Source organism: Lepisma saccharinum, chromosome 28, assembly GCF_977018435.1.
Source record: "Lepisma saccharinum chromosome 28, izLepSacc3.1, whole genome shotgun sequence".
Lineage (NCBI taxonomy): Eukaryota > Metazoa > Arthropoda > Insecta > Zygentoma > Lepismatidae > Lepisma > Lepisma saccharinum.
Window position 1 is genome coordinate 25,870,147 of NC_139256.1, and position 64,847 is coordinate 25,934,993.

The 64,847-nt window shown below is 38.3% G+C and overlaps 1 protein-coding gene across 1 annotated transcript; it reads right to left on the reverse strand.

The window, feature by feature from the left end:
- Window positions 1–5,234: 5,234 nt before the first annotated feature.
- On the reverse strand, window positions 5,235–18,710 carry LOC145980764 (uncharacterized). The gene is made up of 3 exons (XM_083113830.1): window positions 18,637–18,710; window positions 11,720–12,302; window positions 5,235–5,438 (listed from the first exon to the last, which is right to left on the reverse strand). The coding sequence occupies exons 1-2, from the start codon at window positions 18,646–18,648 to the stop codon at window positions 11,745–11,747; spliced, it is 570 nt and encodes a 189-aa protein (XP_082969956.1). The 5' UTR covers window positions 18,649–18,710; the 3' UTR covers window positions 5,235–5,438; window positions 11,720–11,744.
- Between the last annotated feature and the right edge of the window lie 46,137 nt (window positions 18,711–64,847).

The following is a 64,847-nucleotide window of genomic DNA, read 5'->3' on the forward strand; positions in this document are numbered from 1 at the left end:
CAGCCTTCGTAAATCTAGCTCCTTGGAAGTCAGTTTTAACTCCATTTAAGGTGAAATTTAGCTCTTTTAAACGCATCAGGTTTAGCAACACTGGCAGGATGGCCGTAGGAGGCAAGGAGAAATACATTTCGCTTATGGGTGTATTATTTGATATGTTCTCTTGAGAATATCAAACTTCCGATGGAATAAAAAAAAGATATCAACGGGAAGAGGGCAGTTTGAAGATGAAACAAATGCACATCTGATGTGAAACTGTAACTTCTCCCCTTAATAAACCTGAAATTTTGGGAGAAAGTGCCTCCTTAACCCCCAGGTTACGCCTACGATCTGAGGAACTGTTACAGCTCGAGATATTGCAGTACGAGAATGTATTGGTTAAAAATAAATGCAATTGACATATTTTCTATGAGTTAAAACAATTTAGAAAAATCACTGTCAATACATTCCAATGGAATACAAGCTGAGAATATACTGTATATTCATTGTATTGATATATAATTTAGTTATGTATTTATTTAAAGCATTATTAAAGCACTCTATAGAGAAAATTCCAAAATACTGTACTTTTACTCATAGTACATTTATAATCAAGAAGAAGAAAAATTGTTCCATGTCTCTAGCACAAACATATAAACACACACAATGTATGTATGTGTGTGTGTGTGTGTGTGTGTCTGTGAACGTGTGTGTAATAATTAATATTATAAGGTAGAGAAAATCCAGACAAAATAAGAATAAATTCATTTTTTCATAGTGACATTATGCTGACGTATTAGATTATGTATAAACATTTTTTTAACGAATGTTAAATGTTTGTATTTATCTTTGTTGAAACTTAACACATTAACATTTAACCAATTATTGACTAAGTTAATATCTGCTTCAAAATTCCTAAGTCTTCATTGGTTATAGTTTCTTTGTATACTTTTTAAATCATCTGCTAATCAGCTTTAAAAACTGTTCTCTTTAATTTGTTAATGATAATTCATTTCTAAAAATGTAATTGCTTTATGTCCTCTTTATTATTTTGCTTTGTCCGTTATTTATAAATAACTAATTCTTATTCGTATATGTATTTGCAAAAATTGATAAGATTTACTGACTTTTCTGGTTTACCCTTCTATGTAGTTTGCAACTTTACTCAGTTGCAAATCTTTTGCCGTTTAGAACGCTGTAATTGGACAGTGTTCTGTTTTGTTCGTAATAAAGAAAATAAACATGTCAAAGGAGGTAAAGAAAAAGGAAGTTTTAAGAAGATATTCTTGGAAGTTTTGCCATAACGATATGACGTTATTTCTTTAATAAAATAGCTCAACATATCTACGGAAACAAGTGAAGAAATACAGGAAGTGCCACTGACAGAGACATGTTCAAAAAAAATGACTGCAGTAGTTTTAACAGTTATAAGTTTCAATGTATGTATTATCTTTAGCACAGACAATTTCTAACATATGCATGTATGTGTAAGAAGATGAGGAATTCCACAGAATATTCTCTTGGAACTGATTGTTTTTGCTGCTACAGCTCTTTCAAGCATTCCCATTGGCTGGTAGCTTTTTGGGGGTAGTAAATAATCTGTGGTGGTTAGATTAGGCTTGTTGGGTTTGGTTCTCTTAGAAGAAGACGACGATAATGGTAATAGCAACAATACCGACCTTCGCTGAAAACTTCAACGCAATGTTGCCAGTTCTTTACATAAAAATGGTACTCCATCTATAGGGAAGAAATTGAAACATTGTGATGTAGAAGATGTGGACAATGGAAACTTACTTTTCAAGTATTTTGCCTCATTTACACGACTCTGTTTTTAAAATACGATTTCGTATGTTGAGATTCCGAAACCAGCTCTATTTGTACGACCTTGGACACTGGAAGTATTAGAAGCTGCAGCAGTAATATAGATGACGCTACCAACACATTATAAAGTTCTCCGTCACAAATGCACTACTGCGCCATTTTTCTGTGCCAACTCTTCACCAATTTCTAGACTAATATTCAGTGGTGTAGCAGGGAAAGGGGGAGGGCGAAGTGGGTGACAGTCCGGGCCTTGCGCCTGAAAGGACCTCACGTTCTATGCGGTTCATGCAAAAAATATAATAAATAGATGAGAAAAAAGATGGAAAAGGCTAATTTGTGTGGCCAATAAAATCCCATTACTTCTATATCTGGCTTCAAATTCTAGCTAAATGTTATACACGTCAAATCAGGGTCGTACATACAGTTTAAAGGACCCCGAAAAGAAATATTGTGGTATTTCTCATGTGAAACTTTTACGCAAAAATTCACGCTAACTTCCTTCTTGAATAAAAATCAATCTGTCTTTTCCTTTCTTCTTTCTCTTCACCTTGCACCATAGGCGCCGACTACATGGGGCTTGGGGGGCTCGAGCCCCCCCCAATGTTAACGATGTGGGAGCAGAGCCCCTAAAATAATTTGGTTAAGAGTATCTAATATATTATTTTGCTTCTCTTGTAAAGTTTACTCTGAATTGTGCCACATGAACTTAACTTTAAACGCACATTTGAAATGTTCTAGACCATCAACTTTGGGGGGCTGAGACCGCTAAACCAACTTTGGGGGGGGGGGGGCTATGACCAGATACAGCAAAACACATGACTTATTACTATATACTAAGTATATAATTGTGAGTATTGTTAATATTTTTACTAAAAAGAGTTTCAAAAGATGATGTGCATGAACTAGGAGAGTGGATGGGACGTTCGGGCTACAAATGGCTCTCACATGACATTCGGAACGAGATCATCGATATATCAGGGAGATCTGTTTTGCGCTCCGTGGTAGCAGATATTAAAAGTCGGGAATATTTTGCTATTATGGTTGACGAAACTTGTGACATATCCATCCGTGGACAATTAATATTCTGCATTCGAACTGTGAATAAAAATTTTGATATTTTTGAGGAATTCATGGGCTTTTACGAGATTCCGAACACTGAGGCCAAAACTTAAAAAAGGGAGAGAGTGAGTCATTCATCAATTTATTTCAGTGATCAGTGCCCCCTAATAATTGTGACAAGTCGGCGTCCCTGCCTTGCACTCCTGATTTTTAATATTTTAACAATAAACAACCTCCAACTACCAAGAAGGATGTGTGAGATGTTTGCGTTGTTTTCAACCCAAGGAGGACATGTGCAATATTAGCAGTTCTTCCTTCCTTCCTACAGCTTCAGATTTCAGCTTACGGAAAACAGAGAAATGCATTTTCAGAATGAGTGAAATTATTAAATATCATGTTCATCAGTAATGTATTACTGTTATTTAAATATGATACTTTCTGACGTATCTCTGAAGATTTTGCATCGATTCACATTGAGATTTCAAATAGGTGGCTTCGCATTCTAATCTCGCCCAGTGCCTCGCGAGTATATTGCTACGCCACTGCTAATATTTATCCGTCAAGATAACAGTACTTTCACTTCACGTTCTTTCTCACAAGGGAGGTTATCTAAGTGGCACCCTCCGATTTCCATGATACTTGGCAGGTGTATAGAGGGGTCCAAAGGAAGAAGTACGTGTTTTTTTTTATGGAAATCGGAGGGGGACACAGGGGTCAAATGCCCACTTCAATTTGTCTTCATTTTGACATTTGAGGGGTGTTTGCCCCCTAAAACCGTTTTTTTAGACGAAACAAAAAAAACACGTATTTCTTCCTTTGGGCCCCTCTATACACCTACCAAGTTTCATGGAAATCGGAGGGGACACAGGGGTCAGATCCTCACTTCAATTTGTCCTCATCTTGACATTTGGGGGGGGGGGGGTTTGCCCCCTAGAACAGTTTTTTAGCTGAAACAAAGAAACACGTATTTCTTCCTTTGGGCCCCTCTATACACCTGCCAAGTTTCATGGAAATCGGAGGGGGGACACTTAGATAACCTCCCTTACTAATGATAGCCTAATTCTCTTTAATTAATCATTTCATTATAGTTATATATTCTCTTCATTTTCCACTTCTTCTGCTGCTAGCAATACATGTCGTCGTTCACATATTGAACTTTATCTAAGAGAACATTCTTCGAGAATTGAATAGTTTATTGGACTGGGCAGTGTAGCTATTTGCCTGCCTTAGGGAAAAGAACAAGGATAAAGTTTATCATTGTCAAATTCTCGTTATCTCTGTTCACCTGTACTTACGGCTTAAATAAGAATAGATTGTGCTCGCAATTAACCCTTCCTTCATATTCAGAGTGCAAATAAGAAAGGATTCAACTATCAAATTTCCGTGTTGTTAGAGATACTCCAAACGTTACACACGTATTGTCACTATACTGTGGAATTTAGTCTGCATATTCGCTATTTCTCACACTGAAGTAGTGTGTAAATATGACACCTTATTGCCTTCAAGTAAAGGTATTCTTGGTGAAAGAATTTTACGAAAACAACAGCATTCTGCACCAAGTATGGGGTGAAGGTGGGACCAACACGACAAGCACCAATTTGATAGCGTAGTTCGAATGAACTGGAAGTGTGGCAGTGGTGGTTAATTTTGATTGCATTCCATGTGAAAGGGCCCGTGAACCCCAATTTTTACATTTAAATGCAACGCTGTAATTTTATCCTATCTTGTGAATGAACAATGTAAAATTGTCATTTGCATAAAAATGCAAATGGTAGATGGTAGATGGCATTTTAAATACGTGCTCGTTTATTTCAACTCTTTGATTTACTTGTGGTTTGTATTGTGTCGCACCCGTGACAACAAAAAGCAATTAATTTCTGCTTTAACTGTTAAATTTCCCCCTCAACTCCACTTCTCTCTTTGTCTTAAATAATTCATTTTTCATTATTTGACAATTAACAGAAATTGAAATAAATTTGTTTTTAAGTAAGGAGACAGTGTTTAGTCTGTCCCATTCGTGACACAAAATTGTTCACTAACAGGTACAAATATGGGAGAGTTATGTTTAATCAACAGTGTTAAGTTTCATGTTTCATTGCACAGAAACTGTAAGAAAAATGTTGCCTAACTAATTTCTATGTTTAATGAACTGAATATCTGCATTCGTTAGAGAGAGATGATTGCTTTCATCCTTTTTTTGATATTTTTCACACTTGCAATCTACTATCCACTTTTATATTGTATTTCAGCAGCCAGGTAATATTCACAGCCAATATTCAAATATTGGAAAATTTTATGTAGCCATGCTACACAATAAATGATTCGCATGATAGTTTCCATATGTTCGTTGAAGCTAAAAAAATCCAATAAAAAACCACTTTTGTATAATTTATAATTTTATTTGTACAAAAACAAAATTAGTTATAACAAAAGTTAGAACACTAAAAGACAATAACTTGGTAAATGAGGTCTTGGTGTCAATACTGATGATGTTGATGATAGTGATGATTTGACATGATGATCCTGAGTCAAAGTGTTCCTTTTATCACAGGAAGTGTAAGTGAATATATGAAGTGGTACACCTGGAAAGAAATTGAAAACTGTTGAGAGAAATTATAAAAATAGTTTCAAGATTGAAAAAAATATTCATTTACCAGCAATAAATTGATTTAAGGTGATATATCTTAAAATAAAGGATATTTTTAATACAAAAGAGTTTTAAGTACTCTGTGCTTCAGATAGTTCTGTTCCAGATACACTTAGAACAGGCTAACGATGCTCTGACAGCTTTATCATTAACGACCACGTTGCTTGGATTCTTATACACTCGATTCGTAACTTTTCAATAGTATTTACCTGCATATAGTGAAAGATACAATTACACTTACAGTACATGACAGAATACAGAAAACTGATGTCCACCCCTCTTGTTTTATAGTAATCAATGTATTTTATATTTTTTTTACTTATTTCGCGGCGATGGGGATGAATTATGTCAATGTCCAGTTGTGACTCGAGCACGGCTGTAAGATCGTCGATAATTCAACGTGCTCTGCCACTAAGGTGGATCTTACTAATCAAATGACCTGATTGCAACAAGACGACGATATATTACAAATATATAGAAAAGAAACTACCAACTCAAACCAATAGAAACATTTGCTGATGGTAGCGTCTGTTATTATTTAGTATTCGTGGATATGTAACCTCGATTCCTAGTGTGTTGAAATTTATGAACGGTTGAGTTAAAGTATAATCTAGTGTGTTAATAGTGCATAAAATGAACCTAATTTCTTTTCAGATAGTGTCAAAGTAATATACTTCCTCTGCTGTTCTTGGATTCAAATTTATTGGTAATAAATATGAGAACTTGTGGCTCTCTCTGTTAGTTGTACAACGAAATATCCACTACTATGAGAAGTATATAACTGGAGCGAAGTATTCCGTGAGCAGTGCTTACGAGTAAATGTTCTTAAATAACAATAGGTTAGTGGTAATATAATGAAATGAAGATATTTATACCGTTAGTAATAACTTTGATTGCGTTTGTAATGAATTGAAGAAAGCTCTATCGTTTGTAAGATATCGATTGTGTAGTATGAAGTGGGATGAAACTAATTTGATTTGAATTATTGTTGGTATGGCGTTTTTACAGTGGCCAGAGGTCTCCGTTACAATCCCGAACTGGGAGTTCTTTGTCACTGTACCTTCATCAATTTCACCATATCACCATTCACTCTCATCTTCGCGATTAGCAGAAAGGGGAAGTAAAATAAACCAAATCGATCAATCAATTTTCGTTCGGGGACATTTTCTAGGGGGTTTAAGCCCGAAACACTACCAATATCATCTGGATTTATGCGGAACCTGCCCCCAAATTAGAGTATCTGAATGTGTTAGACACAAGTGATTGTAATTACACATCAGGAAATGATACAGTCAGTAAGTGTTCAGAAGAAGGATCGACAACTTCGAGATACTTAACTGAATGTTTACACCTTAACCTTGTATCCCAGTAGGACGCATTATGATTGCTGGACTAAGACAACAATAATGCACCAAATTATATCATAACTGTTCAACAATGAGCCCCTATATCTGTTTAACCCTTGTCTCATGTTCATTAGAGCCATATGAAAGTCAAAGATTTACGGCACCTCGATTCACAACAGTCACCAGACGCCTCCCAACAAGGGAAAAATAACACCCACCAGTAGCCGTTAGCAATGTAGACACTCCTTAAAGCACATCGCTCCGATTCTTTAAGCAATTATAGTCCTTGTACTAGTATTAAAGAACAAGGAGTGGTGGCTGAGACGTGAAAGTGATGTACAACCAAACAAGTAGTTCTGCATGTTCTGGTTTGTTACTGGAACAGCCTGTGGACCTAATTTCACTTTCAGGGGTCCGCCCAGCGGAGAAAAGCATTTACTGTGGGACCGAAAAATGGCTCTGAGCGACTTAAATTATATCCCCAAGCTAGAAACTGACTTGTAATTTCTCTGGTTCTACTACAAGGAACCTAAAAAGGAAATGGAGAACGAGAGGATAGAAGGAAGCAGGTTGATGAAAGTGAATCTTCTTGCTTGGAATGCAGAGCAAGGTGGATGAAAGTTTGGGTGTGTTTCAATGGCACGTTTCAGGTTTTATGTCAGTGTTTTGTCTGGCTTCTCTTGGTCAGGGGAATGACCTACGCTCTATTCACTCCACAGCTTAAAATTCGCTTAATTAACCTTTTCGAGCAGGCTTCATGTCCAGGGAGATAGTATCAACTTGGGGCAATCCCCGGCACAATGAGTCAAGGCAAGAGCTCAATAAACCTTTTCTTGCACTTCCAAAAATAGGCAGCAGTTAGGCTTGTGTTCAATCAACTAACCTATCTCTAACCACGCACTTGTCCAATTGACCTGGTATATTGCTCTATTTATCCTGGTTTCCTAGATGGTAATGAAGATATGAAGTGATACCGGACTTAGGTCTCTGTCAGAACAACGTATCCTAAAAACACTTCCATATTTATCGTATTATTGGTGCTAATTATACTAACTTACTCCCTGACATTACAAAACATATAGGTTTTCATGCTGCAGCGACACAAGGCTGCCATCTGTCCCCATCCAGAGAAAGCTTAATCCTTCTAGGTGACTAGTGCCAGATAAAGCAATAGTAGCAAGCCTTACCTACTTATCTTACGTATGCGTCTAATAGCACAAATAAACACAACTTTACCTAATCACATGATTAGTTCTGCTATTAGATACTTGAGTAGGTTAGGCAGGTAAAGTTTTGTCCTTCTAGCATGTATCTCCAAACTGCGATATCTGCCGCTAGACGCTTGTTTTCTAGGTCTATCTCGACATAGTACTTGTACAGCGCCTTGAATAACGTAGTGTGGAAAACGACCCAAGAAACTGGTTCCCCGAGACGATGACAAGTAGATGGCAGTGCGATCGACACAGCGGCTAATTTTGTTATGAAAGTAATGCGGCTTAGTTAGTTTTTGGAATATATTGTGTAGATTTGTTTCTCTAGAAAGGCGGTAAGTGAATTGATGGAAACAGTTATATTTGTGGAGTGATTTGCAGTCAGGAAATGGTATTAATTTACACAGAAAAGTAACATAAATACGTTTTATGTGCAACGCAACACGAGCATCAACATATCGCATGTGAGGCTGGACGTCAAACGTTGGATTGTGTACACAAGTTTATTTTTGTATACTAATAAAATTGAAATAGTGTCATGAAGGGGAAAAAATGTTTCGTGGCGTACATATTATGAAGTCGTTTTCCCGAAATGCAGATATTCGAAAGAATTTAATTTCATATTCCATGGAGTTGAAATAACCGATTACGATGTACCTTGTCATCTCTATCAACAATTGCTTCACATTCGTGTCGATTGGTAAGTAGAACTTTGGTGTTAAGGACTGTGCATTTTTACTCGTGACTTGGCTGTAAAATGTCTACCTTGTACTTGATGAAAATAAACCGCAAATTAATTAAATTAATTAATAATAAAATAAATTAATTAATTAAAATAAACGAGTATTGTCTGTGTGAATTTCCATAAAAATAATATTTGTGACAATGACAATATTAATGAACCTTTCAGGATAATGCATACACAATACTAATTCTCGCAGCAATTGTCATGTTACGTGTTACAATCCATACCTATGTTTTCTTCCGTATTATTAATAAAAAACTCAAGGACAGGTCATGATAGACGGTTCATAATATTCTTTAATATTTTCGCGAGTACTGTACCAAATATCATAACAATTTTCTGATGCAAAGAAATGTTACAAAGAAAAGAATCAGACGTTGCAGCAAAAAACCCATTTACTTCCATTATAAGCAGTCGAGCGCTGTACCCCGGTGTCAACACCAGCGCCTCTAGCGGATTTCATTTTCGAGTGGAACCAGCGAGAGAGAGCAAAACCATGCCGTTTTCCACACTACGTTATTCTAGGCGCTGTAGTACTGGCTTTCTGGTTCCTAAGAATAGTTTTCCAAATAGACCTTTAAATTCCCCAAAACAAACCTTACACTTCTCTGATAAACAGAATGAAACCCCATGTGCTAAAAGTGATTTAGGTCCTTCCTTCACTTCGTTTATTAAATGTGTTCCAAGTAACAACATTCCAGAATAAAAGGATATTGATTCCTGGTTTATTTGTAAGTTTCTGAAACCGTGCTTTCAACGCAAACGTCTATGTTGACTTTTTTGAGAATTTACAAATTCATACATTCATTTCTTACGGTTTGATATTTCATTTATATGACTGTAAAAAAGTAATGCCATCTGGGATTGGTAGAAGAAAACAATTGATTTTAATATAGTTGCAAACAAGGACATACTCTGGGATCGTAGCTTTAAAAATTGATTGTTTGGACTGTTGATGATGAAGAAATAAATGCAGAGGTTCGTTTACTTCCGATTTCCGGCCTATACTCAACCCAAAATATTGATGCTGTGCCTATTCTGTGTTAGGTGTAAGAACGAAATCAATGCAAACATGCACACGTGACTATTAAGAAATCTTATTGGTAGCTGTGAAGAATCTTGCGCGTAGGAATATAGTGCGTGTGAAAAAGTCATTTCATTCAGCGTAGCTACAATACTGAAGTCGTTGGGCTTTAAATTAAGAGCTTGAAAGCTGCGACCGAAGTATTCATGGATAATATAACGTCAGAACTAACAAATAGGAAAGGAGCTATTTTTTTAGAGGTTACTTGTATTTGCTTACAATAACTTCGTTCGTGCAGTGGATGGAGAATGGTATAATTTATTACAACTTAGTACCCAATTAAGGACAGTAGGTTCGATGTCAAATACAGCTCTTAAACAAAGCGATGACTAACATTATTTAGATTAATCGTAACTCGTACAATACTGGTCATATTTACATATTTTTTCTATTACTACTTCAGGAGCTTGGACAATCTTTGGATTAAAACATGAAAACAAGGGTTCTTAAAATGTTAAAAGGGCAGTCAGAAGTTAAATTCAAAATTTCGACAACAATTTCATGTTTTAACCTAAAGTTTGTTGAATCTCCTGAGGAAGACACATAAGGTGCTGAATACTTGAGGAACAGTGGCGGCGATTGGGCTCCAAAACCAAGGGGGGGGGGGCAATATATTTCCCTTTGTAGATAAGGTTTAGCATAGTGCGGGGGCAAAAGTGGGGGGGGGCAACTGCCTCCTCGCCCCCCTAATCGCCGCCACTGTTGAGGAAATACAGACAGGTGAAATATAAAATAACCAGAATTACAATATTTACCGTAAGAATAAAACATGAGAATTATAATAAAGGAACTGAGACGGAGATTAAAATTTTTATCTTAACAAAGCATATTTTCATTACCGTGTTGGTATTCTGGCATGACTTTGCATGTACCTATATTGACACAAAATATTAATTACAAACAAATGCTTGCGTTGTTCAGTTTTTAAACTATCACTCATTCCTTATCTTAAAAGGATGTTTGAAGATTTACATGAACATAATTTGATTGATTGATTTCGTTACTTTACGTCGCTACTCTCACTTTTTTGCCAATCGCGACGAGGAAGATGAACGGTGATAAGGACAAGCGAAAAAGCACATGGGCAGACACTGCACAACCTCCACAGAGGATTATACTGCCTGTGAGATCAGGCGCCAGAGCTTCGTTAGTCTGTAAAATGTAATAGAGTGTGCTTGACACTTAGAGTGCCTTCTGAAAATATCACTCCTTTACCCAGACATAAGTAATAAACATTACAAATAAAGTGAGATAGATGAACATGTGTTTTTGCATAGACTTGGAATATACACATTTGGTATTTTCGATTTTTTCGAACCCTGGACTACATTCTGAAGCCTAACGAGACTCGGGTGTATGAACTCGCAGAGAGTACGTACAATCCTCTATGTGACTTGGTTGTGTGCTGTCCGTTCATCAATTTAATCATATCATCATTCATCCTCATCTTCACGATTAGACAAAAGTGTCAGAGAGGCGATGTAAATTTAATCTTTTTTTTTCATTTTTGTAATTTATATTTTTTAAATTAAATTTGTAAGCGTTCTAGTTGAAAAGTGTACATTGTCTCGAGAATCTGTGGATCAAGGTCGCGCATAACGGTAGAAAAGGGGAGAAAGCGAGTGACAGAGCAAAGCCGTGCGAGCTGCTGCAAACGGCTGGTAGCTGCATCCTCGTGTTTTCCTTCATGGGCTCTTGCGTTCATTGGTCGAGCCCTCTCGATCGTTACTTGCTCTAGAGATTTCCGTTACATAGTGTAGTTACAAAAATATGACAAGACTTGAAACTTTGAGATAAATATTAGAATTTATAATGGATTTGGCTACTTACCTAAAGGATACATCCTAGTTAGCATCTAGCCCTGGTGCCTGGAGGACTGGTAGCTACCATAGGACCCTGAACTTGAAGACTGGGACTTCGATGGGGAGGAAGAAATCTGCGTGTATCCTGGAGAGACCGCATACGCTGGAGCAGGGGCGTAATACGGGGCTGCATAAGTGTGAGGGGCATAAGCCGGTGCGATAGCATAAGCTGGCGATGCAGCGTAGGTTGGGGCTGCAGCATAGACAGGGGCAGCAGGTGGTGCGTGACTGTAGACTGGTGCTGGCTGGCTGTAGACAGTTGGTGGTGGTTGGCTGTAGACGGCTACTGGTGCAGCACCACCGTAAGCTACAGCAGGCACTGGGTAGCCGGGGTTGTAGTAGCCCAGGCCAGGATGGCCATACACCAAACCACCTCCGTAGACTGGAGGTGCAAGGTATCCTCCGTAAGGGTATGGTGCGGCGGCGATTGCGGTTGCTGGTGCGGCGGTGGTTTGGGTGGCTGTTTTCTGGGTTGCTCCCCTCTTGTCCTTATCGAGGTCGCTGTCTGCGGTTGTTTCTGCGCAGGCCAGAGCGAAGAACATGCACAAGATCTGGAAGAAAATGATGAGATTAATGAACAAGGAGAATTATTTAAGGCTCCACAGTAATAAGCACAGACAGATGTTCAGATAGATTAATTTTACTACTATATACACCTCCGTGTCGGTTACTACAGCGTGCTACGATCTCAGGGATCCCAGGTTCGAATCCCGAACAGTGCTTAGGTGTTCTTGGTGCGTGTAGTTCAGTTCCACCATATCATCACTCATCCGTATCTTCGCGATTAGCAAAAATTTTTTGTACTCATGGCGCAGATGATTTTGTACTTCCTGGCAGAGATTTTTCGTACCACTGGACGAAACTTTTGTACTCCTGGTGAAGATTTTCTTGTACTTCTGGCGGATATTGTTTTATACTTCTGGAGAAGGATTTTTGTTCTTCTGGCGGAAATTGTCTTTTAATCTTGACGGAGATTTTCTTGTACTCTTGGTGGAGATAGTTTTATACTTCTGGAGGACATATTTTGTACTTCTGGCAGAGATTGTCTTTTACTTCTGGCGGAGATTGTCTTTGTACTACTGGTGGAGATTTTATACTTCTCGAGGAGACATTTTGTACTCCTGGTGGAGATTGTTTTATACTTCTGAAGGAGACTTTTTGTACTCCTGGCGGAGATTTTCTTGTACTCCTCGTGGAGATTTTATACTTCTGGAGGAGATATTTTGTACTGCTGGTGGAGATTGTTTTATACTTCTGGAGGAGACTTTTTGTACTCCTGGCGGAGATTGTCTTTTTACTCCTAGTGTAAATTGTTTTGTACTTCTGGAGGAGACTTTTTGTCTTGTCTTTAAGGACCCTCCTTCTCTTCTCCCCCTCCCCCATACTACAGCGCCTTGAATAACGTAGTGTGGAAAACGACCCAAGAAACTGGTTCCCCAAACGGATGAGAAACATAGATGGCAGTGCGATCAATGTCGGTGCTAATTTTCTTATGAAAGTAATGCGGCTTTGTTAGTTTTTGGAATATATTATGTAGATTTGTTTATCTTGAAAGGCGGTCCGTGAATTGATGGAAACAGTTATATTTGTGGAGTGATTTGCAGTCACGAAATGACATTAATTTGGAAAGAAAAGTAAAATAAAATTAATAAATAAATAGCATGCGTAACACAAGAAGAAACATCGCAAAGTGATTCCGGACATCAGGTGTTGGATTATGTACTAGAGTTTTATTTTTCTATGTTATTAGAATATAAATAGTAGAGATATTTCATACCGAGGCGACAAACCACAAGTGTCGCTTGGAAGCGAGCAGTCCGTAATCAATGCAGCCTTACGAACCGTAGAGAGACAAGCTCTGACTGCACCGTTTCCTCAAGGGGATTGTACACCAAAGCGACACGCGACAAACGATACGAAGATTTCACACCAAAGCGACACGGGTTTTTCGGTCCAAGGCAACTTTCACACCGAAGCGACACATGTTGCATGGAAACGAGCCAATCAAGAGCAACATTTCACATCGTAGTGGCATGACGTGAAGCACAGGCCAGCGTTCGGTTGGTGAAATCCTCAAGCGATAAGTGTCGCGTGCCCCTTGTCGCTTTGGTGCGCAATCTCCCTAAAGCAAGACACTCAATGCATCGCGCATGCGCGAACAACAATCCACGGCAACATGTGCAAGCTATTGAGGAAATGGCCCAGTTTGAGGGACGCACAAGCGACAAATCGACACGTGTGACTTATCGTGTCGCCTAGATCTGTTGTTGTAATGTGCGGTTTATCGTGTCGCCTATCTGTTGTTTGCACAATTAGCAGCGAACGCTTGCCAATAGACTGAAGGCACCATGTCGCTTGTCACTTAGTTGGGAACTCCCCCAGTAGCGCGTCGCTTCGGTCTCAGCACCCTTCCTTTAAGGAGCTTTCCGACCGAAGTAACAAGTAGCACGCGAATACGCCATATGAACGTGTCGTTTGCTGTTTGGACCCTCATGTGCAATGAATGCTATTTTACAGTCTGGAAGTGTGTGTCACTAGTGTTACAGTGTGAACATCCCGTGTCGCTGGTCCCATTGGTTTGAAAGTTTCCTTACACTCATGTCGATGGCACTAAGAAAGTTTTGTGGGGTTCCCCATGTCGTTTCATGCAATCATCATTATCATCATCGCCGCGATTAGTTTAAAGCAGAAGAAAAGAGACAGTAAATATCCAAATTACAAATGCTTCAGTGTGTATATCTTTAAAAGAAATGATGATGATGATGATAATAATAATGAACCTAATTCATACACAAACATTTAGTTGCCAAGAGCATTCCACGCGTATTTTTTCTCCCGTATTATTAACGAAAGTATGACGATAACAGGACGTGGTCGACTGTTTAGAATGTTCATTAATATCTTCGCAACCACTGTACCAAATATCATAGCAATTATCACATTCATAGAAATGCTTCATGTAAAAGAATCAGACGTTGCAGCGAAAACTCCATTTACTTCCATTATAAGCAGACGAATACCAAGCACCGGGTTCAACAGCAGCGCCTCTAGCGGATCATTTTCGAGTGGAACCAGCCAGAGCGCGCAGAACTGTGCCGTTTTCCACACTACGTTATTCAAGGCGCTGTACCCATACTCTGCATCCTGCTTTCTTTGCGTCATTCCTTCTTCTACACAGAAATCTATTCGATTGACATGAATAAAACAGATCATCTGTTTGTAGCCCATGTTTAAGAACCATGATATTTGTGTCGATCGCCAAGATAGAATAATTTTATCAAACGCCAAAATGATATTTATGTTTTTAATAGGATGATCGCATTCGAAATATTACCTGAAAAAGGGAGAGAGGAGTAAAACACAGTTTTCGTTTGCACTTTAACACGAGTAATTTAAATATTCTCTCTTTAGCACATTCTACATGTATCTTTACGACACTAGAACTTAATAGTAACCTATATAGTATTGCATTTTCAAAATAATAAAAATAATATTTCTTAAATTTGTGAACAAGTGGTGCATTTAACAATGTGTATATTATTGCAATATTTTTTTTATAAATGAAAATATGACTACCATCTAGGGTGTATTTTTGCAAATATAGGATATGCACGTTTATGACATCTAAACACTCTCTGCATATAAATGTGTCCATAAATCGGTAGCATTCATCCATTATTTATACAGGGTGTCCGAGTTGACAGTAGCCCGACTCCGAATAACAGTTACATGCCAAGGATCATGAAAAGAAATGAAGTGTGTGTACTGACGACCTTGAGTATCTACCACGGTTCAAGTTACAATGAACTATTCCAATTTACTGTGCAATGTAGCCGTCATTTGTCTCGTAGACAAATACCATTGATCCGGGCTACTTTTACTGGACACCCGGTATAAAGGTTTTAATTTTTTTTTCGAACTTCAAAGTCAGATAGACATTTATTTGACGAGACAATGGCTACCAATCACTAACAAAATAACATCAAACGGCTATTGTTCTAGCATGCTTTCCAATAATGAGGTGAATAACTTCCAATGTCAATTGATTCTTGAGCCATCCTGTATATAATCTTTAGGAAGTCACTGCCAAATTGTGTGCTAAATTGGGCTTGGTCCTTGAAATTTAATATCTGCAACTTAAGCTTGATTTTGTCATTAGAACTAACAATAACTTACAAATATAGTGTTATTTTTAAATATTGTGAGAATTTTATGAGCAACAGGTACTTATTATTCATACATAGATTGCATGATTTTTTTTTAGAAATATTGTAACTCGAACCAACTTGTGTTGACTTTTAAAAACTAAGAAAAGTAAACTTATGATGTTTAAGATAAATTGAATCTAGCAGGTAGGGCGTAGGTGACCTGGCGGTCAATGACACCCCCTTTTACTGGACCAGAGATTTAACGTCACCCCCAACTCCTATAGACGTTGGGAATCAGTCAAGATGTTTGTAATTTGACATTAAGTTCACTATGATTGAAGGATGTAATATTGATGAATGAAGTATGTTTCCTAATATCTATTTAAGTATTTACATTTCAATATTCCATCAGTTCAACAATAAATCGAAGAGATAATGTGTGTTGGCGGTTAAAAAATTTATATACGTTCGCCTTTATGCTCAGATAGGCCAATCGGAACTTAAGTAACAGCTGAAAGTGTGATATGGATCTGGCAACAGTGGAAATCGAGCCGGAAATACTTGATTTTAATTCTACGTGCTGGTGGTGTGGTGGTTAACGTTGTCTTCTTGTGCTCAATGGTTTATGTGGTTCATATCCTACCAAACTCCTGTAAAACCAGAGAATAGAATAAACCTTTTGATTCTTTTCGAGCAGGCAGTGTATTAATATATCAGTATGTGTACTGAGAAGTTGGGAGAGCTAGTGCCAATACAATCTTGGAAAGAAAAATATGAAGTAGAATATGGTTTAACGTATCAACAAATGGCTACTTATTATCTAGCGTCATTTCCAACTCATTTATTTTAACTATAGCCATAGAATAAAAAGTGTTTAGAGGAAATAAAAATTTTAATGTACTAGCGACATCTATTATCTTGAAGCTAAGCTCTTGAGACCAAAAAACAATGCAATTTGCCATGGCGGTAGTGATTGTTACTTTGTTGCCGACCTTAGTCCTTCACGGTTAACCTAATTGTATAAACAAGTCAATGAAGATAGGCTAGTTTCATCGAATCATTCAGAAATCGTGATTACTCTATGAATCCATTATGGCGCTCCCTTCAGGTTACAATACAATCAGAGGTGAATCTAGATTTTTTTTCTGGGAGTGGAACAGAATGAGAAGTAACACTGGACACAGTGGCGGTGATTGGTTCCAAAGCTTTGGGTGGGGCAAGGACAGTTTACTTCTCATTGGTAGATAAGGTTAAGCACAGTGCCGGATCAAAAGTTGCAAAACTTAGGGTTTCAATTGCAAGGGTTCGCTTTATTTGTGGTCAGATAAACTAATACGTACTGGACCTTCAATGTGTAAATCGAATGTACAGTCAGCGGCAATAAAAATGAGCTATTTATATCCTGCAATACTCTACTCCCTGCAAGGCGTTATGCTTAACGCTACGAGGAATGTTGGATTTTAATAGCATACAAGCTGATTACTTGGCATTTACATAGCAATTTCGCACCTTCTGTGTAGGCAACCAAATTCGTCGTGCTGTGTAGCGGGAAGCATAACTTGCAGGATCTGACACACAAAAAATGCCACGCGACAGAATACTTGTATTTTATGTTCCCTTCCCACCCCCACCCCTAGGGGTGCCAGGGGTGTCTTACCCCCACATTATTTCTTTCCAGGTTGCAAGTGATATGTGTACCAAGTTTGGTTGAAATTGCTACAGCCGTTTGAGAGTTATGCCGGAACAAACACACACACACTTCTATCGCCACCGTGCAGAGAAACGAGGACTTAGGTGTCCCATTTTTATTGCCTGTGACTGTACCTCCAATCGGAAAATAACCAAGAACCCTCTGATTATATGGTAATAGCACAAGTAGATTTTTGTGAAATAGAAGTAAAGGATTCGCTTCCTCTGTCGAAACTGTTACAAACATTGGAAATATTTTACCAAGAATATTATCGCCTCGTTACCAACAAGCCCCGGGTTCAAAATCCATTGTCGACTTATTGGTCTAGTAATTAATTAATGGGTCCCGGGTTCGAAACCCGATAATCCCACTTTTAACATTAGGTTCAGTCCCGATTAGCCTATTTAAGCAAAATGTGCACCCCGTGCATATAGCAGCGTGCCATGAAGGCTCGTTCTCGATCGCGGCCATTTTGAAGGTGATGTGATCAGCAGCACGCTCCGAACGTCTTTACCCATTTTTTTAGCTGGGTGAGCCTCAGAGCCGCTTCATGCAGGGACAAGACTGGAAAAATTCCGACCTTAGATCAACCACGCCGGGAATCGAACCCGGTTCACCACGTGGGAGAGACGCCATACCGCCTTAATTAAGGAATACCCCTAAACACAATGTCCGAGCCGGGATTCGAACCGGGGACCTCTGACTTCGTAGCGCGCCTCGCTGACCACTCCGCTACGGGTATCGAACCCGAGACCCCTTGATTACAATGCGAGGACGTTACCACTACGCCATCGGGGAGGCTACCGACTAGTCCACCGCAGCCACCACCCTAGAGGCCTACGCGGTGGTCTTGCAATCAGGGGATCCGGGTTCGATTCCTGGCAAAGACACATTACACAGTGTTTCGTGTTCCTCTGTAGGTCCAGTCCCGATTAGCCCATCAGAGCATACACTGGTCTCAACAACAAAGAATCAAAAGATCTTCAAGAGGCAGGTCACCAAACACAAGCATCCCTTAGAGACAGGGTGTCTACAGTTTCAACTTACCAAAGCCCTCATGGTGTTTCGTGTTGGCACTTCCTTTGACGGCAAACCAAAGCTGAATGAGGAACTCACCCAGAGTGGACTAGTTTTATACACCCAAGTGGGCAGCTGGTACATAAACTTTCTTTCGGTTTTCAGTCGAGTCAGCCACGCCTTGGAAACATTTTCGCGTCTCCCTCCTCTCTTCCCCGCCCCTGTTCTAGTTCCAATTGCTCTTGTTTGCTTTCGTGGATGACACTTCGTGAACTCTCTGCCCTCCAGTCTTCACAAAAAGACATCCACTGGGAGCATTGCCTATAATTTCCAACGTCTACCTCCGTTTCTCTCAGTGTTGCCAAACCAGTTTAGTAAAAAAATAACTGAAATGGAGCAAATATCACTTGCAAGGAGATGGGTGTGTGAAGATGCAAGAAACTCCATGTCTTATTAAAGTAAAAATCGATATAGCCTGGTTTCGAAAATCGTATATAGCTAGCTGAATACAGAAAGAATGAGAGAGAAAGATAAAGAATATATTGTTTACTATTACAGGTATAAAGAGGACTAAAAACAACAAAACAAAAAATGAAAGAGAAACAGCCAGGTTTAAAATGAACATAGGAGGCAGTGCAGAGCTTTAAGCTCCTATAGGATAAAGATGTAACTTGCTCCCTACCCTGAAACAAAGAAAAATGCTTGGCCCCCATTTTAATCTCCTTTACTTTTTCTGTTTACCATTTCTTATGTCTTCTTCCTAGCTTTCCATCTTCTTCTCTGTCTTACTTCTCCTTTCATGTACTCCCTCTCTTCTTCTTAATTTATTCTTTAATGATTTTCCTATTCTTTCCTATCTTTTACAACTCCCTCTCTCGTTTCTTTTATTACCTGACTTTGTAGTTTCTTTATGGCTCACTGCTTCTCTTTCTCTATTCTCTCTATCTATTTTCCTTCTATTTAACTTTCTCTAGTTTATCTCTCTGTCATTCCTTTTCCTTCTATGCATCTCTCCTCTCTCTCTTTCTGTATCTTATCTCTCATTTCCTTTCCATTAATTTATCTCTGTCTTATCTCTCTCTCATTTCTTTTCCTTTCATTCTCTCTCATATCTCTCTTTCTCTGTCTTATCCCCCTCTCTCATTTCTTTTCATTCTAATTATCTCTCTCTTTCTCTAGCTTATCTCCCTCTTTCTCTAGCTTATATCTCTTTAATTTATTTTCATTAATTGTGTTATCCTCTCTCTCATTTCTTTTTCTTCTAATTTTCTCTCTCTTTCTCTAGCTTTCTCATATCTTTTCATTTAATTTATCTCTCTCTTTCTCTGTCTTATCCCCCTCTCACACCCAAATGTCAACCTCACTTCCACGTTAGTACACCCTGGTCCAAGGACTAACGAGGCTCTGGCGACTGGCCCTATGGCCAGTATAATTTTGTTTGTATTGTCCTGTTCTTATGTCCTTATGTATGCTGAGTGCTCGTTTACAGCCTCAGCTTTTAACAGAAGTCAGAACAATTTTGAGATTTTTAATTATGCAACGTTAGAGTTGTTCTTTGTAATGATAAGGGGCTGGCCCCCGTATAATGTGACGGGAGCAAAATAGCCTAAGTGCTGACGCTCCCACAATTTGAAAATCTGTCTGTCTTATCCCCCTCTGTAATTTATTTTCCTTCTAATTATATCTTTCTTTCTCTGTCTTATCACCCTCTGTAATTTATTTTCCTTCTAATTATCTCTATCTTTCTCTAGCTTATCTCTCTCTCATTTATTTTCATTTACTTTATCTCTCTCTTCTCTCTCTCTGTTTTATATCTCTCTCTCATTTATTTTCATTCTAATTATCTCTCTCTTATCTCTCTTTCTCACCTTATCTCTCTCTCATTTCTTTTCATTCATTGTCTTATTTATAACTCTCTCATTTCTTTTCATTTTATTTTTCTCTTTCTTTCTCTAGCTTATCACTCTCTCATTTCTTTTCATTTCATTTTTCTCTCTCTTCTTTCTCTTTCTCTGTCTTATCCCCTTCTCATTTATTTGCATTCTAATTATCTCTCTCTTCCTCTAGCTTATCTCTCTCATATCTTTTCATTTCATTTTCTCTCTCTTCTCTCTCTTACTGTCTTATCCCCTCTCCCATTTCTTTTCAATATAATTATCTCTCTTATCTCTCCCTTTCTCTAGCTTATATATGTCTGTAATTTCTCATCATTAATTGTGTTATCCTCTCTCTCATTTCTTTTCCTTCTAATTATCTCTGTCATTCTCTAGCTTTCTCATATCTTTTCATTTAATTTATCTCTCTCTTTCTCTGTATTATCCCCCTCTCATTTATTTTCCATCTAATTATCTTTCTCTTATCTCTCTCTTTCATTACTTCTCCTTCTAATTATCTCTCTCTTATCTCTCTCTCATTTCTCTTCATCTCAATGTCTTATCCCCTCTTTTATTACTTTTCCTTCTAATTATCTCTCTCTTATCTCTCTCTCTCATTTCTTTTCATCTGACTGTCTTATCCCCTCTTTCATTACTTTTCCTTCTAATTCTCTCTCTCTTATCTCTCACTCATTTCTCTTCATCTCACTGTATTATCCCCTCTTTCATTTATTTTCCTTCTAATGATTTCTCTCTTATCTCTCACTCATTTCTCTTCATCTCACTGTCTTATCCCCTCTTTCATTACTTTTCCTTTTAATTATCTCTCTATTTTATCTCTCACTCATTTCTCTTCATCTCACTGTCTTATCCCCTCTTTCATTTCTTTTCCTTCTTATTATCTCTGTCTTATCTCTAGCTTATCTCTCTCTCATTTCTTTTAATTCCATTGTATTATCCCCTCTTTCAATTCTTTTCCTTCTAATTATCTATATCTTTTCTCTCTCATTTCTTTTCATTTCATTGTCTTATCCCCTCTCTCATTTCTCTTATTTCTAATTATCTCTCTGTTCTCTCTTTCTCTGTCTTATCCCCCTCTCTCATTTATTTTCCTTCTAATTATTTCTCTCTTCTCTCTTGGGTTTTTCCCCTCTTTCTCGCTTTTCTTTCTCTTTCTATCTCTCTCGTTTCTTTATTCCCCTTCTTTTCTCATTTCTCCTTTCTCTCTCTCTCTCGCACACACATTCGCTCTCGTTCCTTTTTCTTAGTCTGGTTTCTCAGTTTCTTTTCCCCAACCGTTTTCTGTCATCTCTTTCTATCTAGTTTCTTTTATTTCATTTAATTTTCCAATCGCTTTCTGCTTCTTTCTCTCTTGTATATCCTTGTTTCCCTCGCGTTTTTATTTTATATCCATCTCTCCTTTTCGTTAATTATTTCCTTTAATCTTTCTTTGAATGTTTGGTTCCTCTATTTATGTTTTCCCATATATTTTATTTTCCCTCCCCCTTCTAACGTGTCTCCTGGTGTTACAAGCATGACGTCAATATTTCCTACTTAATGCCACAACTTTCTGGTTTTGAATCCCCTTGGAAAATTGTTCTTTATCTTAGGATATTTGTGTTGGTCACTTTGTAAATGCTATAATGTCATCTGACTCAGCATGTCATCTTTGTTCAATACGACATAAATTATAAATAAATAATAAAAACTCACATAAGAAACATCAAGAACGTGTACTCATGAAGTTTATAATCCTTGCTCCTTCTTAATTTTTACTTTGTGATAGTACCTTTTATTTCATGTTCTATTAGCGTCTTTTTAGATTGATGTGACAAACCACAAGTGTCACACGGCGACAGAAAAGTTTCATAAAGGAAGTAACAAGCAACACCCCATCTAGTGAGTAAAAAAACATTTACTTTGCACTCCGGCCAATAGCCACGATTGAAAAAACGGCTCAGTCCGAGCGACACGTAAGCGACCACTGTATGTAGACGATGATTGATTGATTTGTTATTTTAAGCCCACTTTATGCAGAGCGGGACTGGACCTACAGTTTAAAGTGGGATCCGAAACACTATGTGCCTCCACCGGGAAGGCGACGCTCCCACCTTCCGCTACCATTGGGGAGGCCCTATATGTAGGTACACGATGAGTATTACCGTGCAAATTGTCCATCACCATCTTGGTGCATTTTATTTGAACCAATAAGAGTTTCAAGAATTAAAAGAAAACTCAAAACAAGCTGTTCGCACCAGCATACATAAAAATCCATCGCTTAAAGACACATAGGATGTAAAAGGAAAATTAATGAAAATAGTCATGACAATTTGCCGAGCAATACTAGTGGATTCCACTGTATAGCTTGTGGCTTATCATCTGTAGCTTGACACTTCGGTTCAAAAGCTCCCTTAACCTTAACACAGACACGAGTCTATTGCAAAAGTGGCCATTGAGATTGAAATATACGCTCTCAATACAGATGAGTCACCACTAAACCTCGGATTTTACGTTTTCAACCTATTTTTTCCTTTACAGGTATGCAAGAAATAGTAAGTTATGTCATCGTTTCGTTAAAAAACTTAGCAACTGATGAAGTTTTATAGTGCCTAAAAAAACTATTTTGCTTGTTAGAATCTATTTTAGGTATACGTGCCTAAATCGAACCTTTTTTTAGGTTTTTATATATTGTTAAAGGTTTTACAGGATTTTTATGTCACAAAGAGGCATTTGCTTTGTTTGGTCACGAGAAAATTCAATGACGAACGTGATTGAAACGTACTCTCTGTCGATTTCCCTTTCACCAAAGCCATGGTGATTTTTCAAAGCTATAAACAAAGCACAGTTTCTGGTGCCACTGTTACCTGTACAATCCAAAGTAGTCTGATATGTGTGATCTGGCTCACTTTCGCGTCACTTCGGTGCTTTGTGGCATTCACGCCTTGCAAACTAACATTTCAGCATTGAAGTTTGAACCACTGACTATGTTTTGTTGAAAGATTATTTTCAGCATATAACATGATCCTCACAGACAAAATTGCGGAGTTTGACTGTGGATAACATGAAAACAGATTGGTGCCTAACTATACAGCGAAAAGTGGAATTAAATAGCAAATTTCCAATGGTAAGTTCTGCCATCGCCGTAGGGTTAGGCAACACACATAACATTATGCAAGGTAGTGCGTATTTCAGGATATAGGTGTCCCAATTTCATTGCCGGTGACTATACCTAATCAGCACTTTTCATGAAATTTTGAACTATTTTAAGTTTTTTTTAACCTACTTCAGGATTTTTCGAGCCTAACTTTAAGATTTCTAGGACCTATTTCAGGATATTTAGAATCTATTTTAAGGTTTTTTAGAGCCTATTTTAGGAACCTAAAAAGCACACTTTTTAGAACCTCTGGTTGGAGCGAAGCCGGCAGACGGTAGGTAGACTCTGTCCCGTCTATCCCTGGAGCAAAGCCTCGCATAGCGGTAGAGAAGAGGAGAAATCGAGTGGTAAGAGAGAAGCAGTACACGCTGCTGCGAAGATTGGTAACTACAGTATTTCCACCTCCATGCAATCCCGTTCCCTCTCATGTGTTCATTGGTGGAGTCGTCTCGCGTCACTATTTGCGCAAGGACTTGTTTTCGTTCTCCTGCTCCAGAGATAACGGGAACAGAGTATAGGCACTGGTTCTCACTGGAGATTATAAAGTGATTTTAGTTCTCAAGACATGTATTGATTTTTAAGTATATAGTAAGGGGCATTTTCCGTAATTTTCACTTCATTCATTTATTCCTTCTAATCAAGCGACCTCGGTTACGATACCCTCTGCAACCACAATGAACAGTGGTTCAGATCCGATTTTAAGCTGCAGATCCAGTCCCGATTCGCTGAGGTCTAATCAGTAGGGTGTCTGACAGCCACATGGAAGACCCGGATTCGATTTCCGGGATGGATGATCTGAGATCGGAATTTTTCCAGCCTTGTCCAAACATAAAGCGGCTCTGGGGCTGACCCAGACTCCAATCCATGGGCACCTGAGGGTAACCCTGCGTAGTAAAGGCGACCAGAGTGTAGTGCTGATCACATCACCTCCAAAAACTTTACTTTTACCTCACCCAGTCCCGATTAGCTTATCTAAGCATAAAGTTGGCTTACCAGAAACTTCAACCAGATCTGGCTCCAACAGAGCTAAATTGGCAACCGTGAATTGCTCCATGTACACCTTTGACTGGAAGCGTAAAAAATGCGACACTCCCTCTTCTGGCTTCTACACGCCAATCACACAAAGGCACCGAAGAGCTCCATTTTCACCTCAACATCCTCAAGCCATTCGTGATCTGCAAGGTCGAGTTTCTACATGGCCCAGTTTTTCTGAGCAAAAATTCTTCCCGGCAAGCTGCAGGACAAATTTCAATCCTGGTTCAAATTTCACTCTCAATTTCCTCTGCAACTTCCGTTTTACTTGTCCCTCTACCTTCTGGCGTTCTTGATCTGTAACGAATCATCTTCATCTATCTTCATCTTCTTCTGCGGGTTGTTTCTTAACTTCCCAGAAGGCTAGAAGACATTCTTCTCTGGAGCATTGAACTTTCTTTCAGTAAAAACGTGCAAAAATGAAAGAGGAAATAGGTTGCACCACTGACAGTTGGAGATAGGAAACCTAGAGTGCAAATTGTCCACGACTTTTTTCATTAATTTTTCTCTTATATCCTGTGTGTTTTTAAGCGATGGATTCTTATGTATGCTGCTGTAGAAGTTGTCAACAGCTTGTTTTGAGTTTTCTTTTAATTCTTGAAACTCTTATTGGGTAAAATAAAGTGCACGAACATGGTGATGGACAATTTGCACCCCCATTCTACCTTCGTCCATAGGAAAGACAAATAAGTGTCATGTATAGACACATTCGCGGATTTAGTGGGAGGGGCACTTGGGGACGTGTTTGTTTATGAGGTTGAGTAACCCTCAGAGCCGCGCAGAAACAGAGAAATGACTGAAAAATTCCTGGTCCAAATCACCTGCACCTGGATTCGAACCCGAATCTTCCACCTGGTAACCAGATTCTCCTAGAATGAAACTAAAACTATGGCTTCTCCAACTGTTCAGTGGTGAATTCCGTTTCATTTTTGCACGCTTTTACTGAATTACCCTGCATACAAGTGGAGTTTTAGGACACCTCCTTGTGTTCTGTGAATCTTCCTGTGACGTAGGTTATGCGAGCCAAAACTTTTGAACAAGTTCTCTTTTCCATTTAAGGTTTACAGATATGCAGGGTTGGATTAAGGAAAGGACTTCAGTTAAATGTTTCCAACTGCAAAGAGGCCTCGTCTGTGCAAAATGTTCTCTAGAAGGGTTACAAAATGAAAGAGAGTTTTGAAAATGGTATAATATGTAACAAACCAACGCAGTGGCGGCAAAGCCCCCCCCCCCATAGTTTTGGAACCCAATCGCCGCCATTGCCTAAAAGTTATGACCGAAATTGCATACAAGGTGATCTGACGTTAATATTAAGTCTCCTGCCCTAACATTTATGTCAATCCTGGCCTGAATATAGCGAAATTAATTACTGTTAAAATTATAATACTATTATTAATCTTAATGTCAATCTCCGTGGCTGAGTGGTAAGGTTCGAACCCTAGTTAGTACATGAATCATCATCCATTTGATGTTCATCATTCATCCTCATCGTCGTTATTAACCCCAAGGTGTAGACAAGCGACTTAAAGTAACTGAAATAGTAAGGAAGTAATATTAAACTTTGTGTTTATTCAAGGTTTAATTCACAAACGGTGTTAATGAATTAAAACAGATGTTCATAGGCGTTGTACAAATGGTAACAGTTTCATAGATCGGATTCACATTAAAATCGGATATTTTGTGTTTCGCATGGTTCGTACTTACCAATTGTGTATTGCGGAACATTGTTCAAGTTGCCATTATGCTTTTTACACGAAAACAAACGCAAATTTTCACATTCTGAGTGCTTTTTTTATTCCTTTCTTCGCTTCCGGAACACACAATATGACGAGCACATCTTGACTCAAGTTGTGGGTATGCAGTGTTTCAATCTTCTGCACCGAAAAATACATACTATCGTGCTTGTCACCGTTGGAAATTATACATTATGCACGGGTAACTGACGGATAGCCCCACGAACCATTTCCGATAAGGTTAGGTTAGGTTTGGTTACGTTAGGCAGGCATAGTAAAAAAAGGGGGGTTGAAACACTGACAGGGGCTTAAGTCATCAAACGTACGCAGCATCCGGTTGTCGTAGGGCAAGCAAATGAAAGCAATGGCAATTGAGCGTAGGTGAGATATTTCTCTTGAAAAATACATGATTTCCCTGTCAAATATATTCCACGATGAAAGAAAATACCTCGACGAACCTTGTAAACCTTGGAAAAACTCATTTCCGGAAGTAGTTTCTTATGAAACTGTTACCGTACAAATTTTATTATTGAGTGAAATATTGTGAAGATAAAATGTGGCATCAATTTTGTAACAACAAGGGTTACGTCAGTGGTAAACTAACAAATCTATATTTGCTTTGTGTTAATATACTTAATTGCATACAACATATGAAATATTTCGTCTACTATTATATCAAGCGTCTTTTAGAACACAATTATATTTAAACTTTAATTTTTCACATAATACGATTTGTTCTTTCTAGTAAATCACTTTCAGTTCCCCAACGTTAGGGTAGATGGTTCCCCAAATAACTATCATTAAATATTAATTATGTTTGCTTGCAATATTTTATACGAGAATTGTCATTTAATAAGAACATTGCAGTTTGTTCTCTTAATTCAGTCATTTTTCGAATGACAATATTGCTAGTATCTCTACACTTTTCTTTGGTGTGACTCCTAGTGTCAACATTTTGATTTATTGCTACAGGAAAGCCACATTTGAGTAATTTTGCTGTCCTGAAACAGAAAAAGCACTCTTCTTCTCGACTGTATCGACCATGTCGTCAATTTTGTTCAACGGTACTGTTTTGCAGTTTATATTGGCATACAGCACTACACAATTGAGTCACACTGAAAATGATATCACATATCACTGGTATTGTATCACAGAGAGAAACCCAACTCCTCAAGCTTGTGCAAGTGTCCACATAATTACAAGACCGGAAACTATTACACTGCGCAACATTGCAGTCCTAATAATTGCAACCTTAATTAGCATATTTCACAGACTAATTTTTCCGATAGAGAACACATTTACTGTAATTACGCGATTCTAATTGTCTAATTGTAGAGATATCTTTATTTTTCATTAAAGACAGTAAATATCAAATCAAGGAAAACTGTATACAATATCTCCTATATAAGGCAAAATATTAGATAATTGACATTCCATAACATATTTATTATCGACATCTGTTGGTTTAATTCGACACTAAAGTGATTATTATTGTATTAAACTTTGTAGAAAGGTAAAATATCATAATATCCTACAAAACTACAAGGGCTGTTTTCTGCATGCAAGTGTGAAGCCAAAAATCATATTCCAGTATTTTGATAAGTTATTAATTGTCCATACAGGGCAAATAAGAAAATATGTACGTAAATAGAAATAGTACACTGTTTCAATAGTCACAAAAGTGCACAATGTTTCACTAGTTTCAATTTTAATTATGGAAGCTTGAAACTTGGTCCATGAAATTTGTATAAATGCATGTTTCCGAATAAATTATTTTGTGCTATTTTGGTAAATCTGTAACAGAGATGGGGACAATACTAAGTAATGCTTGACAGACCTAAACAGATAATCATAGGGGAAGGATGGGGCAAATGGATACCATAAAGCACATTTTTTAAAAAAATAACTGAAACTTTTTATTGAAGAAATAAAATAATGGTTGGTATACGATGTGTGTTCATTCAATAAACATACAATGCAGTATAGTATTTAAAATAAGGAACGTCTGTTTCAAAATAGTCCGATAAATCAAATAGGTTGCTGTGTCCGTTTATAATCCAAATATTTGAGATAATTGGCCACGTTTGCCCATAAGACGGTACGTAGATGCCCAGCATGTCAATTAAATGTGCTTAAATAAAGTATTGAGGGATTTAAATATTATAATTATTATTATTATATTATAAAGTATTGTAGTATTAATGTTCATTTACTGCTACTTCTTTCAGATCTTTTCAACAAAGGTGTGGAAAAAGATATCAAACATACTCAGTCCACACTTTCAGTTTTCTTTATTGTATTTTTTGTTACTTACCGCAATGATGAAGATCTGTGATGATCATCATAAATAATAACAAAAATGATATTTTACATTTCCATCGAGTGTTTCTTTAGTGGGTCGTTTGTCGAACGTTAGTCGGTTCGATAAACTGTGCACAAATCACAACCGACAAAGTGATCTCGCCAACGTCGGGGCCAAATTCAATTCCTGCAGTGGGAATGGGAGTTCTCTGGTAAGCATCCCTTCATCATGTATTCATCATTCAGCCTCATCATCGCGACATCACGCGGTGGGGGACGCGTCCCCCCATCCCCCGCGGCTTAGGCTATGTGTGCCAAAGCAGTTAGTATGCACAAACATCTTGCTTTAAAAGAATTCGTAATAAATTTCAACACAGGGGCTCTCATTATATTCATATGCATTGCAAAACCCGAAACCCATTTATTATCAGGATCATCCGCTAGGACAATGTTGCACGTGTGTTAAGCGGTCTTGCTCTGTACTTTCTACCGCCCTAATAAGCGGGAAGAAGCTTTTCTCCGTCTCGTTGACGAAATGTCTTGAACTTTCCAATACCGAGAAAACTGGTTTGCGAAAATAGGAGGCATTGACACTAAGAAGGACGCAGCCGATGCGTTTTCGGTCGTGATTTAACCTTACGATAGCAGAAGGCCCTTGATTCGGTAATCGAAAGTTGGTGAAGCTTTTTTTTCCGTCTAAATTTGAAGGAACACCCTCGAAAAGGGTGGGTACTCACCGGGCATTCCTGGATTTCTGCGTGAATTTTTCTCCGCAGACGTGAAAAATTACAACTTTTATGAATCCAAATCTCATTGAATTTATATACATTTATAAATAGCCTGAGGCACGTTTTCCACAGTTTATCGAGAGAAGGAAAAGCTGCGTGGAAAATATGACAGAATTCTCTCCATCCGTTTAGAAGTGTCCTTTGCAGAACAGTCTGACAGACGGAAGATTATTGTAAGATGAGATATCTTGAAGGTGTTTAGGTAAATTTGAGTTTGAAATTCTTTTACAATGAAGAATTTTTCGTAGGTAATTATATCCAGTAACATTTGTGACTTGTGTTTGTAGATGTATTTCGAGTCTGAGCATGTAAAATGGCAAATGCAAACTCAGCACCTTAAATTAAATAAATACTATATATATATATATATATATATATATATATATATATATATATATATATATATATATATATATACAGACAAGGTAAGAAACGAAGCCGTACTGAAAAGAGTTGGTGAAAAATGATCAATACTGGAGACCATCAAGAAGAGGAAAAGAAACTGGTTAGGACACTGTCTAAGAAGGAACTGCCTGCTAAGAGATGCCTTGGAGGGAATGGTTGAAGGAAGAAAAGTCCGTGGAAGAAAGAGATATCAGCTTATGGATGATATTAAATTAACTGGGTCGTATGCTATTACGAAGCGTAAGGCAGAGAACAGGGAAAGCTGGAGATTGCAGTGAAAAACCTGCCAATTAGGCAGAAAACAATGAATGAATGAATGAATATATATATATATACACACACACACACACACACACACACACCCCCACACACACACACACATACACACACACACACACACATACACACACACACACACACAGAGGATTCCCTGACATTCGCTACGAGACTCGGTTGCAAGCGGGCCGGCGTCACTGCTTGTCTTTCCCGGTGAACGGGGTCCGCGACAGTCGCTAGAGTCGGCTATTAAAATTACAGTTTTCATATGGTGTACTAACCTTGACTACAGAAGGTGTTGAAAATGATGTCCCTCTGCTGCAACACATTCCTGGCATCTCCGAAGGAAATTGGCATTTAGACGTGCAAGTTCGTCTACTGTAAATCTCTCATAACTCATGAATGGTGTGCGGATTGTCTTTGTATACTTTATTTTTTAGATTTCCCCATTTTCTTTCCACTTTTATTCAGAACTGACCCTGTTACGCTAAACTTTTTTACGAGGTTTAATATAGTGGTCCTATATGGAACGGGAACACCAGGAAATTTCGTTGCAAAATGTCGTCGCACTTCTTCAAAATTCCTCTTTCCGAAGAATCACTCTACAAGATAAATCCTTTGTTGTAATGTAAACTTCTGTGGTGCAATATTAAGCCACAATCTTCAACACACGGACACAACTTCCGAGGGAGGATTATACTGCAGTCAGAGTGCAACATCAACAGAAAGGGAAAGAGAGCGAAGGCAGAGAGAGCGAAAAAACAAGACTGTAGCGTGCGACTGTCGCGGACCCCGTTCACCGGGAAAGACAAGCTCTGACGCCGGGCCGCTTGCAACCGAGTCTCGTAGCGAATGTCAGGGAATTCTCTGTATATGTAAACAGACAGACACACACACCTTTTAATTGAATTAGAATTATAATTTTTGGATACTTTGGACTTACACAGAACCTAAATGTATTGTGTGCGGGGGTTGGGGGGGGGAGGGTTGTAGTGACAGCCGGTAATTCGTAAGGTTGAAAATAGATAAAACAACTGCTTGTACTCTTGAATTTTTTAAAAGTTCGCCTCGAAAACCGGGAATTATAGTTGAATTTTATCATGATCCTACAATTGCCACCCTGTCGAAGTTTGAATACGTCAGTTCATGTTCGATTTTACAACTTCATGGGCTGTAAGAGGTGACCCTTTCTACGGACACCATATCCCTTTCTACGTAGTATACTCTTGGATGCATGTGTGCAGACTAGCGAGGCTCTGGCGATTGAACTCACTGCTAGGCCAGTATAATCCCTCGTGGGACTTGTGTTACGTGATGTCCTTATGTGTTTGTGATTCTCCCTTCAACTATCTCTTCTTAACACCATTCAGGGGCCGATTACCCACTGTACCCCATCGAGAATTACGTCGAAGGTTTTCTTAACCGACAGATTTCAATGTTTTACGTAATTTAAAAGTAGTCCCAGCGTTAGGAAAGTACAAATAACGGAGATATTTGATCCCAAAGAATGGCCCATGTAAACCTGCAATTTCGAAGTATTTCGCCGCTTTTTGTTAGTAAAAACTGTTTGTATGCACACTAAAGAACACGTGGAAAATAGCTATCAGTACCAAACCTAACAATGCTAACCTCACTACGTAAATTTATATCTGCTGTTGTGGAAAGTCGTTTTGGGTGCTACATTCACTTGCGCGAAGCCTTCGGGCTGTTCTGCTACACGGCAAAGTAGCACGCTAAAGTAACGTTCATAAACAATAAAGTCTTCATAGACCATGTAAAATATTTCACTTTCTCCAAACAATGAAGTCTTCATAGACCAAGTAAAATATTTCACTTTCTCCAAACAATAAAGTCTTCATAGACCATGCAATATATTTCACATTCTCCAAACAATAGTCTTCATAGACCATGTAAAATATTTCACTTTCTCAAAACAATAGTCTTCATAGACCATGTAAAATATTTCACTTTCTCCAAGGGGTACAGATGGTCAAGTGTACCCACCATTCATCCTAAGCTTCCCGATTAGCCAAAAGTGGCAGAAACGAGAAGTAAAAGAAAACTAAATCAAATCAAATCAGAATTGCAACTTCATGCCTAGCAAGTGCCAGAAATTTAGTAATAACTCTCGAAATGATACATATATTGCATATGCTCATTATGTATGTTACGAGCTGTCGAAAAAAAGGTATTTTGATTCCAATACGTTTGAATCCGTGCTATATAATCATGTTCTGTATTACTGGCGTGGAATAAGCTAGAAAAATTGCATTTTTATTTTCATATTTTTATATGTGTTAGCCTTTAACGCATAATTTTACATGCAATTTTCATATGTTGAAATTTTCGACGCACATTTCATATTACATTCATCTCTTCCTTTGTTAAATACCCAAAAGTTTTCCGTTCCTCTGTATTTTGTTGTTTGTACTCTCGGTTTATTTTAAATCTTAACAATAGACAATGCATCTGTTACTGTAACATTATTGTCAACAACAGAGAATTCAAGCTCAAGTTTTCGTGGAGAAATCCTTTACATATTTTAAATATATTCCTATTACTATCTACGGCATTGAACTATATTTAGTCACTACAAGTCCAAGGCCGCCGGCAGGATTTTTCCTCTGGGTGGGCAGTCATACAAACTTATTATTATTACTGCTATTATTATTGCTATTATTATCATTACTACTACTACTTATTTATTATTGGGGTTATTAATGGTCCAGGAATTTTAAATAAATTCAATTCCGGTCCAGGAGAGAAAATCAAAAAGTTTAAATGGGTTCTGGACGGTAAGAACCTTTTATCTGTAAAGGATTTCAATTCGGTCCAGGAAACTTTTTACCAGATCAATTTAAATTCGGTCCAGGAACCTTTTTTCAATGAAATAATACACAGCTTGGACCGAATTTAAATTGTGCGAAAAAAATTGATCCGGTCCTGCAGCGAAACCAAATAGAACCTGGACCTATTTTTTTTTTTTTAAAAATACATACATTTATAATTTTCATATTCTGTATATCTATAGACATTTGCATAACTGTGTACTTAACATATCAATTAATTTATGACAAAATGCTTTCTTTTATAGTTACACTAGCTGAATACCCGGCGTTGTCCGGGTGTTTAATGAATTCTAACTATAGCGTAATATGTAACTAATTTTATTTACAGGTATTTAAAAGTATAAGTACAGTATACAAATTATAAAGTAATAAATTTTACAAATTCACTATAATTAATATAAATTTAACAGCATTCTTAGTTCCACCTCCAAGAGCAAGAATAAATAAATTGAACGGCATTGGGAATATCACCATTCATCTTAGCGACCTAGAAAACTATGGATTCCACACTAATATCGGTCGTTTTACATGTCACACCCACCCCTAGGGGTGCCAGAGGTGTCTTGGAGTTGAACGACATTGTGAGTGTCCCTATTAATCTTATCAAACCCGAAAACTATGGATTCCACACTAATAAAGGTAGTTTTCGATTATATTTAGGCCTACATGTCACCCTCACCCCTAGGGATGCCAGGGCTATCTTGGGGTTGAACGGCATTGGGAGAGTCACTATTCATTTTGGCGACCTCGAAAACTGTGGATTCCACACTAATATCGGTCGTTTTCGATTATTTTTACATGTCACTCCCTCCCCCCTACCCCCTGAGGGTACCAGACGTGTCTTGTATTGGATGGCATATTGGGAGTGTCACTATTCATCTTAGCGACCCCGAAATCTTTGGATTCCACACTAATGTCGGTCATTTTACATGTCAACCCATTCCCACCTCAACACCAGGGGTGCCAGGGGTGTCTTGGAGTTAAATGGCATTGGGAGTGTCTCTATTCATCTAATCGACCTCAAAAACTATAGATTCCACACTAATATCGGTCGTTTTTGATTATTTTTACATGTAATATTAGTGCAGCTGCACTGCGAGCAGTGATGTTCCGTAGACTATAAGTTTACGTCTACATGCGTTGTCTACACGTAATCTACGCGTAGATTACATTGGATTGTAGTTTACATAGACTACGTAAACAATCTAAAGAGCATTAAAATTAATTTTCAAGGGTTTCATGAAAGAAAGTGACATTTTCTACTATATTAGTTCCTAACGAAATGAAAAGAATCATATTTACAACAAAATTTCTCTTCTCTTCTATTATCAACTATGGAAGAAGATAAATAGTATGCAAAAAACAACAACAGATGGCAGTAGTGAGGCAAGAGTGGTATTTTCCCCATAAAACACTAGAATATTTCCTATATTAATTTTTTTCCTATTTGAGAAATTGTTCGAATTTGGAAGAAAGTATGAAAAGTTCTCCTCACACATCAGGAACTGATACGCAGTATAATTTCCTTTTAAGTCCACCACGCCCTTTGCTAAGTTATCACCTTTCGCCATGTTGTTTACATAGATTACGTGATGTACGTGTATAAAATAGTCTACGTGTAGAATGTAGACTATCGTTGTTTACGCGTAGACGCACATCACTGACTGCGAGTTTATCGTCTCGGGAAAGGACTTAGAAAAGGGGGGGGGGGCATGCCGACGCATGGGTTAAGAAAGATGATGAAGAAATTTGTACATTATTACAGCGCCACATTTCAACCTGGTGACGGAAAATTGAACTATTTTTTTTAATCGCCATTCTCTTCCCCATGGTCGGAATAGTGGATTCACCAAATTTCAGTTCTACGATGCCTCAAACAGGCTACTGAGGGTAACTTTAATTCTGGCCACCCGGTATTTATTTTTTGGGTAATAATAGATAAAGATCATTTTGTATTTGAATTTTGAATTTGAAATTAATGTCACTGCATTTTATTTAATTAGAGGAGTCGTTTGCTTAATGAAAATTGCAATTTCTCCATATTTTCATTAAAATATATCAGGTGATCCGTTTGAGATGTCAGAAAAGTGGGCATATAACACTCGAAAATTTCACATCCCATACGATACTTTGTTCGCTGTTGTGGAGTGACCACTATCTTTATCTATCGTGAATGCTAGCGCCATGCGGCTGAAGTCTGTAAACATTCACTAAAAAGCGTTTTCTTTATTTCCTTATATAGGGTGTCCCCAAAAAAGTATACCCAAAGGTTACCACCACTCTTGTTTACACAGCCCGAAAAAATGGACGACATAGGTTCATGGCTGCTAAATTTTAATTCTCTTGCTTCCTTAGACTTTTTACTTACAACTTTCCTATTCTCTCCTTCGTCTTTCTATCTTAAGTTATCTATTTCTATTTTTCTCTATCCCTCTTTCCCTTTTTTTCTTTTTCATTCATATCATTTCTTCGTTACCTCTTTTCGCTCTGTTGTCACTTTTCTTTAATCATCTATTTCTCCATTTTAAACCTTCCCGATGGCACAGTGGTAGTGTTGTCGGCTTGTGATCAAGGGGTCCCGGCAGTGATCGAATTGGGCCGGTATGAGCCGGTAGTAAATCAAGATGCCAAAAACCATCCGTCAATTTAATCATATCATCACTCATCCCCATCTTCGCAAATTAAGTACTGAAAAGAAAGGGGTTGCATCAAGAGACATGTCTGCACACGCGAGCATACTGGCAGTATTTTTTTTAATTCGGCCTCTAGGTTCTGGGTTCGATTCCCGATGAAGGCACATAGTGGTTCGGATGGCACTTTAAACTGTAGGACCAGTCCCGATTAGCCTTACTGTGCATAAAGTGGACTTAAAACACCAACTAAATCTATCGAAAAATCCTTCCTCAGTAGTGTATATTGAGCGTTTCAACGCAGTACTTAGTAGGTATTGTTTTTTTTTATCAATTGAATATCACTTTTTGACATATTTTGACAATTTTTTGTCGACGTTTTTGCGTTTAGCGATGTTTTTAGTACAATTTTCAATGCATTATTTTTTTTCCCACTCGTACTTGGTAGGTATGCATTTGTAGCCTCTTTTTTATCAATTGAATATCACTTTTTGCATATTTTGACAATTTTTTGTCGACGTTTTAGCGTTTAGCGATGTTTTAGTGAATTTTTTTTTTCCCACCTCACACTTGGTACGAATGCCACGATCTTACGTGATATAACTTAACCTATCCTTTTTTTTATTACGTGCTAAACTACACGAGAGCCTCTACATGCTTTGACCTACTTTAGAGTAGTACAACAAGCCCGGTTCTGCAACCTCAATTGGGGATCAAAAAACCCTCAAAAACTCACTTTCTCTCCACGTTCCGCGCCTTATTTATTGCGCTGACGATGTTTCGCAGCGAAGAAAACAGCACCAAAACATCAAAAACTCACTTTACTCATTTGGGGTTCCGCCTCGAAGTGAGGCTCGGTGAGGCTCGCCTTAATGGTTTTACGTGATATAACTTAACCTATCTTACGATTTTTTTTACGATCTTCAGTGACCTATTATTTTTTTTTATTTGCACACCGAACTAACTTACATTATATTTTATATAACCTTGTTGATTTTTTTAGTATGTGGCAATTTTTTTTTAGGAATATTTTTTAAAACTGTTCCGTCACCCTCTCGTTCTTCACGTCGTACGCGAAGGACTTCTCTGCGACCAGGATGACGCTGCATAGAGTATCGGCAGGCAGCGTGTCGTGGAACTCGCAGACGATCTTGATGTTGGTGCGATCGTTGACCACCACCTGCTTCCTTTTCGTGGTATTGATGACGGACATCGGCCTGTGGGTTTTGAATTTGCTGGGCGTGTAGTACATGTGCACGTTTCCCTCGGTCACGCGCTTGTAAGCCGTGTAAGCTTCGTAAAGTTTGAGGTAATCGTTTTTGGTCATGTCGAGGTTGTAATTCTCGCGCGGGAACACTTCGTTCCTAACATTCTTGAGATAAACGTTCTTGATCTTGCAGTCGTCGAATTCGCAAACAGATTTTTCCTAAGTCTTACCGTTTCCAAGATAACCCTACTTCCGGTCGCCATTTTGGATTTCCGAGCATAGGTTCTATTCATATTTTACTTAAGTATAGGCGTACGTGATGAATCCGCAAACAGATTTTTCCTAAGTCTTACTGTTTCCAAGATAACCCCACTTCCGGTCGCCATTTTGGATTTCCGAGCATAGGTTCTATTCATATTTTACTTACATATAGGCGTACGTGATGAATCCGCAAACAGATTTTTCGCAAGTCTTACCGTTTCCAAGATAACCCCACTTCCGGTCGCCATTTTGGATTTACGAGCATAGGTTCTATTCACACTTCTTCTCACGTATAGGCGTACATGATGAATCCGCAAACAGATTTTTCCTAAGTCTTACCGTTTCCAAGATAACCCCACTTCCGGTCGCTATTTTGAATTTCCGAACATAGGTTCTATTCATACTTTTTCTCACGTATAGGCGTTCGTGGTGAATCAGCAAACAGATTTTTCCTAAGTCTTACCGTTTCCAAGATAATCCCACTTCCGGTCGCCATTTTGGAATTCCGAACATAGGTTCTATTCACATTTTACTCACGTATAGGCGTACGTGATGAATCCGCAAACAGATTTTTCCTAAGTCATGAATTGGAGGGTTATATGGCAACCTATATTAATTCTCGTAAGAGAACAGAAAACACACAAAAAAAAAAAAAAAAACAATACTGTGGTCACTACAACAAATAGTCTTCTTCAACCCCTATCCAACAAACAAAAAAAAATCATCATCCTAACTAGAACCATGTAACTAACATTGTGATGACTCATATTAAGCACCTCTTAATTGTATTACTTATAAGGGTATACTATTGCACAACGTTTTTTGCAACAAGTTATTACGTAACATTGTGATGACTCATATCTAATGCCCTTCGTTGTATTAACTATAAGGGAGTAAACTATTACACAACATATTGCAACAAGTTATGACGTAATGTGATGAGTCATATCTAACGTGGCGTCTTCTGATTGGTTAATTATTACAGGTGTTTTCAATACGGTCCGCGCTTTTATTATATAAGACGGCATACACTGCAGATCAGTCAGTCTCGTGAGAGCAGCCGAAGAGTACGGACGTCCTGTCGCAGCGCTCCTCGTTTTTTGTAAAAATAATAGGTATTTAACTTTCTTTCAAGCTACATACCATCTATTATTTCAAGTTTAAAGGTGTTTCACGTGGTTTTTCATAGTAATTTCGACCAGATTGAATTTTGACGTGATCGTGCATTTTCTATTTCACCTCAAGAAATTCTATATAAATAACATACCTGAAAATTGTATCGCTATATACTAGACTTTTTGATTTCTGTGATTTTCGAAAAAGCAATGGCATCCACCACCAGTTTCAATCGTAAAAATGATAAAACTGAATGTGTTACTTGTGGGAAGCTAATCTCAAGGAACAATTTATCGGTACACAGGGCAAGATGTAGCAAAACAGGTTCGAGAATTAATCGTTCGTTACCTTCTAAGCCTTGTGCTCGATGCGGAAAGATGATCAGCATTACAAATTTATGTAAACATCTCAAAATTTGCAAACCATCGACCGGACAAGCATCGAAAAGGAAAATCGATGATTCAGAAACGGAAGCTTCCACTTCCAAGCAAATTAAATTATCTAATGAACGCAAACCAATTAGATCTGCATTTAACGACCAACTCCAGGATTTTTCAATTAAGTCAGAACCAGGCCGTGACATTCTAAGTTTCTTGGACGAAACGAAAACATCTGTACTAAATATTTTGAAAGATAAACTTGAAAACAACTCTATAAAAGTATACGTTGTTCTGTTTTCTGAATACGAGAAAGTTGATGGCACAACGAGTATTTTTTATCATCATACAAAAAACCAGACTCTTTATTTTGCTGACGTCGAAAATTTAGACAACTTCTATTATAAAGTTTCCAACGAGCTGGTTAAGAAACATGACGGTTTCGAGGCTAAAGGGTCGGGATGGTCTCTGTGTGGAAGTCCTCACACGTTAACCGTTTACGTGAACCGATTCTCGCCTCTTCGCGCTTCCAGCTACGTTCCTCTTCCACCGAACATTCAACACAAGAGGGCCGTGTTAAATATACAGAACAGCGATAACAAGTGTTTTCTCTGGTGTATATTTGCTGCACTGCATCCTGTTCATTGGTCAAATCATCCAGAACAGGTTTCTAATTACAAACAATACGAGTCCGAGTTTGAAAGTGTAATGTCTGACATTGAATACCCGGTGACATTGTCGGATATAACAAAGTTCGAAAATCGTGCCGGAAAACGCATCGCTATTAATGTATATTCCTTCACGTCAGATAAATATCTCGTGCATCCCGTCAGGATAAGCGATATCGACGATGACGATGCTCGTGTGATTAATCTTCTTCTAATTTCAAACGAGGATGTTCATCACTACACGCTAATTCGTTCACTATCACGTTTGGTCAAAAGTCAAACAACCAAGTATGAACATTGCATCGAAGTTTGCCCGAGATGCCTAACCACGTTCGACGATCGAAAACAACTCGATTATCAAAATTACACCGGACGTCAAATTGCTATCGAGAAACTTGCCGAACATAAAATTTATTGCGGTGACAACAGACCGGCTAGAATGTTGATGCCCGAAACGAACGAAGTCGAAGAATTCAAAATGCACAAGGCATTGTTGGAACATCCCGCAATCATCGTCGCAGATTTCGAGGCGTTCCTCAAACCACTCTCCTACTGCGAACCGGATCCTGAAATTTCCTCCACAACGCCGTACCAGCTTCATCAACCTAATAGTTTCGGCTATGTTGTTGTGCGACGTGATAAAATAAATGAAGCATATATATACCGCGGGCCAAATGTAATCGAACACTTCCTGGAAAAAATGGTGGAGGAGGTTGAGGTAATTGGTAGCGTACTGCTTACATCAAAACCGATGGCACCTTTAACTGAAAATGAACTTCAAAATTACAATTCCACTGAGGTGTGTCCGGTATGTGATCAAAGTTTCACTGATGAGAACAAAAAAATATTCCACCACGATCATTTCAGCGGAAACTACATAGGTGGAATTTGCAACACGTGCAATCTTAAAATCCAGAAACCTAAATTCATCCCCATATTCTTTCACAACGGAAGCGGATATGATTTTCACCACCTGGTGAGACATCTTGGCTACGATCCGAAACGTATAGGTGTCTTGGCCGAGAATGAAGAACGCTACATTAGTCTCAGCAAGCAAGTGTCGATTCCGGGAACGAAAAATACAATCGAGATGCGCTTCCTGGATTCGTATAGATTTCTCTCTGCAAGTCTGGATGCTTTAGCGAACAAACTCACCGACGATCAATTTAAAATAACTGGAGCTAGTTTTCCCAACGTAGACATAGAACTCGTTAGACGTAAAGGGATTTATCCTTACGAATACGTTAGTGATAATTCTAAATTTAACGACGACGCTCTTCCACTTCCAAGAGAATTTTACAGCAGACTCAGAGAGAAAGGAATCACGGACGAAGAATACCAACACGCGCAACTCATGTGGGAGAAATTAGGATGTAGGACACTCGGAGACTACCACGATGCCTACTTAAAATTAGACGTGACGATACTCGCGGATGTTTTTCAAGCGTTCAGGAAAACGGCAACGAATATTTATAAATTAGATCCAGCGTATTTCTACAGTCTACATGGATTAGCGTGGTCGGCAATGTTATTCCAGACAAAGGTCAAGCTGGAACTGATATCGGACGTTGACATGTTGCTATTTATCGAAAGAGGGATACAAGGTGGAATGGTGCAATGCGTACAGAGACATGCAAAAGCTAATAACGTACACATGAAAGAAGATTACGATTCAAATCGAGCATCGAATTACATCTTCTACTCTGACGTTAATAATCTCTACGGACATGCCATGGTACAGAAACTTCCTTACGGGGGATTTGAATGGTTAGATCCCACTTCGATAGACATTATTCATTTCGACGATAGCGAGTGTGGTTTCTTCGCAGAGGTAGATCTCCAATTCTCCGACCACCTGCACGACACGTTTTCGGATTTGCCTCCGACTCCCGAAATCAAATGTCCACCCGACTCGGTTCAAGACAAGCTTTTGTTAACATTGGACCCTAAACAGAGATACGTCGTCCACTACAAGAATCTCCGGTTTTTGATTGAGAAGGGTGTTCAGATAGTGAATGTTAGACGAATACTAAAGTTTAAACATTCCACGTGGTTAAGACCTTACATAGAAACTAACACACAACATAGAACAGCTGCCACTTCCGATTTAGACAAGGACTTCTTTAAATTAATGAACAATGCGGTGTACGGAAAGACCATGGAGAATGTTAGAAAGCACGTAGACGTGAAATTAATTTCCGATAAGAATAAATGTCGGAAGTGGATAGCCGATCCTAGATTCAAGTCGAGAAAAATTTACAACGAGAATTTGGCACTTTTCAACCTAGATATAAAATTGATGAAATTCAGAAAACCAATTTACGTTGGCGCAACGGTTCTCGACTTGTCAAAACTTTACATGTTCGAATTTCATTACGACGTGATGAAACCCTTCTACAATGATAAGATATCACTTTTGTACACGGACACCGACAGCTTCATTTACAGCATACAAACACCTAACCTATACGAAGACATAAAAAATCCTTCCATGCTCGAGTATTTCGATAGTTCTGCGTATCCTCAACCCAACAGATTTGGAATTCCATCTCGTAACAAAAAAGTCCTAGGTAAACTGAAAGATGAATGTAACGGTGATATTATTGTCGAGTTCGCGGGTTTGCGTTCGAAGATGTATGCCATGAGAACAGAGAATAGCGTCACGAAGAAAGCAAAAGGTGTGGGCAAGAATACGGTGGAGAACAAACTCACCTTCTACGATTACATCGATTGCCTTTACTCACAATCGACGATACTAAGTATAGAACAAAGAATCCAAAGTGTAGACCACGTGATTACAACAAACGAAGTTAGGAAAGTAGCATTAGATCCGCCTGACGATAAAAGATGTATTTTGTCTTGTGGAATCCACACGTTGCCTTGGGGACACTATTGTTTAGAAATCAGTAAAAATTGTAGGCAATGCAAATGAAAAAAAAAAACTTTAACTGTCTCACATACACAATAAATAACTAGCAAGGACAATGAATCTCTTTGGTTTCCGAAAGCAAACAATGGAGACTGTACACCGCACGGCAGATCATGAATTTCTACCTTCCATGTTATCTAAACTCAACGGCCTGTTGATCAATCAATTTTCGGAACGCTGCTCTTCTTGCTGGAACAGTGACGATTTCGGATTCGCGACGATCGACATGACGAGGAAACCCAACGACGGAAAATACAGAAACAAAATCAACGACTTTTAAACGTTGCAACGTTGTGAGAAACGTTTCTCACAACGTTACAACGTTTAGAAATTCGTTGATTTCGCTATCGTCGACACTCGCTATCGTCGAAATGAATAATGTCTATCGAAGTGGGATCTAACCATTCAAATCCCCCGTAAGGAAGTTTCTGTACCATGGCATGTCCGTAGAGATTATTAACGTCAGAGTAGAAGATGTAATTCGATGCTCGATTTGAATCGTAATCTTCTTTCATGTGTACGTTATTAGCTTTTGCATGTCTCTGTACGCATTGCACCATTCCACCTTGTATCCCTCTTTCGATAAATAGCAACATGTCAACGTCCGATATCAGTTCCAGCTTGACCTTTGTCTGGAATAACATTGCCGACCACGCTAATCCCGGTAGACTGTAGAAATACGCTGGATCTAATTTATAAATATTCGTTGCCGTTTTCCTGAACGCTTGAAAAACATCCGCGAGTATCGTCACGTCTAATTTTAAGTAGGCATCGTGGTAGTCTCCGAGTGTCCTACATCCTAATTTCTCCCACATGAGTTGCGCGTGTTGGTATTCTTCGTCCGTGATTCCTTTCTCTCTGAGTCTGCTGTAAAATTCTCTTGGAAGTGGAAGAGCGTCGTCGTTAAATTTAGAATTATCACTAACGTATTCGTAAGGATAAATCCCTTTACGTCTAACGAGTTCTATGTCTACGTTGGGAAAACTAGCTCCAGTTATTTTAAATTGATCGTCGGTGAGTTTGTTCGCTAAAGCATCCAGACTTGCAGAGAGAAATCTATACGAATCCAGGAAGCGCATCTCGATTGTATTTTTCGTTCCCGGAATCGACACTTGCTTGCTGAGACTAATGTAGCGTTCTTCATTCTCGGCCAAGACACCTATACGTTTCGGATCGTAGCCAAGATGTCTCACCAGGTGGTGAAAATCATATCCGCTTCCGTTGTGAAAGAATATGGGGATGAATTTAGGTTTCTGGATTTTAAGATTGCACGTGTTGCAAATTCCACCTATGTAGTTTCCGCTGAAATGATCGTGGTGGAATATTTTTTTGTTCTCATCAGTGAAACTTTGATCACATACCGGACACACCTCAGTGGAATTGTAATTTTGAAGTTCATTTTCAGTTAAAGGTGCCATCGGTTTTGATGTAAGCAGTACGCTACCAATTACCTCAACCTCCTCCACCATTTTTTCCAGGAAGTGTTCGATTACATTTGGCCCGCGGTATATATATGCTTCATTTATTTTATCACGTCGCACAACAACATAGCCGAAACTATTAGGTTGATGAAGCTGGTACGGCGTTGTGGAGGAAATTTCAGGATCCGGTTCGCAGTAGGAGAGTGGTTTGAGGAACGCCTCGAAATCTGCGACGATGATTGCGGGATGTTCCAACAATGCCTTGTGCATTTTGAATTCTTCGACTTCGTTCGTTTCGGGCATCAACATTCTAGCCGGTCTGTTGTCACCGCAATAAATTTTATGTTCGGCAAGTTTCTCGATAGCAATTTGACGTCCGGTGTAATTTTGACAATCGAGTTGTTTTCGATCGTCGAACGTGGTTAGGCATCTCGGGCAAACTTCGATGCAATGTTCATACTTGGTTGTTTGACTTTTGACCAAACGTGATAGTGAACGAATTAGCGTGTAGTGATGAACATCCTCGTTTGAAATTAGAAGAAGATTAATCACACGAGCATCGTCATCGTCGATATCGCTTATCCTGACGGGATGCACGAGATATTTATCTGACGTGAAGGAATATACATTAATAGCGATGCGTTTTCCGGCACGATTTTCGAACTTTGTTATATCCGACAATGTCACCGGGTATTCAATGTCAGACATTACACTTTCAAACTCGGACTCGTATTGTTTGTAATTAGAAACCTGTTCTGGATGATTTGACCAATGAACAGGATGCAGTGCAGCCAATATACACCAGAGAAAACACTTGTTATCGCTGTTCTGTATATTTAACACGGCCCTCTTGTGTTGAATGTTCGGTGGAAGAGGAACGTAGCTGGAAGCGCGAAGAGGCGAGAATCGGTTCATGTAAACGGTTAACGTGTGAGGACTTCCACACAGAGACCATCCCGACCCTTTAGCCTCGAAACCGTCATGTTTCTTAACCAGCTCGTTGGAAACTTTATAATAGAAGTTGTCTAAATTTTCGACGTCAGCAAAATAAAGAGTCTGGTTTTTTGTACGATGATAAAAAATACTCGTTGTGCCATCAACTTTCTCGTATTCAGAAAACAGAACAACGTATACTTTTATAGAGTTGTTTTCAAGTTTATCTTTCAAAATATTTAGTACAGATGTTTTCGTTTCGTCCAAGAAACTTAGAATGTCACGGCCTGGTTCTGACTTAATTGAAAAATCCTGGAGTTGGTCGTTAAATGCAGATCTAATTGGTTTGCGTTCATTAGATAATTTAATTTGCTTGGAAGTGGAAGCTTCCGTTTCTGAATCATCGATTTTCCTTTTCGATGCTTGTCCGGTCGATGGTTTGCAAATTTTGAGATGTTTACATAAATTTGTAATGCTGATCATCTTTCCGCATCGAGCACAAGGCTTAGAAGGTAACGAACGATTAATTCTCGAACCTGTTTTGCTACATCTTGCCCTGTGTACCGATAAATTGTTCCTTGAGATTAGCTTCCCACAAGTAACACATTCAGTTTTATCATTTTTACGATTGAAACTGGTGGTGGATGCCATTGCTTTTTCGAAAATCACAGAAATCAAAAAGTCTAGTATATAGCGATACAATTTTCAGGTATGTTATTTATATAGAATTTCTTGAGGTGAAATAGAAAATGCACGATCACGTCAAAATTCAATCTGGTCGAAATTACTATGAAAAACCACGTGAAACACCTTTAAACTTGAAATAATAGATGGTATGTAGCTTGAAAGAAAGTTAAATACCTATTATTTTTACAAAAAACGAGGAGCGCTGCGACAGGACGTCCGTACTCTTCGGCTGCTCTCACGAGACTGACTGATCTGCAGTGTATGCCGTCTTATATAATAAAAGCGCGGACCGTATTGAAAACACCTGTAATAATTAACCAATCAGAAGACGCCACGTTAGATATGACTCATCACATTACGTCATAACTTGTTGCAATATGTTGTGTAATAGTTTACTCCCTTATAGTTAATACAACGAAGGGCATTAGATATGAGTCATCACAATGTTACGTAATAACTTGTTGCAAAAAACGTTGTGCAATAGTATACCCTTATAAGTAATACAATTAAGAGGTGCTTAATATGAGTCATCACAATGTTAGTTACATGGTTCTAGTTAGGATGATGATTTTTTTTTGTTTGTTGGATAGGGGTTGAAGAAGACTATTTGTTGTAGTGACCACAGTATTGTTTTTTTTTTTTTTTGTGTGTTTTCTGTTCTCTTACGAGAATTAATATAGGTTGCCATATAACCCTCCAATTCATGACTTAGGAAAAATCTGTTTGCGGATTCATCACGTACGCCTATACGTGAGTAAAATGTGAATAGAACCTATGTTCGGAAATCCAAAATGGCGACCGGAAGTGGGATTATCTTGGAAACGGTAAGACTTAGGAAAAATCTGTTTGCTGATTCACCACGAACGCCTATACGTGAGAAAAAGTATGAATAGAACCTATGTTCGGAAATTCAAAATAGCGACCGGAAGTGGGGTTATCGTGGAAACGGTAAGACTTAGGAAAAATCTGTTTGCTGATTCATCGTGTACACCTATATGTGAGAAAAAGTATGAATAGAACCTATGCTCGGAAATCCAAAATGGCAACCGGAAGTGGGGTTATCTTGGAAACGGTAAGACTTAGGAAAAATCTGTTTGCGGATTCATCATGTACGCCTATACGTGAGAAAAAGTGTGAATAGAACCTATGCTCGGAAATCCAAAATGGCGACCGGAAGTGGGGTTATCTTGGAAACGGTAAGACTTGCGAAAAATCTGTTTGCGGATTCATCATGTACGCCTATACGTGAGAAGAAGTGTGAATAGAACCTATGCTCGTAAATCCAAAATGGCGACCGGAAGTGGGGTTATCTTGGAAACGGTAAGACTTGCGAAAAATCTGTTTGCGGATTCATCACGTACGCCTATATGTAAGTAAAATATGAATAGAACCTATGCTCGGAAATCCAAAATGGCGACAGGAAGTGGGGTTATCTTGGAAACAGTAAGACTTAGGAAAAATCTGTTTGCGGATTCATCACGTACGCCTATACTTAAGTAAAATATGAATAGAACCTATGCTCGGAAATCCAAAATGGCGACCGGAAGTAGGGTTATCTTGGAAACGGTAAGACTTAGGAAAAATCTGTTTGCGAATTCGACGACTGCAAGATCAAGAACGTTTATCTCAAGAATGTTAGGAACGAAGTGTTCCCGCGCGAGAATTACAACCTCGACATGACCAAAAACGATTACCTCAAACTTTACGAAGCTTACACGGCTTACAAGCGCGTGACCGGGGGAAACGTGCACATGTACTACACGCCCAGCAAATTCAAAACCCACAGGCCGATGTCCGTCATGAATACCACGAAAAGGAAGCAGGTGGTGGTCAACGATCGCACCAACATCAAGATCGTCTGCGAGTTCCACGACACGCTGCCTGCCGATACTCTATGCAGCGTCATCCTGGTCGCAGAGAAGTCCTTCGCGTACGACGTGAAGAACGAGAGGGTGACGGAACAGTTTTAAAAAATATTCCTAAAAAAAAATTGCCACATACTAAAAAAATCAACAAGGTTATATAAAATATAATGTAAGTTAGTTCGGTGTGCAAATAAAAAAAAATAATAGGTCACTGAAGATCGTAAAAAAAATCGTAAGATAGGTTAAGTTATATCACGTAAAACCATTAAGGCGAGCCTCACCGAGCCTCACTTCGAGGCGGAACCCCAAATGAGTAAAGTGAGTTTTTGATGTTTTGGTGCTGTTTTCTTCGCTGCGAAACATCGTCAGCGCAATAAATAAGGCGCGGAACGTGGAGAGAAAGTGAGTTTTTGAGGGTTTTTTGATCCCCAATTGAGGTTGCAGAACCGGGCTTGTTGTACTACTCTAAAGTAGGTCAAAGCATGTAGAGGCTCTCGTGTAGTTTAGCACGTAATAAAAAAAAAGGATAGGTTAAGTTATATCACGTAAGATCGTGGCATTCGTACCAAGTGTGAGGTGGGAAAAAAAAAATTCACTAAAACATCGCTAAACGCTAAAACGTCGACAAAAAATTGTCAAAATATGCAAAAAGTGATATTCAATTGATAAAAAAAGAGGCTACAAATGCATACCTACCAAGTACGAGTGGGAAAAAAAATAATGCATTGAAAATTGTACTAAAAACATCGCTAAACGCAAAAACGTCGACAAAAAATTGTCAAAATATGTCAAAAAGTGATATTCAATTGATAAAAAAAACAATACCTACTAAGTACTGCGTTGAAACGCTCAATATACACTACTTTCCTCCATTTAACTGGTTTCTACCTTCTCTTGACTTCCTCTTTTGTTTTTTATCTTATCAATTCTCTTTATTTATCTCTTCCCCCTACCTTGTTGTTTTTGGCATACTATTTACCTTCTTCCATAGTTGATAATAGAAGAGACGACAAATTTTGTAGTAAATAGGGTTCTTTTCATTTCGTTAGGAACCAGTATAGTTGAAAATGTCACTTTCCTTTCATGAAAGCCTTGAAAATTAATTTTAATGCACTTTAGATTGTCTACGTAGTCTATGTAAACTACAACCCAATGTAATCTACGCGTAGATTACGTGTAGACAACGCATGTAGACGTAAACTTGTAGTCTACGGCACAAGACTGCTGGGAGGTAGATTAGGTATCAAACTAACATGTGGTAATAGTGAGAAACACCGGTTCCGTTTCATGGCGTATATACAGCAGTGTTGCCACTATTAAATCTCCAACCCACGTATATACAGTACAGGACTTGTGTGAATTTCACAGTGGGTAGAAATCGCACTGTTTCGACTTACCTGTTACCTTTCCAGGCAAAATCGCAACGACGAGGATGAATAATGGTTTTATGAAATACATAAGAAGGATTAAACAGACTGACAGAAGGAAGCAATGCTCTGGAGAGCCTTCCAATGGTAACGCTGTGAACTTGCAGTTAAGGGGTCTCGGGTTTGATCCCCTGTGGAATCACCCAACACGGTGGTTCGGAACCACTTTAAACTATACATCTATTCCCGATTAGCCTGCCTGAACATAAAGAGACTTAAACTTCTTCATACTTTTTGACAGGAGGATTTTGGAGGACTCAAACCCTCTGCAAGTCTCCATTCCAGTCCAACCCCTAACTTGGCTGAAATTCACAGATGGTGTGGTTAAAAAGTTGGCTTCAGTACTTCGAAATTGCTTGAAATTTACTAACATTCTCCAGAGTGGTATTGAGATATTTGAGCGTCCTACTTGTGGGAGATAATTGCGAAATGTTAGCAATGGGGATGATTTAAGGGTGACATTCATGTAGGTGGCACCCCACTGCTCCTGATAATACATAGAGGGTAGTATTTTACATACAAACTTACTGAACTTGTTTCACAATTGACAAGCTGCTATACCTAGGTATTTCTGAAGAAAGTGCGCTGCAATGCTTCTTGATGTAGTTCAGAAAATTTCCGACAGATGTCTGTAGATTCCAGCACACCACCGCGGATAAGTCGTGATTGAAGTAACGTTGAATAGATGTTCTTCAGTTCTTCTTCTTTTCAGAAATATTGAGAGAAACTCCAAATATAATTAAATATTATTGGTAACCAAGTAATGTTGCTTTTATCTGAAGAATGAGTAAGCGCCAAGAGGCAGTGCAATCTTCTGAATACATGAGAGTAAGCCGAGTTCTAAGCTACATACAAACTTACTAAACTTGTTTCACAATTGACAAGCTATTATACCTCTGAAGAAAGTGCGATGCAATGCTTCTTGATGTAGTTCAGAAAACGTCCGACAGATGTCTGTAGATTCCAGCACACCACCGCGGATAAGTTGTGATTGAAGTAACGTTGAATAGATGTTCTTTCTTCTTCTTCTTTTCAGAAATATTGAGCAAGCCGAGTCTAAGCTAATGACTACGTCAGCTCATATGAACTCTCCAGCCTAAGTATTGCCTATTTTAGGGGGGACAGGAAAAGGTTCCGCCATGTTCTTTCCTCCGATTCAGTGTTACCAACTTAGCTCTTTTGGAACCAGATCTGGCTCTTTCTTGCACTCGATCGGCTGTGAACTGGGGCACCCGCCCCCCATGATGCCCTAATATGATGCCATCATTGGCTCCGGCTCATATATACCAACTTTTGCCATGAGTAGATGCAATTTTGCCACGTGACGTGCACCCCCCTCTTACCTCCCAAGCTAATTTTTTATAGCGCCGTTGAGATGACATATTGTTCCGGATGGCGCAGTGGTAGCGTCGTCGCCTTGTAATCAAGACGTCCCAGGTTCGATATCCGGTGGAGGCACATAGTGGTTCGGATCACACTTTAAACTGTAGGTCCAGTCCCGATTAACACTTTCTGTGCATAAAGCAACAAATCAATCAGACATAATATTGTTATCCGGGAATCCTTTATTTTGGAATTCATACGACCATCGGTGGATTATTGAGATGGGTGATGCCACCAGAAAACTAAGAATAAATTGTCATTACTTTAAAGTTAACGGTAATGGCAGCGCCCCTTCCCCTTTGACATTTAAAATTACCCTACGAGACACTTGATCCAGCCTTCGTAAATCTAGTTCCTTTTAAGCTGAAATTTAGCTATTTTATGCGCATCAGGTTTGGCAACACTGCCAGGATGGCCGTAAGAGGCAAGGAGAAATGCATTGCGCTTATGGGAGTATTATTTGATTTGTTCTCTTGGGAATATCAAAGTTCCGATGTCGTAGAAACAGATATCAACGGATAGAGCAGACCCGTACGCAGAGGGGGCAAGGGGGCCATGCTCCCGTCCTCCAGCCATGAAATACTTTGATGCGGAACCTACAAAAATAACATGGATAATTTTTAAGATTTTGTAAGAATTTAGATTTTCTTCTTGTATAAATGAATGGGTTGACTCTGTAGAGAGGCAGACTCCAGAAGTCTGCAGTCTACTACATTTAGTAATTTTAGTTTTATAACCATTTATGCGAAGCTACTAAATGTTCCAATTTGGTCGGGACAATTCACCATATTTACTCCCTGTTTTGACTTTTTTCGAACTGCAGTGTTGATGAGAAAATGTCCTCTTTTTGTGGTTTTAATTCACATTAAGACATGTTCTACATTATAAGGATAATACCATAGCGTTGGTGGTCACATTCAGGGTACGGATTCCCATGGGGGAAGGGGGATCTCCCACCTTCCCACCAACGATCTTGTTCATTTAAAATTTTTCCCCCATTAAAATTTTCCGAGGGTAAGGAGTTGTGTTATAACAACAAAGATAAGCTATTTGTTTGGACTTCAAACATACTTTACTAAGAATAGCATCATAAACACATACAAAGAAGGAATAACAAAAAATGATGTCTGCCTATGTGTGAATGTTGCATACATCTCTTGTTCTCTCTCTCTCTCTCTCTTTCTCTCTCTCTCTCTCTCTCTCTCTCTCTCTCTCTCTCTCTCTCTCTGTCTAGGGCTGGTGAGAACATGGTGTAAAAACGTACTTCGACAGTCATAGATAAGATTTTAAAATTATATCAAATTGGACTAGTAAGAAATGGAGCCGTAGCTACGAAGGTGGTTGTCATTGTCACCCTAGGCCCCTGGAACATAGATATTAGACCGACTTGTCATTTCTCCTCCATTTCTCATCTCTTTTCGTCGGGAATAAAACAGCACTTACATGCTAATTTAATAGGAATCTAATGTCTTCTTCAAGTTTCTCACTTTTTGTCCCTCCACCTAGTTATATTTAATTTGCAATCGATTTGATTTGTTGGTTGGTTGATTTGTTGTTTTAAGTCCACTTTATGCACAGTAAGGCTAATTGGGACTGGACCTACAGTTTAAAGTGGGATCCGAACCACTTGTGCCTCCACCGGGTATCGAACCCGGGACCCCTTGATTACAAGGCGACGACGCTACCACTGCGCCATCGGGGAGGCCCTAATTTGCAATCGATTTTGTAGATTTATGTATATATGTATACACACTCACACAACCAAGGTTTCGGGATTGCTCCCCCCCTCACAAAAATCCTGGGTACGGACCTGGGAGAGAGGACAAGTTGATGAAACTTTTGACCGGCGAAAAAGTCGAAACCTCCATTTGATTAGCTGCAACTTGAAGTTGAAGTTGTTGACTTTGATTTCTCCATAAGATATACATTGTAATCTGAAAATACTCAGTCATCATATTTATCAAGTATCGTGTCTAGCTTAATAATCGATATAAAAAAAAACGCTTTCACTTGCAACATGGGGAGAAATTCATACTCTTGATACACGCAGGTCTTTTCTTTAAGTAGCATTGCCCATTCCGACGATATTGAAAAAAATGAACACATGGTGCGTAACTGTAACTCCTTACCTGAAAGAGCTTGCCTTGACTCATTCTCACCCAACAGGTCAGTAGGTGACTTGTCCCGAGTTTATACCTTCCTGGTAATGAGGCCAGCTCGAAAAGTTTGTTAAAATTCTATGTTAGAGAACAGGTTAGTTTTCTAGACTATACAAACTAGCTTTTTACATATTATTCAGAAAAGCAAGAAGGGTCCAATCTCGTTTTCTCATTCTCACGCAATGGGTTGCAGATGACTGGACTTGCCTAGGCTTGGTGTTTTCCATGATTAGGCGCGAAATCAAATTTTAACTCCGCGATAAGCGCGGGAATTTCACTCTCGCGCCGGTTGTTTTGGCGACTCATAGAGAGGCTTTGGTATTCACCCGACATCTAATAAATCGAGCCACGCCTGTAGTATAAAGCCAACCGGAGCGTGGTTCTGATCACGTCCCAATAACAAATGGCCGAAATTGGGAATGTGTGGGAGCCTACTTCCACATCCCTCATATACTTTCACACTACGTTGCGATGTGTGCACGGCTAGGGGTTGTGACGGTCGGATTGACCATTACTGGTTTTGGTAATATGTTAATTAATTGCTGGCCAGCTTCAAGGTGTAGGGTTAAGTAATATGTTTCCATGAGTGTACTTTTATGTTATTATTGCAGGTAAGTGTATATGCTTATTGGATTGTGCTTTGCTGGATGTTAGATTCAACTGTTTTTTACCTCCCCGGTTGGGGGAGCTAGCTGTCTTTCAAAAGACCGTTGGCAGTGGAATTTGCCAACGCTACGGGGTCCATGTCCACGGACGTTTACCCAGACTATAAAAAAGGCCAGTGGGCTTTAGCAAAAAAAACAGTGTTTCCCCATTGATCGACGAGAGTTTAGTCCACTTATGGTGGCTAAAATGGATATAATAATGTATCATCTGGTTAAGCCAGCTCCCGTTGCTGTCCCAAGTCTTCTTAGTGAAGACTTGTTCTTGTTCTTAGTGAAAGTCCCTTATCATATCACTCATTACCATTTTGGCTAATAGCCAAATGTGGTATTAAATCGAAGTCAAATCATCCAAATCAATTAATCAATCGGAGTAATATGTACAAGGCAGAGTGGCCAACTTAGATTGGGGTGCAATATTGACAAAAATATGTGTTATGTACAGGGTGATTCAAAATTTACTATACATTTTGTGTTGAAACAGATTATATTACACTATATACATTTGTACTGAAACATACACCACAACAGCACACAGAATCAAAACATTTCAATAAATTTAAATATGACCACCTTGCACGTCGAGACACAACACCGAGCGCCCCACGACAGATAGAAAAACTCTCTCCAGGGTAACGGGTGTAATCTCAGCAGCTGCGGGCTCGAATCCGTTGGTTGAGTTGTTGAATGCTCTGGATCTTCACTTGGTAAACCTGAGACTTGATGAACCCCCAGGCAAAAAAGTCTAATGGCCGCGTGCACCAACGCCGATTATTTCGAAGTTCAGCTGAACGAGATCAATTTTAATCCCCTCTAAATGAACTTGGTTTAAATATTTGCATTGGACCAACGAAAAACGACGTTCACGATATTCCGTTCAACTCATCCGAGATTAATTTGTAAGGCTATACCTGATTGGTTGGCAAAAACATTACAATCAAGATCCGCATAGACTAGTGTCATGTGTTAAAGTATCAACATGTAGGAGAAGAAAGTAATTCGGGTTGAAAACTTCTATGAATTTGAGAGATGTACTAATCAACCTTGTCGACGAGTACAATGATGTAGAGTGTAGAAAAATAATAATATTAAAAAAGTACTGACGGCACAACACAAAAGGAGAAGGAGAAACCATGGAACCTTCTTTTACGGGACATAACCTTAGCTCACAACGCTTTAATGTCTTACGAAATGCATTCGATTTTGATGCTACTGATGTCTGTGGTATTTGAATTTTTAATTTCTAAATTCTTATATATTTATATTGTCGTGTCGTGTAAATAGCCAGTAACATGTATTTTCGTAAATTTATACAAAAATATTTTCAATACCGTGTAGCAATATCGTAATATACAGTAGTTCGGTTCTAATTTACCTTGTAAATGCACTTACACGTAATATATGCCATTTATATATGTTTTGTGTTCTGGGGTAGAAATGCACCACAGAACCACAAATTATAATTATTATTATTATTATTTTGGCAGTTTTTACACAGTTCTCAAATTATCAACATTGTACACCCAAAATCTCTTGCGTTTGCACGCAATTGATATCACTTTCCACTCTTTTTCTATTAAAAAAAAACTTACTGCAGTCGAAACGTCAGTATCGTGAACCAGGATCAGCCACCAAAACGGTGGCGAATGGCCGATCAGAAGATAAACTCGTTTTGATGTTCCTAGATCGCGATCAAGTGTTGAACCGTCTTCGTGCAATGGAATTTTCCAATGATCCCTTTCTGATCCGAGTTTAAATTTTGATCTTGTTGGTGCACTCGGCCATAAGGGTGTCAGATCTGGTGAGCGGGGAGCCCATAATCTTGTCGTGCCACGACCAATCCATCTACCGGGAAAAACACGATTCAGGTAGTCCCGCAAAATGGGGTGGCGCCCCATCCTGTTGAAAAACAACAGTATCCCTAATCCGATTGGATACCAACTGGGGCTCCACAAAAAGTTCCAAGATATCGAGGTATGTGTCTCCGGTCACAGTTGCTTCAGTGAACATGAAAGGACGGTACACCTTTGAGCTCGCTATCCCCAACCACACATTCACTTTGAGTGTGTCCCGTTGCCACTCCTGCAGCGCATGTGGTTGTTCCTCTGCTCAGATCCTACAGTTGTGTCTATTCACATTCCCACAGGTGTTGAATGTGGATTCATCGTTGAACGGGACATTCTACATCAAATTGTGATTTTCCACAGCCTGTAGCAGGTCGTGAAACATAGCTTCTCTGGCTGCATAGTCCTCAGCTTGAAGCTTATGCAAAATCTGAATGTGGTATGCACGTTTCTTCAGCTTGTAGCGGAGAGTTCTCCACACAGTTGTTTGCGGAATCCAAAGCTCCCTACTGAGACTCCTGGTTGAGGCGCTGGGGCTACGTGTGATCGCATCCTCTACACTTTGTACGGTTTCTGACGTTATGGTCGGCCTCCCTGGACGTTCTTCGTCTGCAACACTACCAGTACGCTTGAATTTATTGAGCAAGTGTTTGATAGCCATCCTGGTGCAGCCTGGTTTCCTAAATTTACAGGTGTAGTCTGCTCGCACCTGTTCATTTTCATTCCACGTAGACGCGCAGCAACAACAGCTATTCGTTCTTCATTTGTCAGCATTCTATCACACTACCTGCAAGAACAAAGTTTTCAGTCAGTATATCACGAAAATGTATAGTGACTTTAGAATCACCCTGTATAATGTGAATGAGGAATTTGGGGGCAGAAAGTGCTTTACCCCCCTAAGTCGACCCCTATGTTGTAAGAGATAGCTTTACATTTACTGAGTAGAATATAGTAACAAGAAAAAATTGTTCTAATAATCCAGTCGTACTATTTCCATATTGAATGAAAAATTCAAGTCTCAATGTTAATGAAGTACAATTTGAGAAGTGAAAGCTCTCAAAAGATTAGTACTGAAAACTTTCAACTATGCAAACTAAATAATTTATGTATAATTGACAATTAATTACCTTCTTCTTAAATTCATTTTCGTTTATTTCATTTTATAAGAAAGATATGTTTTAATTGTAATATCTTGTTACGTTTCATACCCCATCTCTGTGTATTTAACCGTACTATAAAGGCGCATAGAAATTATGGCTGAAGACCCTCCTAAACCATCAGCCATGATGGATGTGATCAGCATTGCCCTCCAGCCGACTCGCCATTCCTCCCTCGCCCACACTGAGAAAAAAGTCTGGTTGGCTGCAACAAATACTAGTTACAGCAACCAAATCCCTTGTTTGTTATACGCGAGCAAAACGTGAAGGTTCAGAGTACAAAATTATTTGATTGACTTAATCTTGTTCATCCAACCAAATCATTTGTTTGTTGTATCTAATTGGGTCCAGTTCTCTGAACAAGATGCTTGGTACCATCAACCAAATCAACTTGTTGGCAGAAAAGGTTATTTTGTTGGAATTATTATTATTAAAAATATTAAAAAGCGTGAAATCTTGGGGACAGGGGGGATTTCCCCCACAAACAATTTTGTCCTGCAAAAATCCAATTGGTAAACGAACTGGTTTGTTAGTTTATGAATACCTGATGTGTATGTTTGTGTGTATATACACATATGTAGATAATAATACACACATACTTATACATATCGGGTATTTATAAAGTAGCAAACCATTTCCTATACCAACTGAATTTTCGTAGGACAAAATTGTTGGTGGGTTGAAATTCCCCCATCCCCCAGGATTTGACACTCTGCTTTTTAACATAAATTATGACTATATAAACACACACACACACACACACACACACACATATATATATATATATATATATATATATATAGAGAGAGAGAGAGAGAGAGAGAGAGAGAGAGAGATCATAATAATTCTCTCACACACATATGTATTCGTGTGAATTAAGTTTTCCCCCTCCTTCACCAGTCTTCAATGATTTATTTCCATCCTGAAGTAAAGTAATTCCCTGTTAATTACAGCGGCATGCTGGTGCAAAGGGGGCATGGATGGCCCCCATATATTTCCTTTTTATCTTCTAAAGTGGAGATGTGATCAGAACCATGCTGGAGCTTCCTTTACACCCCCAGTGATATGAGGGTGGTTGTGTGCCATAGCTGCTTGTACTAGGACAGATCAAAAAATTTCCTCCCAAAATCACATATCCTCATAACCAAAACCAGGTGTCCTGTATGGTAGTCGGACATCCTACAGACTGGACCAACATGTTAAACAAGACCACCGGTTACAATGGACATAGGAAATCTACACTTAATGCTCTGTATTTAACTAAAAAAATGGAACTTTATTTTTGAGACACTGCCTTGTGAATGTTGCAAAGACAGATTGCAATTTCATTATATTTTTTGCATTATGTTTCGTAAAGGCATATTCACCATAGCTACATAATCTATATGGTATATTCCGTTTCTTTACACTGACATTATAGACAACAAATAATACCTTAAAGTATTATTAACCCTACAACACTAGCACGTTCCCATATTACAGTGTAACTAGCACTACATAAATTTTACTTACATGAAGCAATCTATTTTCAACACAACCTCTACATCATGAAAACAGTGTGATGATTCCTTTTGAAAATCAACTTTTGTATATTCCTTATATTGGGGTTTTATTTTTCATTTTTAAAAGTATAAACATGGTTTTATTAATTCTAGTTTTTGGACTTCTAACCACTGTTAACTAGAATGAATAAATCACCACTGATTAGCTACAAAGAAGAATGGTTTTATTAAACATATAATATTTTAAAAGAATGTCTTGATTGTCAAGCCAATATGTACATTAAGAATGAAGGTGAAAAGTTCAAACAATGAAAATTAAACAAAAAAATATTCATAACACTGTAAATAAGGAACGAATGCAATATTGTAATCCTGCAAGAAAATAGTGCATGGTTCTAAACTTTTTTTCAAAATCTAACTATCCAAGTCGAATTTATGAATGTCAAAATTATGTGAAAGATTTTTCTCGTTTTACTAGAGCCACGCAAAATTAACATACATTCTACAACATAACACACAAAATCAAGATGATCAGCACTTACCTTCTTCTTATTGCAAGCATGTTGTCTAATGACTAATAAAGTATTCTATTCTATTCTTTATGTCTGACAGACTGGTCGAGGCACTGCTAGGTTGAGGGACGTGTATCTGAGAGATAGGGAAGGGAATTGAGGGAACACCACATGTAAATTTTACGTACACTAGTGTTCTAGGGTTAAACCATTTGATATATGAAAAAAAAATATAAATCAGCCCTATTGTTGTGTTCAAAGATAAAATGCAGGTCACCCTTTGTCACACAGGCAGAGTGGTGAGATTGCTTGCAATGGAAAGAGCCAACATGTGGTCGGAAGTTATTAAATGTTAGCAAGGTGGGTGGTTTTGGTTATTTTTGCGTGAACTTGTGCTTGTTGATGTGTTTTGGAGCAGCAGTAGTCAAGTAGTTGCGAAGCACATGTCAAAGTGTCATCAACTCACAGACCTATCACATCACACACAATACATACACAATGGTGTCTCGCATAATGAACGCAATCCATTCCAGGACAGCATGTATTAAGTGGCACACTGTGTTAAACCAGTTTACTACAGGAATCATTTTAGTCTGTTCCCAAGCCAGGTTCAAGACCTGGAAACATCATAAAAAAACTAGTAGAGGAAATACAGAACACACCACCAAGGCAAGAATGTTGAAAATGCTATGAATTTACCAAAATATAAGTTGTAGAAAATACAGTATGTACTGTACAATAGTTCTAACCAGTGTGCACACGTTTGTTATGCGGGATGTTCACTGTGTGAGCAACCTCTGTATTTTTAACATGAATCGTAATATTCAATGAATGATAGAGAGAAAGGGTAAAAATGTATGAATACTTCTTTAATGATATGAAGTTTCTCAATGTATTTAAAGTTGGATTTTCTTCCACCATTACACTACTCCAGTGCACAAGTATACAAAAAAATATTAACGCAGGGGGATTTAATGTTACAGCAGTTGCACTAAATTGCTGTAAAAAGTAGTCGAACTACAATTAAAAAAACATTTTGATATTATATCATCATTGACATATGCATGAGAAATAATTAAGGCACATATTAGTGTTCCAAAATGTCTGCGAAACTTGCATGCATTTTAGAAACTTCTTTTACACGTGTGAGCACAAGCAGTTAAATAGGTGCCATAATGCTTAAAAAAAAAACATACCACACAAGCAATTTAAGAGTACCAAAATTCTTCTTGCACATGTAGCAATTAAACATATTGATGTGGAACAATAATATTTTTATTAGGAATAATCAAGTATCATGAAATTTTTGTGTTCATGCCCACACATACACTACATTTTAAAACTTTTTTGTTCACATATAAAAAGTTCTTCTGTATTAGATTTCTGGAGACATTCAAAGGATGAAGTACAACAGTTGTTAACGTAAATATTGATTCAATGTTCCATATCCTCCTGAATCGAAACATGTCTGGTTACTTTTTCAGCTGGCAATCCATCAAAATAGGAATTAAAAAAAATCCTCGGCTGTTTGAAACAGATAGTGCTCTCCAGTGGATTCACGGAAGATGTTATTTGCTAAGAAAGAAAGAAAAATATAATAAATAACAGAGTTAGCTGGTTGGTTGGTTCATCAGATCAATTAGAATTATAAAATTCTATGACCATCAAACATGTTGAAAAACATTCTGAACTTACAGGTAAAGAAATATTTGCTGCAGAATGTATTGTCAAAATAACATTCTGTAAAGTATAGACAGTGGTTCGAATCCCAGTTAGGGCTAGTCCCAGTTAGTCCATGTGGAATTTGCAACTTTTTTTGTATTTATTTAACCAAAACCGTTTTCAAATTATCCTCTTCCGCTTGTATGTGCAGTGGAGGGATGTACGAGTGTTGCTCGGCAAATTAACCATGATTATTTCATTGATTTTTTTTTCTCTTGCACCCTGAGTGTTTTTAAGCTGGGTTTTCACCTGGTGGTTGCAGTGTTTGTCAGCAGCTTGTTTGGCATGTTGTTTCAATTTTGTTCCTTGAATGTCTCATTGTCTAAAACAAAGAATAAATACATTCGGGGAAAATTTGCTTGGGAATACTTATATATCACACTCAGTGTCAGCGATTAGGGAGGCAGTTGCCCCCCCCCCTTTCCATCATTTTTGCCCCCGCACTATGCTAAACCTTATCCATATTGTCTTTGACCCCCCAGTTGCCACCCTGGTTTTGGAACCCAATTGCCACCACTGATCACACTGTACATATTGCTTGCATTGTAGTTTCTTTCTTATAACTTACAGTTATTACAAGCAAATGAACATATTTCTTGTCATAAAGTTTGGAGACAACACACACACACACATTCTGTGTGAGACACTTACATTGCAATAAATGTGTTAATGCTTGCAATTACAAAGTTGTAAGAAGGAAGATTGAATAATACTTAAAATGCAATATTTTACATTTTCTAAAAGTGAACACGATTTGTGCAATACCATCCATGAGAGGGAAATTAAAGTTACTCTCTCTCTCTCTCTCTCTCTCTCTCTCTCTCTCTCTCTCTCTCTCTCTCGCTGTGTGTGTGTGTCTCTCTCTCTACGGTTGTTAAATAGAATAGGAAAAATATGTACTTATTTATCTTGTGCTTTATGATTGGTAATGATGCATGAACATCATGCTTTGAATCTGAAAATATGGTTCCAATATGGTACTTAGGCAATTCATTCCCAACATTTTATCCAAGTAAAATTTGAAATAAAAAATAAAGAAATCATATTCTCGATAAACACAAAGACTTAATATTATATAGGCCTGGTGGTAGTTTCCGATTAAGGTATTTTGTCCACTGTATAACTATTCATGAATATTTATGTAATTACCTGGAGGCATCAAAAAGTTTTGCCTGTTGAGGTATAATTTGTTTAATAAGGGAAAGATTGAAACATTGATCATACATATAGTTTGCTTGTAATGTCCTCTACTCAGAGTTACACTTACACATAGTTCCCATCTCATTCGATGCATCTGAGCAAGTGTTCTACCTGGGCCTCAAAAGAAGTTTGGAAAAATTCTACAGAACGCTCCCTGTCCCAACATTTACCAATGTGATAACATTATGAAATTATTACATCATAAAAATATAGTCAGGAAATAGCAATGGAAATACTGTATACACCAGCAAAAAATAAGAAAATGAAGCTCCTGGGAAAGATAGATGTGTGTAGCACCCAAATAACAAGAAACCAAATCAACAACAGATAAGCATAAATGTTTGATTTGTACAAAGTATTGAGCAGTTTAAATTGTTCATAAATCTTTCAACTTATTTGCTTACAAATAAATTAGATAAGTGCTGACTAATATACGTACATCCCAGTTTCTGCTGTAGCACTGCCTAATGCTCCAGGTATTGTGGCAATGCTTTAGCACCTCTGGACATGGTTCATTACTTTGGCCAGCCAGGACTACCTGTTTTATTGGTTGTCTATAAGATATACAGAAAACAAGGAAATATTAATTTACAGATTCCACTCCAATACATTTCCGAACTTCAGTAATGATACAAATAAATTTAAAATATTTTATTTTTGGCTAAGCTCATAATTCCATTGATTCCTGTCATATTAATTCTTGAGTATTTCTCAGCAATTTAAATAAAGCTAAATATATGCTAGAATGAATGAAAGTTTTTAAGCAGGCTAATCGAGAATACACAGGAGTAGGTTAAGTGATTAGGCTTAGCCTTCCCCCTCTCCCCAAATTACATTTTTATTCATGTATAAATGTATGATTTTATTATGATTTGATTCACACATTTCAAGCACAAATTATGCAGCTCAATTTTACAAGAAACATACCATTTCGGAATACATTCTAACTACCATAACTCCATAAGTTTAAAACTTCTGACATCACCTTTATGTAGCATATGTGTATGTGTGTGTGGGGGGGGGTACAACAAATTGTCAAACTTGACTAGCTACTTTCACAATTTAACTGCTTAACGTACTAATCATAGGGATTTTTCACAGATTATATATATATATATATATATATATATATATATATATATATATATATATATATTTGTAAAAGTCACACTCAACCTAACAACCAGAGCAAACAAGTGTGATTGTTCATGCAAACCATAAGTAACTACATTACTTATGAACAAAAACTGAACCTGTATCCAAGTTCCTAACCTAATCATCATTATGATTAAGAAATAAATCTTTTGTTGTGAAGACCAAAGGAAATAACACTTTCGGGCCAAAGTGATTTTTAATTTTTTTTTTTTTTACAATTTACCCCTTACAATTGCATTTGTATCGGAACGTGTATACATTTTCGTAATACCAGTGACTTTCATCTATTGCCCCCCCACCCAATATGGAAGAAATTCAGAAACTGCTATTCACATAATTTTGTGCCTCTCTTGCATTTGATGCCTTTCTTTACACTCCTGGCAACCCTGCGCTACCAGGTATTATCGTTGCTTCAACTGTGTTCATGTCGCTTACTTCTGATTTTAATTCGGTGCTAAGATCACGGACGGAAGGAGGTAGAACATCAACAATTTTTGTTGCAAAAACTTGGAAATATCCGAGTAGGCACTGGGAACATAATGGCATACTATCACGATGCACTATTTTCATGCGCACAAGATTAAAATACTTATTTTGTGGAAAATTGATCAGTAAAAGAATAAAAATGCAATAAAAATTTCAAAACTTCATTTCACGCTGTTTGACCTTTTTAACATAACAATGTGTTTAACCCTCTGAACCCTCTCAAGAAAATGAAATATTTTTTGCATGTTCCCTTGCTTTTAGCCTGCAGAAATGAGTTATTGTGAAGAAAAGTACACCTGTTAATTTAACATGAAGCAGAACAGCCTGAAAGTTTCATGCAAGTGAATGTAGCACCCAACACGACATATCACAACAGCAGTTATAATATTACATTGTTACATTAGGAGGGTTAGGTATGGGGCTGATATCAATTTTCGATGTGTTTTTTAGCTATTTGAGTGAGCACACAACCGGTTTTTACTCATAAAAACTGGCGAAACAACTTCGCCATGGCAAGTTGTTACTTACACTGACCATATTTTGGGATTAAATGTCTCAGCTACATGTGTTTTCCGCATGTTTGAACCAATTTTATATTACATAAATGGTCAAAATCTGTCGTTTAAAAGAAAACACAAAGTAATTCTCGACGGAGTACAGTGAGACAACGGACCCCATAATGTAAAAAGGTGCAATATACGATAGAAACCAACACGGTACACGTTGCACTGCTACGCCAGTAATTAGCTTACAATCAAAAGGTAAATTGTTATAAAAATTATATTAACTGTTGTGAAAATGCCTGGCCCAGATCATCTAACCCAAGGATCGAATATAGGTCGAACGTATGGTAGTCAAGATGCTATATTGACTGAGCTATTGTGCCTGTGTTAACGTAAAACACGCTTGCACAACTTGTAATGTATTGTAGCTATTTTATATTCAGCACGATCAGATATTACATATTTTCTACGTGCATAAGAATTACAAATTAAGATACGAGACAAAACCACCTCAAAATTTTGCATTGAACTTCTACGCCTGCATTTATATATTTCTATGATTTACATTTCTTACTTAACATATTTAACATCAATAATGTTACACTTACCAGCAAATGTACGTATTAGTGTTTCAAATCTCCACGACTTTAAGGTACTCGAAGCGTACGGGTTCGCAGATCCGCTATGTTTGCTCTTGTCACACTTGCCAGTACGAGTATCACGTTGTTTTTGTTCACGGAACAAAATATTTCTTTGGATGTAATGGACAATGTTTCAATGGACAAAACTAACGTCAAACTCATATGTTTGTTAAGAGAACTCAACCAAATGGTTTATGTGAACAGTCACTCTGTAGGTGAAACAAAACCTTGTTTGACAGTAAGAAATTTTGTGGAACCAAAGATATTTTGTATCTGGAACTAATCCTTTCTCTCCGTGCAGGTATCCAGAGCGGGTTTATGCAGAAACATTGTCCAAAAATTCGCTTACACTACGAATCGAACCGAAGTGTTCGTACGCTATTTAAACTCGTGGCACACTGTTAAAACAGACGAATATGATTGAGGAATTTCAACAAAATAGTGAAATAAAGAAAAAAGTGCTAACAATCACATTTGTAACAGTTTGCTGTATCCTTAAAGCACGGCCTCCCCGATGGCGTAGTAATAACGTCGTCGCCTTGTATTCAAGGAGTACCGGGTTCTGTACCCGGTGGAGGTACTTAGTGGTTCGGATCCTGCATTAAACTGTAGGTCCAGGCCCGATTAGTCTTTCTCTGCATAAAGCTGACTTAGAAACAAATTCAAGCATAACTTTCAAAGATACAGAATCCAATGTATCCTTTTTGAAATCTGCGTTGCTTATCTATACCATAAGCTTAAGGATATGTTTAGCATTCATTTTTTTTTAGGCTTGTCACATACCCGTGTCTTACTCCTTTCGACCCCACAGGTTGCTGTCGGATTTGATTTTGAAGGATAAGGCTTAATTCACATATACGCTCAAGCAACACTAAGATCACTGTCCCCTAAGGCTTGATTCAAATCTACGCTCAAGCAACACTCAGGCCACTGTCCCCTAAGGCTTGATTCAAATCTACGCTCAAGCAACACTCAGATCACTGTCCCCTAAGGCATGATTCAAATCTACGCTCAAGCAACACTCAGATCACTGTCCCCTAAGGCTTGATTCAAATCTACGGTCAAGCAACACTCAGATCACTGTCCCCTAAGGCTTGATTCAAATCTACGCTCAAGCAACACTCAGGTCACTGTCCCCTAAGGCTTGATTCAAATCTACGCTCAAGCAACACTCAGGTCACTGTCCCCTAAGGCTTGATTCAAATCTACGCTCAAGCAACACTCAGGTCACTGTCCCCTAAGGCTTGATTCAAATCTACGGTCAAGCAACACTCAGGTCACTGTCCCCTAAGGCTTGATTCAAATCTACGCTCAAGCAACCCTCAGATCACTGTCCCCTAAGGCTTGATTCAAATCTACGGTCAAGCAACACTCAGGTCACT